The sequence below is a fragment of the Sylvia atricapilla genome, chromosome 1, assembly GCF_009819655.1.
Source record: "Sylvia atricapilla isolate bSylAtr1 chromosome 1, bSylAtr1.pri, whole genome shotgun sequence".
Classification (NCBI taxonomy): domain Eukaryota; kingdom Metazoa; phylum Chordata; class Aves; order Passeriformes; family Sylviidae; genus Sylvia; species Sylvia atricapilla.
Window position 1 is genome coordinate 94,827,433 of NC_089140.1, and position 72,089 is coordinate 94,899,521.

Genomic DNA, 72,089 nt, shown 5'->3' on the forward strand with positions numbered 1-72,089 from the left:
ACCGAATTTTCAATTTCTAGAAAGAATCAGTTATTAGTTGGTAAATAGATTTGTTTTAAACATGACACCCACTCATGTTTATTCAGATTGGTTTCTGCTCTCGCAAACTGCCAGCTTGTTTTCTGCTGTTGAGAGAGCAGCAGGAACTCAATATTTAAGAACAGAAATAAATAATACTTAGAATTTAAGGGAGACTTCCTACATTCTGACTCCCTTTTTACATTTTGCAAAATGTTATTGTTGTAATGAATACCTTTGTACAAGTTTTCTGTGGCAGTCAGTAATTAGTGCTGCTGTGCAGCACAGGAGACATCAGCTCTTGCTGGAGAGGTAAAAGTCAGTGCTGAGTCAAGGCGAAGGATCTCATCCCTCAGTACACTGGCAGGACTCTTCAGATGTCTTTTATTTTTCTGCTCACTCACAGTAAAAGCCTTCCTTCGCTCATGGTGTGTCATCTTCAGCCACATAAAGCAAAGTTCTCCAAATAATCACTAATAATTTTGATTTTCAGTTCTGGCTTTGAAGACTTCTAGGGTCTGATTTCATATCGAAGCCATATAAGCTCAGTTTTACTGTTTTGCCTTTTTGAGCAGAAAAACTCAAGGACTTAACATTCAAGCACTTAAGTCCCATTGAGCATATTTATTGGCGTCTAGCCTGTCTTTCCAAGTTCCCAGGGAACTTTGAGGGCAGAGCCTCTATTTTGCATCATGGAGGGACTCTTCAACCAGGTTTATCAACCAAAGGATTTACCTAGAAAATAAACTCCTTTGAAGTAAGGCTGCAGCTTATTTTCTATTGCATTAACAACTGCAAAAGTCTGGCAGTTTTTCTGTTACAAATTCTGCCCAATGCTGGTATTTTGGATGGTCTTTGGTAGGGCTTGAGAAAGGTGCAGTGGTGACAATAACTAGAATGTTTGCAAGTGAGCTGAGCAAAGTCAGGGAACAGAGAACATCAGTTTGTTATGAGAGGAATTGAATTCAGAGTTGGTTTTAGAGTCCCAGTAGAGCACTTTTCTGCTGAGAAGTGCTTATTCAAGTTCAATTTGAAATATTTTGCAGGAAGCTGTTTCTAAAAAAAACCTCTTTTGATAGCTAACATAATTATATTAACATTGATATATAATAACAGTTTGTGTCTAAGATAATTGAAAGAGTGACTGTTAGAGTCAATATATGAAAAATGCCTTCCAGTAGGATTTGGGAAAGAACCAACTGTCAGCATTTTGCAGTGATTAACAGTGCATCTATACATTTGCCATCTCTTGAGGGCTGTTACAACTGAAAACAGCACTGACTGTCACCACGGGGAGTGAAAAATTTCTCTTTATAAGAAGTCTATTTTTTGCTTGATACTATTGAGTAATTTAATGTAATAATTACTCTCAATGGCTATGACAAGTGTAGCTGCTGTATGCCCATGGCCTCTTTGTGTCCCTCCACTCATGGCACTGTTCTGAACCTCCTTCAAGTTGTTTGGCCTTCCCTTTCCGATACTTATTATTGGACTGAAAAGCTCAAAAATTGTGGGGGCTGTGTTACAGCTAACTGCAGAGATAAAACTGGTTAGTGACAGTTTCTTGGAGAGACAAGTGCATAAAGGGAAGGGATGTTCCTAATTTATTAGCCCTCCTATAACCAAAATGCCACTTGGGGATTACTCTGTTGGATCAGGATCTGTCTCATTTCTTCCTAGGGCTGTTTAATGAGAGGATAGATACTGGTCATTTTTGGAGGAAAAATCTGTCTTAAGGAAATAGTGTATACCTTGAAGCAGCCAGAAATTGGCCAAACTCAGCAGAGGATGCAAGAGATGGCTGCCATTGGGTGGTGCTGCTCTGCAGGGCAGGGTCTCTCCTCCAGAAGTTTCCCTGGTACATCACAGACCTTCAGCAGAATACTGGAGCTTGGGCAGGGGAGGGGGATGCAGTGACCTGCCTGGAGGAGGAAGGTAGCAATCTGTGTGGAACGAGGAGTGATTGAGGATAGATTGATATTTCTATGTAGAGACCTGGCTAGAGCTGGTGTTTTAGGTGGAAAACTGGATTTTATAGCTACAAGACCCTTTTTTAATGAAGAAGGGTTATTGTGGAGAGGAGGATCTGCCTGATGAAATGGGGCACCGGCAACTTTGCCAACAGGCTGGCTAACCTGCTGAGGAGAGGGAAAGGGACAACTTGGAAAGTAAATACACCATACATGAGGATGCAAAATGGCAGTTACAAGAGACAGCTCAGAAAGAATCAAACAGGGCAAAAGACACCTGTATAAAATGTATGTATATGAATTCATGAGGCCTGGAAAACAAATGGGAGGAACAACCACTCTGCATCACTTGCAAAAAAGGGCGTTGATTAACTCCCTTGACTTATCCCTAGCCTTATATCCAGGCTACTGCATACAGCTTTGGACACATTCCCTTCTCAGTCCAAGAAAGACATTTAGCAGAGATCCCCATAGTGATCTGGGTGGGAACCCTTACCCTGTAGGAAGAAGCTGAGGGACCAGGGCTGGGAGCAGGGAGGTATTTGGGGGTTTTTAGCAGCAGCTCTGCATGTTTGTGGAGAGGTTATTGGGGAAAACGACCAGCCACACTTGGGCAGGGTGTAAAAGGCAACTTGCAGAAGCTGAAATTAAGGGTCCAAACTGCATGTGAGGAACAAAGATTTCCCCATGAGGACAGTCCAGCAGGGAAGCAGGCTGCACTTGCTTTGGTGCATTTTACTTAGTAGAAATTGGAGTAGCTGCAATTTATCACAGTTCTGCCTTGGTAATCTAAGGAGAGTCGGGGTGATTGACATGTACCTAGATGATCTTATCTTCATGCATGGATCAAACATGCCATGTGATCTCATGGGCTTTGAGAATTTGGGGAATAATGTCACCAACTCCTCTATGCTTGTTGTTACTTTTGTAGTCATATGCACAATCAGCAAGGAATGTAATGCTGGTCTTTCTGAGGCTGCGTCTCTTCTGCTCACAAACTCATTTGGTATGCTGGCCTCTTTTAATACCTTAGAAATGTTCCAGTTTTCTGTTTTAGAAGGAGGTTTATAGGAAGACTATGCATCTAGAAGTCTGGGGAAGCCAGTTCAGCATGCAGCTCTCTGCAGTTATAATTTGGTTACTAATCTGGTCTTTCTTCTTTTTTAACCATAAGATTTGAGCAAAATTAATTCCTGTGCTCTACAAATATCTGAATTTGCAGATGCAGGGATTTCACCATTCTAAATATAATATTTTGATTTTTCAGTAGGTGAAACCTATATTCCTTGTTCTGGCAACAGTGCCTTGATCACACACTTCACACACTTAGCCTGTCATAAATTATTTAGACAATTCCATTTTAATATTAGAGATGTGACGGTTCTATCCAAAATAAAACTTCAATACAGGCAGATTCTGCCAGTCTGGCTTTAGGCCTCTGCCTAAAGCTCTAATTTAAGAGCTTGTGATGTTTCAGCTCAATTTGTAGAAGCTATGTAGGGCATTCAAAGTAAGAGATTATAGGATGGGCATAGCTGACTGCTTCAGTCATATCCAGTCCTCCCACAGTACTTTTTGCTCTTCTCAAATATAAATTCAAATTCATTTCAGAGGAATAGATATTTCAGAAAGATCGTATACCTACCTTATACATTACAAATAAAGTTTGCTGCTGCTCTGCACATACTGATGAATTCACCTTGGATTTGCTGAGTTACACCAGCCAGTGAGTCAGGGCATGTAATAAAGGTTCACCTGTTTCCTCACAGAATGTTAGTGTAACAGAATGCTGATTCAGTTATCTCCACAAGATGGTACTTCATTTCAGTGGTGAATAATTTTCCATATATTCAAATCTATCTCTCCATAGTACAGCATCAGTTTTTGCAGACCTGTTTCTTGACATCCTCACTAGTTTGATTTGGCCTTTGGATGTGTTCTTTTTCTTAATCTCTTCTTGCAGAGATTTAGTTGTTAATTGCTTGTTTGATGATAGAGTTAGATATTTGATACTAGGGAAAAATCTGAAGCAGACTCTCTTTATGAATATTTAGGACTATGGCTCTCTTTACGTATAGCTTGCACCATATTTTTTTTCTATTTTGTCAAAAGAATTTTTCTGTATTTTTTCCACTCTTTGTGGCTGTCTCTAAATTGTGTCTTATATGAGGTAGCTGTTCCTGTACTCTGTCTAGAGTAATGTATAGAGGTGAATATTATTTCCAAAGGCATTCACAAGGCAGTTCATGCATAATTTCTTTTATAAATTTTTTTGGGTTTTAGACTGGGTTTGTATTTTTAATCTTGGTATGAAATCTGCACACCCCTGCATAGGGAATTACATATATCCTGTGCTAAGTTTGGGGAAAAGAACCCCAGAGACCAGACTATGATACTCTGGGTTTTACTATAGTGGAACATGAGGGTCACATGCAGTAAGGTCACTGATTTACCATTGATTTAGTCTCTTCATTAAACCACAACATATGGCTAAAGAATTCAAAACTGGAGCATATGTGAGACTGGAGAGCTGAAGCTCCAAACATGGTAAGCAAAATGCTGAAGGTCTGTTCTCTTTCTTCTGCTCAGTGTAGACTACCCTGAAGATGAAAGAATTTGGTCACATATTCAATAATTTTAGCTTTATTAATATTTCAGATTTGCATCTGGTAATTGTAACACAAAGGCTTTGAAGGACAAAAATAGCTGATGATATAATGAGACTTAAAATGTCAATGAAAAGTGAACCCAACCTTTGTGTAATCAAAGTACTTTACAGACTTAATCCCCCAGAAGGAGCTGGAACTCTATAAGCAAATTTTGACTTCATGGTTTAAATGTGAACACTGTTCAGATTTGAATATGCAAAGAGTCATGCATAATATATATGTTTCCCCTTAGCTAAAGCCTGACGAGACTGTAGTTTAAATGTTTAACTCAATATCTAAAATCAGTGTTTTGCAGGAGTTTGCTATCACACTCTGATTGCTCAGCTACCTTGATGTTTCAATTAGTTGGCTGAAGATATTTTTGGTATGAACATAAACATGAATATGCACCTTGCTGAATTTGGCAGGCGTGTGAGTTTTTACACTTTCTTAGGGCTGGTGGCAGGTTAAGTATGTCCTTGAATAACTTCTGTAATTATGGCAAAATGTGAAGCAACTTTTGGTCCTTGATCAACTATTTTTTTTTTTTAATCTGCACAGTTGGACAGAGCAAAGATAACCTTCATTTTCTAAGCTGATAGCAGTTTGCCCAATAAAGAAGATGAGGGAAATCTAAGTCTCTCATACTGGAGCTTATAAAGACCTCTAGATAACCAGCTTGGGATGGCAAAATGCAGTATTTCTTATGTGAGAGTAGCCTGATGGCTTTGGTGTAGGTTACCTAACATTCTCCTTTCCACATTTGCAGGTATTGCTCGGAGAGCTTGAGCACTTGTCTGACTTAACTGTTCTCAAAACACTGCCCTGACCAAGTAAATCTAGTGCCATATTTTGAATTATCTGGAATGTTTATGTATGAGTAAGAACAACTGGGTTAGTTGTATTGATTTATGACTAAGTCATTCAGCTATTGATTCAATATGTTATTGGCTAGTAACACACTGCATTGCAGAATTATATGCGAGCTAATCGGCTCTGTTGTTCACCACTGACTGATTTGATTTTTCTTTCCAATGGAAACAAAATCCTTAGCTGAAAAAAGCTGAAAAACTTATTTCTGTTGCTGCCTCTCAGTTTCTAACTCTGGCATAACATCTGTGATAGTATATAGGGTTAAAATTAAAATTATTTCTGCAGCTGCAAAGGTGGGGAGTAGAACTTCAGCTTCACTGCAACCAGGATGTTGCTTTTATGCTATTGTTTTAACCAAATCAAGTATAACTTTGCCTGGGTAATCAGGGGGGAGGGAGGATTAGGACAATTTGTACTTAGGCCCATGTATCTAAGAAATAAAGCTATTCTCTACTAGGTTAGGTAAAACTGTACCTTATCATCATATGATAAATGATATAATTGTAACAATTGTTGGTAGCTGAATGTGATTATTACCTTAAACCAGAATCATGAGAATCACAAGGGAAGATATGTACCAAAATTCATGCTTGGGTGTATGCAATAGAACAATGGGAGGGCTTAATGATTAACATAGAGTTGTACAATGAAAAAGACTATAATGCTGTACGTCTTCTGCGCCCTTGCTGGAGTTGGATTTGGGTTTGTACCCCAACTCCCAGAGCTCTCAATAAAGCACCACATGTAATCATTCCGTGATTGTGTTTTCCTCGCTAACACCTGCTGTTGACCTGGGGCAGTGCAATTGGCGTTGGAAGTTTTGCTGGACAGACAAAATTTAGAATACTTTAGAAACTTCACAATTTCCTTCTGAGAAACACGTCACTTTTCTGATCAGCTGTGTACTGCTGGGGCACTCGGTCCTTCTGGCCCCCATCTCATAAAGCGCGATGTTTTTGGCTAAGCAATGAGACAGCATGAGCCTTAGTGCCTGTAGGTTGTCTATGCCTGAGTGGGTGCCTCAAGGACACTCCCTTTGCAGCTGGGCTGTGCAGCAGCTTGGATTCTGATCTGTACCGTTGGACAATAAATTCATGTGAAAGGCAGAGTGGATGTGCTATATGAAACTAGCATTGTTCTCTATTTGGCTGGCTGCTCCCATGGGATTTCACTCGTACTTGGTTTTGAAGCAGGAAGCTGAAGGGGCAGCTCCCCACCTGAGTGCCTGCAATCAGCACTGAGGGTTCAGGGAACAGTGAGCTTGTAAAAGTTTTTCTTGTCACTTAAGAGGGATCAGAAACCAAAGATGACTGATTTTTTTTTTTTTTAAGTTGTCTCTTTCTTCGTCATTTCTTGCAGTAATTTTTAGATTCTGTAAAAATAGTTCCAAGTTACTCACTATTGAGTTCAAAGGCCCTCTTGGAGAAAGAGATACCACACTTCTGCTGGCTCTTGTACCAGTGCTTTTATGAAAGTTCTCTGAATGCTAAAAAAAGCTTTATTTGGAGAGAGGGACTTGCCCTCAATCAATGTGTTTGACTTTCCCAAAGGCTATTAAGCTGCTAGTACCTCACTGAGAGACTGGGGACAAATGGTGGTACATTACTGCAGGAATTTTGCTTTTCTTTGGAAATGGGAAGGCTGCTGCATCAAAGAAGTACTTAAGTCTTTCAAATCAGTTTATTAGAGGTGAGATACTAAGCCTATTCTTGTTTGAATCTCACTGTTTCCATACTGAGTTATAGCTGTAACAATTACCCTTGTATATTTCAAATTACCACAAAATGATCACATAATAAGGAATTTTAAATTAGTATTATTCCAGTACCTTTTCTTTTAAGGGAGCATGATATCTTAGGAAACGATAGTGTTTTGGACTAGAGATTTTTATTTTTCAAAGAAGGCTTTATAAAACACAGGTATGTGTTTTAAAGTACAAGGTTGGCTTTTAATTTCCTGTTTTAGAAACTTAAGATAGCTATTTGAGAACTGAACTTCTAGAAATGGAGCAAAGAGATTTTTTTTTTATTATAAACATCTTTAAAAGGGTAGGGTTGTCATGTTTTGAAAGCATATGTATGTATGAAATGGTTGCAAACCTTAAGTTTAGTTCAAGGTATATGTTCTAACTAAAGTGCAGTTGAATTAGTAATTGCTGTGGATGCACTAGAAATCTGAGGTTTTGATTGTTTTTGGTGTAAATATTTAATTCTGAATTTGTTCTACTCCAGCTGTAATGCAGATATGAGGAGCTGAGCAGCAATTACTGTGGTTGTCACAAAATTAGTCATCAATGTAGGACAGGCAAAGCGAAAATTACACTTTCAGCACTTTCTCTCTGGCCTGACAGATACCCTTGAATTTCTGCTGCTGTCGGTTAAATATGTTCCCCTTTGCAGCAATGGATTTTCCCTGGGCTTCAAAAAGCAGGCATGAGCTATGAGTTGCTACTTAGTGGTGAAGGATGCAGCGCTTGCAAAGAATTCAGCTTGGCTTTTAGAGCTGGACTCTGAAGTTCTTTCTCTTGCCTCTGGCAGAGAGGTAAAAAGAATGAGTACAGTTTTTTCCTCATGAAAATAAAACAGATTTAGTGATAATTTGTAATAACTATCTAGGACAGTTGGTTTTGACCTTACTGATTTATAGAAGGAGGAAGAATTAAATTCTTCAGTAGAGCATTTCAAATATATTGAAACCATTTGTTTTTTAAACTCATGGTTTTGCATGGTAACGTTTTTGGGTCACTATTTCTAACTATGGCCAAGTGCTGATTTTGGAATGAAAAAAAGTTACATTAGAGTTATTTGTTGGGAGAACTGACTGAAAACCTTTGCATGTTAAAATGACTGAAAGTCTTTGCATGAATCTGAAAATGTCAAAGGGTTGTTTTGGTTACAATTTTTCGGGGAAAAAGAAGCTGGGAAAGAGAAGTGTCCAGAGCAAAATTTCTTCTAATCCTCCTTTTTAGAAGTCCTTAACCTCTTTTAAAAAGGAAGAAATCTGGTGTCTTACTGTGCTGGCTGTTCTAGGGTCTGCCTGACAGGTGGCAGGAAGTCTTTTGATGATCAGTGAGTTGCTTTTGAAGTGGAAAATCTGGATGACTAATAGCTGGGACCATTTTCAGTGATGTCTAACAGGAATAAATATTTGATAACTGGGCTATGTGTCATATTTGTGTTTCTTGGTTTTGAGTGGAGATGGCATTCCATCCACCAAGTAATCATTTTAATTCATGTTCTTTAATAATTGCTTGTTGAGAAATCTTTGTGGTTTTGCTTTTAGTCTATTCTACCAGAAATGGCCTGGAAGAAGCAGCAATGCATGCAGTGACTGTGCTCCTTTCCTTTTTGCCTGATGCTGAAAGTGGGAAGAGAGATGGCTTAGATGTGCTGCTTTCTAAATGAAGAGTTTATGGAATTCATAAGAGTTGGAGAAAAGATACATATTGAAAAGCAGAACAGAAAATAAGGGACAATGATAACTGTGGAACTATAGCCTGCTACTCCTATTTAATGTACCTAAACTTAAAGCCATTAGCTGTTGTCTGTATAATACTTCATACTTTTATAATGATATTGCAGGAAGTCAGTGGTGATCCCTCACATTAGAAAAGGAATTGATGGAAAAACTGCAAGGCTTGACTCTTTCTGAAGAGCAGTCCTGGCTGTGCTCCCTCCCAGCTTCTTTTGCACCAGCTTGCTGGCAGAGCTTGGGAAACTGAAAAGTCACTGACTTAAAGTAAGCCCTAGTTAGCAACAAGCAAAACATCAGTGTGTTATCATGATTTTTATACTAAATCTAAAGCACAGCACTGTACCAGTGACTAATAAGTAAACTAACTCTATTCCAGCCAAAACCAGGGAAGCAATATTGGTTGACTAGACAGTTTCTTGCTTCACATTGGTGTTTGGGCAGAGATTTCTGAGACGTGTGAGACATAAGGAAAAATGGAGTCTTAAACCACTTTATGTATGTATGTTGAAGCAGAAAGGCCTTGCCTTTATTGATATATTTAGTCCCTCTTCACACACTTGATGTGTCACTTGAATACAAAAAAAATCCTTCAGGTCATTGCTCTGAATCTCAGCTGCTCAGCCTGCAGAAGCTGAGCTGCACCAGTGATCCTGGGGGAGGTAAATGTGTGTAGGTAAAAGAATTTGAAAAATTCCAACGAACTAATTTGATGTTGATTATAAACAGTTTACAGACTTGTGAATCTTCCCTTGACAGCACTTGCTGACATTGCACCTAGGTCGTGTTGTACCTGCTTCACATAGGAGAACTTCCTGCTTCCTGTGTCTCATCTGAGCTTTCCACTTTGCTTATATAAGATCTAAAAGCAGACTAACTTCATTGTTCCATTTAAATCTGACTCTTTGTAAACCATTTTTATAGTAATTGATTCTCTGTTCAAACAGTATACTTTTACTTTTTTGCTCCAGTAAGTCTCTAAGTTTTCATTCAATTTCTGAAGTATGTGATGGCGAGCCTTGGTAGCATTTGTACCACCAGTAAATCCTTGCATTACAAATGCTTTTGTAAGATCTGCAGATGCTCCTCTAGATTTCTTTCTTTCCCCTAACTTTTGAGAAGTGTGAGAATGAACTTTTTACCTGCCTGGAAGATGTTAACTGTAAGGTGGATGAGAAGTTTGGGCTGTCTTTTGATCAGTCATTCTTTATGATTGTTGACTCATCATTTATGAGATCAAGCTATTCCTCCTCTCAATTTGTAATATGAATGGGTGGAGGGAAGAGGAAGGTTTTAATTATTTTAAAGTCGTTAATTATTTTAAAGTCATTAATTATTTTAAAGAGTCCATAAGTATTTATAGCTAGCTTGCTTGAGGTTAGTGACTCAAGGTTTTTGGCATTCAGTCCATTCAGTTCTGCATTTTTCTACAGACAGAGGATAAACATAAAGTAATTTTACATCCCTTGAAATCATAGTGCTCTTAGAAAAATAAAAAGTGGGATTGTTTTTGTGCTTTCTTTTAAACTGAACTGTACATTTTTGAGTCACATCGTTGTTTTTCCTTTTGGGAGGAATAATTAATATATGAGCCTCTATGCTTTTTTCATTCTAAAGTGAGAAGTGCTAAACAATTAGATATGCAAAGATCTGCTTTTTTATTCAGCACAGCAGCATGCTGGTCTGCAAGTAGATCTGCTGATTTAAATGCTTTTGTTTCTGAATACTGTTAGAAGAGTTAGAACAAATTTAGAAGGTCGTGTTTGATTTTGATGAGGCTACAGCTGCAGAAAAGTGTTTGAAACATGTACGAGTTGCAGAACAGAGCCTTATTACAAATGGGCAATTATGCAGATGTGAGTGTGGTCTTCCATGTGTGCAGATGTCTTCCTTCCGCAGAGAAATTACATGTTTTAGTGGTATACCACTGTAGATCAAGGTGGTATGAAGAACATTTCACCTATTTTCTGTTTCAGAAATTGACTATTCTTGCATTTATTTCAAAATTCAATTTGATGAGTTTGTACATGAAATTGCAGAAAAAAGATTCTTTTTCTTGATTATCTGTTATAGGCCTTTGTCCTGGTTTAGGGCAAATTTTTGAGAGGAAATCAAAAGAGGTCCCTCTAGAAAGCAGGTTCAAGTGGCCCCTCCTCCTACCGCTTTGGGAAAATATTTCCTTGGGGAAAAGTGGAAAAAAAGCCGTTTATTTAACAAGTGAAGTATTCACAAGCATAGAAAATGAATAATATTAAAAAATAAAACCTCTTGCTGTTCTGAAGAGATGGCAAATTCAGAAAGTCCTTGTTGTGGGGTGTAGCTCGGCTCACTCAGTCTCTTATCAGTCCGTCCTGCACTGGAAAATGCCACATCCTGGGCCCTGGTGGATCACAGGTGTGAGCTTCTAGTGTTCTTCTGGGTTTTTAGTCCAGAGCATGGCTGAACAGTTCCAAGAAAAAGAAAAAACACAGTCCAGGGAACTTCTCTGCCTCAGCTGGCTAAAAAAAAAAACCTAAAAGAAAAGGAGAGCTCTCTCTCACTGTCTGTGCTGCAAACAACACAGTCCGTAAGAGAGAAAAATGCAGGGCAGCAAGTGTAGTTTCTGAAAACCAACTCTGTGCTTTTTCTCTCCCCCTTCACCCTAGGAACCAGTCTTAAAGGTGCAGAACTTAATATTCAACATAAACAGAGCAGACAACTAAGGATACAAGCATCATGAAGTCACCCCAGGACATTCCACCCCTTATCTCCAGATCATCACCCCAGGACAGCCTTTTGCAAGTAGCTCATGGAAATTAGGATTGGAAGTCATTAGGAATAACATCTTTGTTCTCTGTCATATTACTGGCTAATGAACTGTTTGTTGAACAGCAGTGGTAAGTGCCTGATGGCCACCAGCAGCTGATTCTCCCTAAAAATGATAATGCTTTCACAGATGTAAGTATTGATTTCATTTTGCCTCTGCCTGAGGGAATTACATGATGCTTATCATTTATTATCTCTTTGGCTGACAGAAGTTGGTAGTGGAAATGCTGATAGCGTTAATTCCTGTGTCTGTCAGGAACCTGGTGAAGTATTCTGTTGGAAGGGCCTTTACAAGTTCAAAGGCCTCCGGGGGGAGGAAAACAGTGCTCTGTTTAGTGCTCTGGCAGCTAATTTTTAAATTTTTTTTCCCCTTCCTTTCCTATCTCTGGAGAAATATAGCAAATTTAAATGATGAGCTCTTAACCCTGACTGGATAAGGAATGCCCCTCTTGCTACCATAAACTTTCTCTTGAGAAGTCTTTGCCATGTTGGTCTTTAATATTACTGGTTCTACAGCTATGTATGAAAAAGGGATCAGGCATCCAAGTTATGGGTTTTTTTGATGCTTAAGTAGGTATAAGACAATCCTTGCCTTCACTTCCTCTCCAGTACTGAACCAAAAATATTCTAGGCCTATTGCTATTCTCTGCATTTTAACTTTCTCAGATTCAAATTAGGTTTTTTTTGTTGTTGTTGTTGTTGGTTTTTTTTTTTTTTTTTTTTTTTTTTTTTTTTTTTTTTTTTTAATAGGAAGTTTATTTTATAACTCTTTGTTATAAACTGAAGACCTTACTTGCCTCTGGTTCTTCTGGGAGATCAGCTATATCCTATGCAAAATACCTTATTCTTCCGAAAGCTCAGTCTCGTTATACCTGATGTGTCTGGACAGATTTGGGTTTTTGTGTCAAAAATGGTTGGAAAAATAGTTTGTAATACTATTCTTTGTTTGCCTCACACAGGAGAAGGTGTACTTCTTGTCAGCCAAAGAGGGAGTTAAACATCAGTCTTCATCATTTACTCATTTAAGGAAATGAATTAATTTGTAGAGGCGAGAGAATTGTTTTTCTTTATTTGAACCTTCTGCATGTTGCTCTGAATATAGGCATGGGGCAAGATAAATGTCACCTGATTTTTGGTTAGTCCTTCAAAATGCAGCAAGTGCCAGGAACTGGAGGTGCAACATCATTTTAAGGACATGGTCTGGAGCTCTGGCTTCCCTTATCCTTGAGGCTAAACAACTGGTCTCCTGCTTGTTCATTACTTTCTTGATAATGATATTTCTTTCTACAGAGGGGCCACTAAGTCTCTTTTCCCCCAGTGGAGTGCTGTAAGAACATTTTCTTAATCAGTGGAAGGACTGGAAGAAATCTGTGAAACATTCATTAGAGTTTTCATAAAAGAGGGCTTGCTCTGACTGCTAGGTGTGCATTACTTTCTAATGTGACAAGAAATATATTGAAGTGCCTAGACTTTCACAAGAAGTAAGTCGGTCTAGTGGGCAGGATGAGAGAGAGATACATTTTTATGAACAAATTTTTATCAGTAAACATGATTTTCTTCATTGAAATGAAGAGCAAGTGTGAGCCAATACTATGTTAAATAGGATAAATATTAGCTGGATGCAAATGCAAACTCAAGGGTTTTTTTTAATACTTCACTGAAACACTGGATTAATGTTTAATTCTGATGATTAAATCCATTAATAGATATGTTTCTTACTAAGTTAGATAAATGAGTTTTTCAGGCAATTTTGTTATTCCCTCAGGGCATGGGTTCCACTTGCCTGAATATTGCTCTAATTAGATGATGATACAGTATCCCAGTAGCTCTTTTTAAGATATGGGACCTCTGCCACTAGACAATAAGTTTAGTTCAGCTTCTTCGTTTTTAATTAATGAAAAGGAGGTCTTTTGTTTGAAGAAATCAGAGGATACTCTGGGGGTATGAAGTATTTATATCATCTCAGGTAGGTAGAACAGATAGACTGAATTTAGAAAATATGGAAGATCTTTGCTGCAAAAGGCGCTACTTGTAAGTTCTTCAATGTTCCCCATTTTTGTGGCTCTTGAAATAATTAAGTTCTTATTTCATCAAATTAAGAATGATGCTGCTCTCTAACTGGCTTTTGAACAAAAGTTATTGTTCCGAACAAAAATCAAGGGGAACTGAGGAAGTTGAAATTTTTAAAAACAGTTTGGTAGCTGCAGTTAACCGAAACCTATGGAAAGGTTGAGTAGATGGTACAGGCTGTTCTTCATGTTCTGTGTGATAACTCATGACTGGAATGTGAGCTACTAGTGTGTGGCTGACATGGAAAGAAACAATCTGGCTTTAGATAATGGATCTGCAGGGAAAGGAGAAAAGTCCTTTTAAAATCAGCTACAAAGCTGAGGCTACAATGACAGGATGCATTTTCCAACAACTGTTTCCATAATGAGTTTTTGCATGACATGAGGCATTGCTCTGTTTCTTCCACCTGTTTGTGTGACAGCTGTCACTACTCTCATTGCTCTGGTTCATGAGTGCACCAGAATGTGTGTCCCTGAGTGGGAATTACCTTGGTTTTCTTCCTACTTGCTGGCTGTAGAGTCATTCTCAGCACATGTCAACACAAAAGAATAACTTGTCTATATTTATCTAGAGAATAATATTGGGTAACCATATTTAAAAGAAAAGACTGTAAATCTTGAATTATGGAATGATAAGGAGCCAATGAAGGTTGTCTAGCCCTTGCCTGAATTAGGGGCTGAACTAGCTTCAGGGTACTTATGGCCTTGTCCTGCTGAATTTTAAATAGCTCTAAGAATGTAGATCCCCAGACCTCTCAGGGCAATCTGTTCCAGTGCTTATCCATGCTCACTTGACCCTATATTCCCTTTAATATATAGCAGTAATTTGCAGCGTCTCAACTGGTGACTATTGCTCTCCTTTCACTGTGCTCATCTGAGAAAATGGTGGCATCTTCTTTATAACCACCCATGAGGTAGAAGACACTATATTTATTCCTGAGATCTTGAAGTTAAACTTGATCTGAGTAGAATAACAGGTAATATTGAGAAGGCATGAAGAATATAGATTTCAAGCAATAGAGATGGAAACAGAAGTCTGGTGACTGGCTGTTGGGATTTGGGATACGTAGGCTCAAGCTCTTGCTCAGCTTCAGTCAAAATGTAGATCTTTCTGCCTTTGGTGAAGAGACAGTGTTAGAACTTTAGTTTGTCAGGGGCTATGACAGGATTTCAGCAGGATGTGAGTTTCCAGAATCTTCAGTGCCAATAAAGGGCATAACCTAATGTTAAGGACTTTGATGACAAAGGGTTTCTTATCTGTTTTCAGGGGCATTGGTAGTATGATATTAAGTAACTATCAGCTTTCATAAAATATGTGACTTGACAGAAATTTTGATATGTGTTTTGACTTAGTCTTAGGGGAAAGCTGTATGCCACAAGGTTTAAAAGCAGTTAAGTAGTCTTGAAATTTTGAGAATAGGCTCTGCTTTTTTCCTCTTGAGTCAACTGCATGTATTTCTGTTTTAATTCCATTTTCCCTAAATGAAACAAGCCCTTTTACAGTCTCATTTTGAAAGCATACAAACAGTGAGTTCAGCAAATGAGGTGTATAAATGTGTGAATAGGAGACAAAATGTCAATGCAGATTTGGCCTTTTTTGCATTTGCAGTTGTCACTGCCAAGGGAGTAAGTGACATTCAGCATTGGCTTCAGTATTATAACATGGCATTCCCCTATGGCAGTATCCCAGTGAGGCAGGCAGGGTTTCAGACTGAGAAGAGCAGAAGCACAAATATCTCTCTCTCTTTTTTTTTTTTTTTTTTTCTTCCCTCTGTTTCTTCTTAATGAGCTGTTTTGTGATGTTTTCCTTTGTGTGAAAAAATATTCTTTGAAATAGCAAAATCTAAGGCAAGTAAATGAACTCGTAGTGAAAGACTGTTCTAGGGCAAGAGTTTTCAGCAGAGGGGAACACAGAGGTTGCCTCAGTGGCTACAGTGCTGGTCTTGGAGAATGGAGCACATTCAGCTTCTCTCTTGGAGAGATATTTGTTATTAAATGGCTCTTTCCTCACTACCTGTGAGAAGGTGCTGTTTGAAGGGTGCTGAAAACAGAAAGCTGGAAGACGGAGAAGGGCACAGATTGTTAGCTGTTGAGAGCTATGTTGAGACTTGTGTGGTAGAAATTCTGATTTCTACTCCCAGCGTTCTGGTGGAGTGGTGCAGCAGAATTGTTCAGGTTCAATTGGCAAAGATCATTCACTAGCCTTTATGCAAGGGAATGGTACCACCTATCACTCTCTGGATACAAAATTAACTTGAAATCAGGCTAAGAAAGGAGAGATCATACCATTTTGGCAATTTCAAGGTGCACAGCTTGAGCGGTGGTCTGGATCATGACATCTTAGCAGCCTTTTGGAATCACCAGTAGGTGCTAAAGTGAAATGCACCTCTGAGCAGTGCTAAATTCCACTAAACCTGTAAATGCTGAACTGTGTTCAGTCTTGTACAAGACAAATTTAGACCACACTGCCTTACCTTGAACTTTTCTTCAAAACATTAAAACAAAAATTGGGGTTGTTTTCTGAAAGTCAATCTTGTGATTAAAAAGAAAAGAGATATAAGGGTTGGGAGGGCTGGATTTTATGAGTGTGTGTGTGGAAATTTGTTTTTATTGTGTCTCAGTTGCAAGAACTGCAGGAAACTGCTTTTTTTTAATCAGACCTGGCATGCCACCAGCTTTATTGTTTGGAATAACTGTGATTCTATCTGATACCTATTGAGAGTACGTGTGCTCTTTACTTTCCAGCAAGCAAGGGAATGTAAAGCCATGCTTGTACATAAGCTATGTTGATGAATTTTCTGGAGAATATTGGAAGAATATGAAATTTATTGTAAAGAACAGTTAGATAGTGCACTGTCTTTGACCTTGGGCATTCTGAAATGTTGGTTGCATCTGTCATGTTGATGACAGAGTAAGCCAGAGGGTTATTTTCCGATCCTTGACCTGTTGCACAAAGTGGGGCATATTGTCATATGCTGGATCACCCAGCCCCTACTCATGAGATCATACATAATTTGACTAACTTGCTTAGTATTAACCTCTTCTTTCCCCATCCCCCGTAACACGTAATAAAGATATTCAACTGTTTAGGAAAGAGTGTTGTACTTGTATCTCGACAGTATGTTTGATTACTTTTTTAAAAGCTCTTGTAGCTGGTCTCAATGAATTACAGAGGTTTGCTTATTTGAATGTAAAAGTATCTGATTTTGTGCCTAAGTTTATGCTTATCTACTTCTATATATTTTCAGTCCTCATAGGTGTAAAAGTTGAGACTTTTGTGCACCTGGCGCTTGGATTTCAATGTTTTATGTATTGATTTACAGCAATGAAGGTCCTTCATTTTTGTCAGCTAGTCCTTTCATAAGATTATTCTTGAAAAACTTAGATATTTTCTTCAGTGATATACTGTCATAAAAGAAAAAGAGCACTATAACTGGAATTAAGTGAGTTCAGGAGAACTTCTTGGTTGCTATATTTGGTTTATTCTGATTGCTCAGAGAGCAAAGGTCTGACAACAGATCTTTGATTAGGTTCTACACTTGATAAATGTTTTCAATACATCTATTTCTGTTTCAAACCCAGAAAATTTGCAAATCTTTTTTTTCGCCCTAGTATGCAGTTGCGCTTCTTGATGTCTTGATGTGGACTTGCTTCAGGGGAGAGATTAGTTATTTATTTGTAGGTGATTTAATCAATTAATTCTGACTTGTAGGAATCTGGTTTTGAAAGTATTTCTTTTCAGCATCATGTTCACTCATTTCCAGTTCAGACTCTTGCAAGTCCAGTTTTCAAATGTCATTTTTTATTTTCTTGCCTAAGTATCTAAATATACTCACAGGCTTTTAAATAGCGAATTAAAAAAAATAATCAAGTGCTCTGACACGTGATCTCAGATTTATTCAAAGCCCTGTGGGAGACATTTAAAATGTTAAAATGCTGCATATGTGATGCAGCACATATGGATATGGGCATGCAGTTTCTATAGGGAAAGAAAGTAACTGTATCTAATTTAGTTCAAAGTACTGAGAAGGCATGAATGTAGACATGTTCTATATGGGTACGATTAAAGTAGAACTTTCCAGCTGAAATAATACAGTAAATACACTCCTTATTTTACTGACTTGCAGAGCCACCTGTGTCTATTAAGATACCAAGGCCCTCCTGAAGTCAGAGAGAATGCTGCTGCATGGAACTGTGTCTCCTTGGTTTGCTCTGTCTCTCTCTGCAGCTGCAACAAAATGAAATGAATATGATAAATACCAATTAGTTATGGCTTTTTGATGCAAATGAGACTTGGAAGACACCTGGCCCATCTCTTGCTGAAATGTTTGGGAATGAGCCTGGTGCTGTATTTGGAGCAGAACTGTAAGACAGATTTACTTTCTGACTTACTCTAAGCCATTTAAGCAGCAAGGTTCTCATCCTGCTGAGAGAATGAGAATCTGGCTGCTGCTGAGGAAAGTCTATGGATTTACTATGCAAGAAAAGAGTGCCATTAATGCTTAATGCCATTAAGCAGTTGCCATATTGGTGACTGTTTCAATTTAATGGAGGAGGGGTATGCACGTATGCACAGATGATTTGTGTGTATAATTTGATACAGAGGTGTGGATTAGAGTTTGCCTGCAGCTGACTGAAGATCCTTTGGATGAAAGATGATCTGCTAATGTGCTGCTAAGTTTATTAATATCCAGCAGAGCAGCTATTATCTGTTTTATCAACAGATTACAGTGCTTGGTTTATGGCTCCTTTTTTGCCTTCTCATGGCTTGTCAAATTGCTTCCAACTGAGTATCAATGTTTCAAATCTACAATACCTGCAGAAGGCACTGCAAGTATATAAAATTAATCTTTCATGGTGCAGCTAATTTTCTTTGTCTGCATAACACCAGTGCTTTCATAGTGGGAGGCATTAATGTCTATCTGCATTTGTTTTTTAAGCAACTCATAGACTTGTACTGAAAATTTGATTGAGCATCACTCTGACTTAGAGAACTTGCTGTAAGTTCTCCAAGTGCTGTACTTGCCATCCAGCAATCTAAACGCAATAGAGCATGCAGATGAAAATCAAGGATGGAGTTTTCCTGCTGGCGAATTTTTTTCTTGATGCAGCTCCTAAATTCTGAGTAATTGAATAGAAATTATTGAGCATAGATAATTTTCCCATATATTAATGATTTTTCAAAGCTTGTTTCAAAGCTTATTGAAAGCTTATCTGTGGAAGAGTCTTTTGCTTTCTTAATAGCTTCTGAAATATTCAGATGCCTACTAATTAATTCAATGATCTGCATTATTCTAAGATCATTAGTATTTCAAATATACTATTTGAAATATGACAACTTTTAGCAGAAAGGAGCCTTGTATGTTGCTTATACTCTGTTTCTGTTCCTTGGGCACAGGCATCTGAATTAATTATTTAATGAGTGAAGAGGAAAGGATATTGCTCAGCATGGTAAATTACTACCATATGTCCCATGCTTGCTTTGCTACCATTAATCTTCCTAAATCTTGGGAAATTTTTATTGCTTGATGTGTCTCAGGATTAGCTGGGAGAGGACAGCCACTTGTTGAGTAGTGGCCAAACTGCACCTACTGTGAGATCCTTTCCCAAGCAGGCTTGCTGTTGTCAGGAAAGTTGCTCCCCATCTGCCCTTCCTTACTGCAGAAGAGTTTGTGCATCCATTGGCATATCATATCCTTCTTTCTTTCTCTGGCATGATATGGAAAGGTATCTGTATGGAAATAATATTGCTCCAAAACATAATGCACAATCAAAACTTTCTGTATTGGGCCCTGGCATGAAATGTCCTGGGGACACCCAAGAGCAGACTGAGCACTGCACTGGCTGCTAATGGCAGCACTTTGTACTGTCATCTGTGATGGATGCTGGTTACTAGGTCATCTCCCTTCCAGAGCTGTATCTGGTTTTGGCACTACTTTACTGCAAATAGAGCTGTAGACTGGTTTTATGAAGGCTTAACACTTGGCTAGTGGTGCACTAGCAATAGAAATGTCACAGAATTTATTTTATTTTATTTTTTAGTTTCTATGAACTGACAGATTCAGGGTATTTTAAGCTGCTGAGGTACCCAGACAGGACAGTTACTGCCTGCAGACAGAGTACTTCAACCTCAAAGGAAAAGCACTGTGCTAAAGAAGCTTCTAAGCCTTTAATATGAATTTTTGAGAGTCCTAAAACGACTATTAACTGCTGTTCCAGTCTGGTTTTGTAGGCTGGGTATGGATCACTTGTATTACAACGTTTGTGGATTGTAACTCAAGTGAGTTACTACTTTATTCTTCTGGATTTAAAACAGGCTAAGATGGCAAAGAGCTAACAGGCTTAAGGATTGGAAGAGGAGGAGGAGGATATAAAACTACGTTAGAAGTGGCAAAGCTTCCACTTCATGAGAATATTCCTGTTTCTGCTGTAAAATCACTTAAGAGGGCACAGGAAATTTTTCTTTGGAGATTTCTGAGCTCAAGGCTTTTCACTGGTTATCACTGAAAACATGTATCAGCTATCGTTATTTGAAATTTCTGTACAGACTGAGAATTGAAGAAACTTACTATAACATTCCCAGTGGAAACTGCTTTTCTACTAGTGTGTTTACAGAGCTGAAGTAAATGGTAGACATACATGGACAGCCATGAATGTGATAGGAACAATATTAAATTAGATTGCTGACTTTGAAAACTTCTTATAGAAATAGTGTTTTTTATAATTACAGTATCTACTTGTCTAGAAACTCTAGCTGGTTTCTAGGATCTCTGTGAGTGCCAGGTACTAGAAAACATGGAATCTTCTCTAGAGTGCTCACAAAAATTGGACTGTTTTGCCTCTATGGGAAAATACATAAATATATACATATGTATTCAAAAAAATTAGAGATCTAGTAGAATTCCACAGCCCCGCCTCCTACCCCCCAACTAGTTTAGCCTTAAGTTAATGTCTGTTGATTTACTTTAGTAGGGAGAGGGAAAAGAGCCGAGGAGGGAGGTTTCAAACTTATGTACTCCCTTGAAAAACCATAAAGTTAAGAGTTTTATTTTGTGAACAGGCTTCTTTATTGTCAAGTACACCCTACAGTACAGGGAATATCTAAAGTAAAGCTACCCTGCTGCCTTTAGTGCTTTCATATGCTCTACAATATATCTGTGCAACCTTTTCCAATTGGAGCCTTGCCTTGGTTCGATGGACTGGCAAGTGAAAGAGGCAGCTGTTAATGTTTATTTTCATCCTTCACAGAACCATAGAATGGTTTGGGTTGGAAAGGACCTTAAAGGCAATCTAGTTCCAATCTCCCTGCCATAGGTAGGGGTATCTTCCAAAAGACAAGAATGCTTGCTGGGAATAGGAACACATCCAGGATGGATGTTGCTTTCTAATGAAATCATAATGGCAGAGACACTGGTAAAAGGATTGTTATAATCTGGACATCTATGTAAAACAGTAAATGACTGCTAAAGTTTTCGTGTAACTTCAGTCTGGCTAGATCTACTATTTTTTTTTCTTCTCTATAAGTTTTCTTGTTTCTTGATTATTTTCTGTGAGGAAGAAGACTGTGTATCATCTTCCTGAGACCAGCAAAGGTTAGGTGAGAGTATGTCTCTTGTACTCAGAGATGAACTTTACAAAATTATGTTTTCTTCTTTCAAGACTTTAGGGAAAAATGCATGCCTTCTGTTCCTAATTTCCAGATGTGTGCAGAGCTGTGTTTTGAACTAATTAAAAGAGTTTGAAGGTGTTATCTTGTGTAGCAATATTGAGTTAAGGTGCATGGAGATAAAATTTCTTTCTGCCTGCTCAAGTCCAGCAAGCGAAGCCTGTGAATTTCTAGAGAAACCTTTCCTACTCTGTGGCATAATTGCTTTGTGAAAATGCTATTTTTTTTTTTTAACTCTACAATGAAATACTTCTGCATCATCGGACTTGTCATAAATATTTTTCTTTCTTTTCTACTCTTCCCCCTTTCATTCTGTTATAAATGATAAGAAGCCAATTCAAAATAACAGAATTTATTTAACAAATTTAAAAAAACCAAATACAAAGCCACAATAAAATTGGACAACATCGATCAAATGCTGGGTGGGCAGAGTGACAGTAACAATGGTACCATCAAACCTCAACGACACACCACTGGGTACAGTTTTTGTACAGTTTATTTGCCCTGCAGCTAAGTCCATTGACAGTCCAAATATTCATGTATCTCTTTACTTCCAAGTGAGGCCTTGAAAGGGGTTCCCGTAAGTATGAGAAGACATTGATAGTCTTCCTGGATCTCATCTTTGGGGTGCTGATTTGGTCATTCTCCGGATCCCCCATCAAGATTGACATCAGATGTCGAGCAGCTGTGAAGTGGAGGCCCATCCTTGATGGATGGGCCATTTCTAGTCTGGCTATGTCATTTCTGTTGCAAATGTTGTGGTTTCACATCTTGCACCACAGGTCTTGGAATCTTGGAGATGCCCTGGAGTAGCTTTTTAATAGACCAAATCTCTGATACACGAATTTATCCCTTATGTTTACCACAATTCCATTTCTCTTTTATTCTTGAATAATCTTTGATAATTTACTTCCTGCAAAGTTTTTGCTGGGTGGTATTTAACAGTCTTACTGCAATGTCAATAATTAAATTCTTTACAGTATTCAAGATGCTATATCAATAGAAAGAGGTATAAAAGCTTTTTAAAATTTACATTTTTGTTTTTAAAAACTCATACAATTCATTGAAAAGCAAGCAGATGAACTATTTTTAATGCTGTTTTGCATTATTGTATTCTCCTGCCTTCCAAACTGGATTGTTTGAAAATGCCAGAGAGAAAATTTCCACTTTCTATAATCCTCAACTTTTGATTGACCCTTTGATTTTTTCACTTTCCAGTTAGCTGTGATATACTCTAGGCAGGCCTACTTTGAAGGGAAAAAGAGTTCTGGCAGTGTAAAAGGCTGGAGAGGCAGGGAGGTAGTGGAAGACCACAGGCAAAAAGAAATACCTGGATAACATGATGGTGAAGAAGCAGACATGAAAACAGAAGAGACTCACGCCTCAGCCTTTAAGATAATTGTTCCCAAATCTGTAACATTGAAGACCTGTGTGTCACTCTGCTCTGAGGTTTTGCTGCTCCTTACAGCAAAGGGAACCTTTTCTTGTAAGTAGGAGCTGCAGTGCTGCGACCATGGCAGAGAAGCCTCTTTGATTGTAGTAGGGATACTTCTGGGAAGTTTGGAATAGGTGGCTGTGGGTGAAGCTGCGAAGCCAAACAGTGAACTGCTCTCTAGAGTCAACTAGTGGATGTGTAGTTTGTCATGTATTAATTTGAGAATCCTTAAGACAGCATTACTTTTTGTAGGAGATCAAATTACTGGGCTGCACAGATAGGAGGGGCGAGGACATGTATTCAGTCATTGAGTATTTCAAGCCATAGAAGCATCAGAAATAATCTCTGACAGTCAAAATGGAGACGTAGGTAGTGCCTCCTTTCCTGCTCCCCTGGAGCCTTTTACATTCATAAATTCCTTTCCTGCCCCCCCTGGAGCCTTTGTAGCACTGATTCCTGTCTCTTTACAGATCAGCAGGGTGTTCTTCAGGTATGATGGTAGGGTACAGGCTTTACGTATGGTTATCTGTCTGCAATTATCTGCCTTTTAAAACTGTTCAGAACAAGACACCATCGCTTTACCTTCACCTAACAAATGGACAGGGAATGTTTGCAAGCTGCTAAATTTGAATAAAAGCCTTTTGGAGTGAGTAGTTAGCATGGCTGGCACCAGAAGGCCACTGCAGGGTTTGGGCTTTTTGTATTCCCTGGTGTATTGCTGCAAACGACAAGAAAAACAGAGATAAAAGGGAGGAGATCATTCCCCTAGAACATAATAGAACAGCAAAATGTTCTAATATGGCTGGCAGGTTTGCTTATCTAGTGCTATTTTAAGCTAATGAAAGCAGTATTTCATCCTTGGATCAAGGTTTTTACATATTCTTACAGTTGTGAGGGTTGTCAAAGTAATTGATGTACTGCCAAAACTGCAGTGAGGATACAAATAGATTTTTGTGTGGGTTGGAGTAGATCTCATGGTAATTTAGTGGCAATTGGTGTGTGTAGGAAGACTATTTAGTCCCTTGTTCTGAGGTAAAAACAGTCCATTTGTAATGTAGATCTTGGGGAACATGGATCTTGCCTTCCTGAAGAAGGCCAGTAATTTATCTAACTTTGTATTTTGCTTGGATCAGTGGCCAAAGCAACAGAGAAGATGCAACCTTTTAAAATTTGAGCTCTTATAGATGGCCTGGACTAGCTTCTCTTTGCATCTGCATCTAAGTCTTATGTTTTCTCCCTTTAACATGAGCAAAGTCTCTGTGGTCAGCTGCTGATATGGATGGTTGGTGGGAGAGAGAGGAAAGTATTCACAAAGCTTTCTCTAGGTACCTAGCAGGGAAGCAATGCAGCACACAGACCATCAGAATCCAGCATTTCCTGTGTGCCAGCAAAAAGCTGTATGATCTTTCTGGGCCGTGTGACTGTTCTCCTCTCTGGACATCCTTGTGCCACAGTGCAACTGTTCAATGTCTTGTGTTGTGTTCTGATACAGACTATTCCAGAGCATATGCTGCCTCTTCTCTGTGCTTCTCATCATAAGAAAAATGAGGTATAAAGGTAAAGAAGAACTGAACTCTCCAGCTCAGTCTGTTCTGTTACAGACCTGTACGGTTACGGTGTGGATTGTTACTGAAAGTTCAAAAGCATTTCTAGGTCCCTCATTTTAGATACAGGAAAGTCTCTGTGCACTTGACAGAGCCATTTGGTGTTAATTTATTCTGCCTGAGGTGCTTCTAGTTAGGAGTTAGAGAAAACTACCGAAGTTGTTGAATGTGACTATGTTTTCCACTGAATCAACAGATCCTTATTTTTCTTCCTAGTATCAAAAAATTTAATGGTTCTGTTGATGCTATCCAGTTGAACCATGTCTTTTGCTCTCTTGAACTTACAAACCAAGCTCTTAGATACATGCAAGATGTATGATTGCTTTCTAATAATGTGTCTTAAATTCTATATTAATTTCTCTATTTTGAGAAACTACTTTATGTTTTGAAGCTGCCCCTTTTGAACTAATGTTCCTTCCAAGCAGAAGAGATGAGATGAGATGATGCATCAGAGAGAAGCAGGCAGAGAACTGTTCTAGTCTTGGTTTCTTTCTTTCCAATGAAGAATGACAGGGACACTGCAGACAAGAGTGTGGGAGGACTTTGAGCCCAGCAAAATATAGGTGAGGAGAGATATCGGTGTAAATGACCTGATAAAGATGAAAGAAGAAATTTACTGTGTTCAGTGACTTTTCTTGAAGATGAACTGCGTATTTTTTGCTGTTCTTGTTGCTATACCCTTTAAAACAGATCGAGTTGAAACTTTTTTCCTTAAATCAGCAAGGTAGAGGGAAATATAGTATTTTGTTTGAAGAAAGCCTACCAGTGATTAGTTTCTTCTGTGAAGCTCCAGTTATCAGTCACTGGTGTTACTGATACCATGTATGTACAGGTTGATGTTTATCAGCCTGATGGTACAGTGAGGACCCATTTGCTTGCTTCTATTTTGTCTGATTTGGTATGGATAAGAGTTATAAGTTTTAAATGCGTGAAGAAGCAAAATAACAATGATAATATTTTCCAGTAATAATGCACTATTCTTTTCATTATTTTCCTTTTTTTTTTCTTTTCTTTTCTTTGTTTGTTTTTTCTTGTGGGGAGGGCGGGGGCTAGGGTTAGGAAGCACTACTATTTTAATGGTTGAACTAAGTGATTTGTATTTCCTTTCATTTAGGTACCCTTTTGCAGTAGAGGTGAGAGCACACTAACAGCTGATTTAAGCCTGAAAATAGATTTCCTTTTCTTATTGCTTTTTATGATCTTCACAGAAGCTGTCTGTGATCTTTCAAAGGCTGTTTTAGGACTGAGAACCACTGAAGTGACAAGATCTGTGTGTCGGGGGAAATCGCGTGATGACAGCTGTGGGATGCGGCCAGTAGATGGCGCAGCTAGAAAAACTATCCTGCGGAGACATCGGCTTGAAAAAATGGATTTTGGGGATTTTTGACTCCCAGCAAAGTTCTTGGCTCCCGACACAAATCACCAGCTTGGGTTGATTTAATATTTTCTTCTGTGGAAGTGGATGTTGAAGCCTGGTAATCTCAGCCGTAGGATTTAGAGCAAACTATAACTGCTACAATGCTCAAAACGATGAGTTTGGGAGTAAATATGCAGCTATTCTGCTCAACGGTTGAATATACTGTTAGATTAAATCTTGTCTACCCTATAGAGTCCAGAATAATACTATGACAAATCTAGTCTTTTATACTTGATCAAAATATTTTGGAGCTTTTTAAGGTCGCCTGCAACTGGACCTTTTGAGATGTCAGTGTGCTCCAACTTGGTTGTCTTTTAAACAAAGAGGTCATCATACTTTAAGGACTAAGAGTCTCTGGTTAATTTGAATATTGTCTGAGAAATGGCATTTTCCATGGGGTACTGTGAATAATTGCTCTGAAATCATTCTTCAGCATGGCTAAATTGATAAGCTGCAGATTTTTAATGCAGCTTTTAGATGCTGTGCTTGAAAACATTTGGTGTGAAGGAACAGCTACAGCAATATATTTCAAAAATATTAGGGGGCAAGTTGTTAGAAGGATTTGGTTTGAAGCTGACATTCATCAAGGCAGAATGTATACCTCTGAGCTGGTATAAAACTGCAAGTATAGTTCTCTGCTATGAATTGACTGCTTATTCAAATGGTTATGCACTCAAATGGTTTTGTGATTACACTATGAAAAATTCCACAGTATTTAAGAAATTCAAAGAAATATATTATGATGACCTGCATCAGTCCTTTAGCCTGTGAAGCGTGCTATTGGCCATGGAACAATCAAAGGAAAACCATTTCTCGGTTCTTGAGCACAATCTAAAAATTATAAAGATGGGATCAATAGCTGTCCAAGTACTGTGATTCTGTTTGTTTGAATAACTTTGTGGGTAATGTTGACTACATGCTTTGAAAGGGCTATTGACAAGGCAAGAGAAGACTGGCAGTGGAAGGGAATGGTAGAGTGTAAAGTGAGAAATTTTTGTAAGTTTGGCTAAAAGAATGTGTTCAACTGTCCTGATGGTTGCTTATTTTTCTCAACACTAAGGCAAATATTTTCAAAAGCAATTATTACAGTGGCATACATCAATTTTATGCATCAGGGCACCTGTATTACATTCTTTGCTCTCTATAAATGTTCAATTACTGCTTTGCCTATAATAAAAAGGATCTATTCTTTCAAGATAATGCTAATTGAACATCTGAAAATTAAGCCACTCAGTATCATTAGTAGAATCTGGTGAATTAGGCCAAGCTTGAGGAATAAGCTGATATGGATCATTTTGACACAAAGTGGATAGGAATAAAGTGCTTATAAAACTGCTGGGGTTTTTTTTTTGTTGTTGTTGTTTGTTTGTCTTGTTTTTTAGAAAATTTGACTGTTTTAGAAGACTTAATCCACTTTTTGACCCAGTCACGCTGCCAGGGAAGTGTTCAAACCAGAAAGATTTTCATGCTTCCTCTGCATGGAGTTATTTCATACAGATCTCCAGTTAATGTATGCTATGTTGCGGGAAATAGTAAAGGTAAGAAGACTTTTAGAAGCTGTGAAAGCAGGCCTCAGAAACAGAAAGAGCAGAGAACTTAGAGCTAGTTGCAGCTGCAAAGCCTGAAAGAAGAAAAGTTACAATAGTACAGCAAGCAAGGGCATGAAACAATAATTTGAGGTTTTAAGCTTGGCTAAGATAGACTTTAAGACTGCAGATAAATGTACTCAGCAAGACAGTAGAAAGTTTTAAGCTTTATGTGGAGCATTTGATAATAGAAACCATACAAGCAAGCATTGTTTGAAGCATGTGTATCTGTGCTTTTAGTGATTGGCTGGAATTGTCTGTAAGCTCTAGAAATATATTATTGGCTGGAAAACTTTTTAAATGCCCAGTAACAAATAGATCTTTGGCTGCTGCTGGCAAGATGCGAGCTGCTGCCATCTTTCAATTGTCTCAACCTGTAATGATGCTGGTGTTGCAATAAAGCTCAAGGAATGTCTCCCAGTTAAAAAGAGTAGAGAACTTGTAGTTGTAAAGCTTGTAAGAAGAAAAGATATAATAGTATAGTAAGTAAAGACATGAAACAATAGTTTGAATTTTTAGGTTTGGCTAAGATAGACTTGAAGATTGTGGAAAAGTATGTTTTGTAAGATAGTAGAGGGTTTTAAGCTTAATAATGGAGTATTGTATATTACTAATACAAAGTATGTGAGTAAGTATTGTTTGAAGTAGGTATATGTGGTTTTTTAGTGATTGGCTAGAATCATTGTTAGAGAGCTTTAGTAATATGTTATTGGTTGGAAAAATTTTAAAATGTCTTGTAGCAAAGAGATTTGTTGTTGTTGTTGTTAAGACATGAACTGTTTTTTTTTTTTGTCTTAACTTGTGATGGTGTTGGTGTTGTAATAAAGCTTAAGGAATGTATTTTAGTAGTTTTGTCCTGCTTGTGAAAAATGCCAACACACTGTGTTTAAAGCCCAAGCAGTGCACCGAGTTCTGCTGCTGTTTTACATCTGTGAAATAATCTTGCCTCCAGAATTCCTGGTCCCCTGGTGCCAATAGAGATCACTATATACTCCCTAGGACTTTCCCAACTGCTGTTTGCAAGTTGCTAACTAGAAACTTGCACTTGTGTGCTGACACTGTGTGTGAATCGTGGGATGCCGATACGCAAAATGACTGGGGAATTGCCTATTTCCCCATGAAATGTTGCTTCTTCTCTTCCTCTTACACTTTGTGTTTCACTCTAAACACCATTTGCTTGGTGTTGTGAGGCTGGGCGTCAATCACAGGTGCTCTGCTTGTTAGCGGGTTATGGATTTGATGTTCTTGGAGAATTTAGGGACCTTTTAAACAAAGAGTGTGTTATTTATTTTGCAAATATTGCTTTGTCATTGTCCCAAAGATGGCGAGAGGCTGCTTGTTTTTAATCTTCAGCCTTCTCAGCTCTTTACAAGAAGTAGATGTGCTGTTAATATCACACAGCTCCTTTAATTAGGTAATTAGCACTGGAATGACAATGCTAAGAAATCAGGAATGGGAAAAATAATAGACTGTTAAGGCCTGGAAAGCCTATCTGTTACTACAGTAATCTTTTAGCCTCATTCGCTTACGAACTAATATCCTCAGTGGTACTGTCATGTCTATAACTTTATTCCCATCAATGAAGCTGCACAGCCTAATAGATCTGTCCCAGGTAAGCAGTTTTCACTCTGCAGAGCATAGATGCTTTGCCTACTCAATGGTCCGTATCAGCTATTAAGTACTGACAATGGTCTTCCCTGAACAGCCTTTTAGCAAACAGCTTATTCCAGTGAGCTTGCCTGGTGCAACAGGAATGTTGAACAGTGGGATTTCTTTTTTTTTTTTTTTGGTTGCTGGTTGGAGTTCTTGAAAATTTAGTGTTCAGTATCAATTCAAGCACTAGTTGTTTCTTTACGTAAGTGTATAAAAATATGTCCTTACTTAACGTGGCTTTTTAAGAAATTGATGTAAAAAATGTGAGCTGCCTTTAGCAGTTCATCCTTCTGGTCACAGAACATGTTTATTAATAATTCAGTATATTTTGCTATTTTGATAGCTAAGAAAACCTTTGAAGATGCATTGTTTCAGAGTTCATTGGTTTGGCTTGGGTTTTGGTGTTTTAGCTTTTTTTCTTTGTTTTCCAAAGGGAGAAATGGAAAAATATAGGATTTTCCTTTATGCGATGTGTTCTTTGACTTTCTCCAGTCTGCTGTTACTACGATGATTAATTGCTCAGGAAGATAGGACTCTTTTCAGAGAGAGTCTATCCCTGTTATCTGATAGAGGCTAAATTCATTGAGGGTGGGGAGAGAAAATATATTAGTTTAGGCTTACAAAATAGTTTATGTGTTTTAGAAGTAAAGTTTGAAGGAACTCCAGCATTTCTGAGAGAGGCATGAGAGAAAATGCAAGGCAGCTCCATGAAGTAAATAGTGTTTGCTGTTTAGGAGCTATTGGGCTACTTGCCAGTGGGAAGAGTTAATGCTATTTGTATACAGGAGATTTAATTATGCATTTATGGTAGTGCATTCATCTGAAAACTAAGCCTCTGGACTGCTTGCAAGACAACTTGTGCAAAATCTTTCACTGTAGCATGAGGTTGTGTCTTCAGAACCATCATCTCCAGTGAAAACCATCTTGGTTTGTCTCACTGGAGAAGTGTATTCAATGTCACCTTTCTGGGTGGAATGTTGGACTGTCGTCCTGTGGACCCAGCTGGCTCCTCAGAGTCTCCTGGGAATGGGATCACTCTGTGTGGATGTTTGCTGCACACCTCAGAAGAGATGCTGGGTGGTGGCAGAGCCTAAAGGAGGAGCTGGGGGAGAGGCTGCTCAGGAACCCAGAGCTATGTGTGGATTTTCTCAAACAGTAAACTTGGATGGAGGACCCTGCTGATCCTAATGAGAAGTACAGATAGCCTTGGGAAGGTGACAGCAGAAAAACCTGTTTTCACTTGCCCTGCTCTCTCCTGAGCTCAGATGCCACTTTGTATAACAAGAGCTGTTTGCTGAGGATTTCCTTTAGTCTGGGGCTGCATGAATGGCAAAATCTTTGTGAGAACATAATGACCTGCATGGCAACAGTCATAAGTGAAGGATCCAGAGTGATTTCTGACCTGATTTGTGGCGTAGAGACAAGAGTCTCTGTGGTAACCTCAGCAAAGGAGGGCCTGTGTGGATCCCCCTGCTTTCCCTCCCTGTATTTCACTGTGTGTGCCCTTCTGCAGCAAGTATTGAGCAGATGGGCTGGACTGGCATAGGCTGACTTTCCACAGCTGCTTCTTCTGTGACACAAAATGAAGAGAGATCCATTTTCTTTTAGCAGCTGTGAGAGTGCCCCTTTGGTGGTGCTGACAAAAGTTCATCTGCAGCTGCATTTATGTAGGAAAGTTTCCACTGGTTTGGTTCTTCTCCAAAGTCAGTCCCACTTTCTGTTTTTGCTACATGATATCTTTATGCCACACTGCAGTGCCTTAATGTGCCTTTCTAAGCTCTTGTGACAGTCCAAGCTCCTTGCTTTGTTGCATGTAGCAGTGTTAGAGCTGATGTAAATCCAAGTGCCTTGGCTGGCTGTAGAGTTTTTTGACTGGGATGGGGAAAATGAGTGAAAACCTTGTAAGAAAGAAAAATCCACTTCCTTTTGTCTCTTTCTGTCCCTTTCTGTCCCTTTCCCTACCAGCTTTATGAAATAAAAGTTGTAGCTTTGAGATCTGTGTATTTTCAAATAATTCTGCTTTCCATGATTGTTGCTTGTAAATGAAACATAAACCAAAGAATTTCAAGTCCTTCTAGACTAAGTAGCTTTTCTGATTTTCCTTAAAAAAATTTTTGTCCGTGGACTTTGGTATTTTAGCAGAACATTTAGTTTTCTATACCTAATTTGCTACTCCTGCTTCCTTATCACCATCCCAAGCTGCTCCTCCCACTCGAGATAAAACTTAAGAGGAGGCTGTAGTGCCAGAAGTATCAGACTTGATCTCTTAGTCACCTCGGAAAGTTCTGTTTTTCCAACGAGTAAGTTAGAGAAAAAAGGAGCAGCACTGGAGGAGAAAAAAAATTTGGGCTGTTTTGGAATGGAAAATACCTGCCACCTCTGTCAGCTCTTCTCTTCAGCCTCCAGAAATGCAAGTATTACTCCTGTCCCTGAATATCACCTGATGATCTAACTCTGAAGCCCCCATTTCTTTTAGGGCTTTGCTGCCTTCTTCTCAGTGTCATTCATACTTATAAATATGTTCTGAATTATGTGAAATGGTTACTTCCTGTAAGTGGGTTGAACTAGCCATTTGGTACATACTGCTCTGGATATAAAAAATCCATCTTTAAGACAGGCTAGATGGTCTCTGGAAAAATTTTCAGCATTTTGTTTCTGTTGTGGGCATGAGAAAACACTGTCAGGTTTTTGTTTACACAGTGTGGTTCATAGGTTTTTCTTTTGGGGAAAAAAAAAAAAAAAGCTTGTTTTTGATATCAGTTTCTTCTGCCCAAAACGAAGCCTACTGCTATCTTACCTTGTTCATGTAAGATGAAAGACTTTTGCTGCCTACTATAACTGACTGATGGATGATGTGCCAAAGGAAAGTAAAAATCCAGTGTAAAAGTTGGAGGTAAAAGTTATGTGAGGGTAATGTATATCTTCATCTAAACAGGTCTCAAATTTATAGTTTTTCCAGGGGAGTTTGGGATGGGATATTGGTCAGGCTGTGGAAGTAGTGGAATCACCATCCCTGGGAGCATTTCAGTAATATCTAGGTGTGGTACTTGGGGACATAGTTTAGTGGTGGACTTGATAGTGCTGAGTTAACAGTTAGACTTGATGAACCTGAAGGTCTTTTCCAGCTGTCATAATTCTATGATTTTATGAATGTTTTACGCACTGTACTGGTGTGTTTACAGCAACTGCTGAATAAGAGGCCATGTTTTGCCCCCTACAGTAAGGTAGGAGTTTTTGTAACTGGGCCATTTGTCATAGCTACAGAGCAGATTTATCAGAGTAACAGTTAAACCTGAGGATGAACAAGAAGCAAGAATAACACAAAAACCATACTGTTGTTGAAGCATATTTAAATGCTTCAATAATAACCTGGAGAACAGAAAAGTGAAGTACTCCATCAGCTTTTTTTACTTAGGTTGAGAAATTAGATCAGAGAAGTCAATGGCAACTTGTGTACAAGAGAAAATCTAGGACCATCACTGTCTAAAGAGCCCAGCTGGAAAGTGACATGATGGCACATTTCTTTCTGCCGGTGATGTCTCCTTGCCATCAGAATTGTCATCATTACTGCTCTGCTTTCAGGCTGCTGTAACTTGGCTATTTATCAGATTTTGTCCTGCTTACTTACAAAATATATCCACCATGGTTTTAGGTGGTGGCTTGAAGAGTTGCTGCTCTTTTGTGTTTGGAGCAGTAATGTGGTGACTTAAACAGCAATGGCTCTTTCTAGGGTGATAGAGGAACTGCAATTAGCCCATAAGAGTTTTTTTCAGCTCCATTTTCAATATTTATGTAAATACCTTTTTCTTTAACATGTGCAAAACTGAATTGGGTGTTTCATGCAAATTACCTAACTCAAAATTTCTTCTTGTATTTATTATTTCCAGTCAGACCAGAAAAATAAAGCCTGTGTTATACTTCTACAATTTCAAAATTTTGGAAGGAATATAAAATGCTGTCTTCCTTTTTATTTTTCTTTTCCCCCTGTGTATTTGGTTTTTTTTTTTTGTGGCCGTATTTGGTTTTTTGTTGCATCTGCAGGACTGGGAAAAGTATTTGAGTAGTGCTTTGCTCTGTCTACGGCTTTTACCATTACAAAAGGTTGTCAGTTTTGCTGGTTGTTAGGTGTTTGTTTGTTTTTTTTGTGTTTTTTTTTTTTTTTTTTTTTTTTTTTTTTGTCTATTTGATTAGTTTTTTTTTAGTCCTGAAGTACTAAGGTTTTCCCTCTTTCCATCTCAGTGGATAATTTTAATTATTAAAAAATTAATATTTTTAATCTCGAGTGCACTCTAGATATTGCTAAGGATCTTTCTGATTTTGGTCAGAATCAACTGGGAAAAAGCTATTTCATTAGAGTGAAGATACAAATTTTGGGATCCTTTGCTTCTTGTCTAGAACTGTTTGTGGAAAAACACCCTTATTTGCTAGATTGGAAGGATTCTGAATTTGTAGTGTGGCAACGCTTGGATTCATTGGCACTGTTGTAAAAATGAGTTAGGTGGTGCCTAGAGTGTATTTAGGAGTTTAACTGCATAATATTTTAACCTACAGTGAAGGCAGGAAAATAGGAAAAGTTGGACTGTTAGGTTTATACTGAGTACAGAACATGTTAAGTTTTAATGAGTTAACTGGAGCATAAAAGGGAACACACACAGAATCAAAGAACTTGGGTTTTATCATTGTTGCAGAAAATAAGAGCAATATTATGTTATTTTATCTTAAAGAAGGATGGCAGGATGTTGTTTTAATACTATTGGAAGGTGAAACAATGGAATCCATGTTGGAAGATGTATTACTGTTTGAGTTTTTGTAGTAAATGCTGATCTCAAAAAATACTTCTGTTGGCCAAGATGAGTGTGCATGAGCAAATGTGATGAAAGATATATGTGATCTGATATTTGCAAAATAAAATCATGATGAAGCCCTGACCTTGGCCACTTTATGCTTACAGCATGTCATTAAGCATATCTTTATGACTTTTTAATTAAGTTTTTTTTTAATCTTTGTTGTTGTGCAAGGTGTGTAGCAATTTATAATTAGCTACTATTCGTTATTATTTGGAAAAGGTGGGGGAGAAGAGAAACTGTGGACTCATGATTGATAAAACTTTTCTAACCAGCAATGCAGTTGCAATGACTATTTTGAGAAGACCTCAGTTTTACAGCAATGCTTCCTTGATAAGTTACTCTTCTCTGCCTTATATCAACAGGTCAAGAGAAAGGGCATAGTCAAGATACAACTTCAAGAATAAGAGAGTAGAGACATCTTGTCGATTTTTCCATGATATCTCTTTAAGTTTGGCATTTGCTTCCCATTTAAGCAAAATAAACCAAACTGCAAATCTGCAAAATGTGCAGCAGAGTTTCTCTTGACAGGAAACTTGAGTGAGGTAAGGGAGGTAAACTGGCAGATAAAAAAAATGCTAGTTTTGGCTGAAATATTCTTGGTAATTACTTCAACAAGAACATCCTGACTTTTGTTTCCTCCCTAATTCCTGTCTCCTACCTGCTAATATGTATGTGACATCTGTCAGAATTCTGCCAATCAGCTGACATGGTTAGACATCACTCTCTCTCTGCTTGAGAAATGTCTTTTTCCCTCTTTTTCAGGCCCATGAAAGCCTGAAAAGGAAATGTCTGATGACAAAATGACAGAATTTGGAAACTCATTAAAAGGCCATATACAGAGAAAGAGACTCTTTTTTAAAGCATTTAAAGTTGTGATTTGATTCAGAAATACAAGTTCCTGCTTAAGATATTTTTTATGATTTGGGTTTTTCTGTTCGTTTGTTGTTGTTTTTTTTTTTCCCCCCTTGGTATTCATTTGTTTTGTTTGCTTTTTAAAATAAATGCAGTACAGAAAGCCCCCAGGAATAATTATGAGTACTTAGTATTGTAATTTCGACAGCTTTTAAGGGAATGAACTACAGGTTTTAGACCTTATCCGTAACCATGGTGGCTTTTCTCCTAGATGGGCACATCTGATAAGAGGTCTGACGTCAGCATCATAATGAATTCTTGATTTATCGTGTCTCTCAGACCTGTTCTAAAGTCTTGCTGGTCCATCTTTTTGAAGGAGTTTGCTCTGAAGCCAGGACTGAAATCTTAGAAAACCTGTATGTTTTGTTTTGTGTTTTTTTTATAAATTTTCTTTCTCTCACTGCTAACAGACTGGTGAACCTTGATCTTTCCAGGTTTAGTTCTCTAGAGTTTTGAGAAGCTTCTTTACCTCAAGATCATTGCAAACATTACACATCCAGTGAACACAAAAAGCACTACTTGACCAATTACAAGTAAGCAATATAGTCCACTTGGTCACGGGTAAATATTTCACAGAAAGATCTGTGTGAATAAAGATAAGACCACTGTTTAAATAGTTTCCAATGAGATGAAGAGACATCAAGGCTATCACTGAACAGACTGAACTGGCTCTGTTCAATCATTGGTTAAAGTCTGGTTTTGTTTGTGTCTTGATATTTGTTTTAGTAATGCTCTGTCTCTGTGAATGTGAATGCATCCTGCAGAAAGCAGTTTAAATTGTGTGCAGAGAGGTGCAGTCCAAGGCTTCTGATGGAGCACTTAAGGATTGAAGAGATTTGCATTCTGAATAAGAAGATCCTCATTTCTGTGTATAAACTAATATCGTGGTACACTTGGCTACTGGACAGATTACCAGTGTTGGTTGGTGTGGGTTATTTCTTATTTTTTTGCTTTGCTTTGATGGGTCCAGTGGTAGAATAAAATATTTCGGTAGCTGAATTGAACTATATTTAAACTAGCAAATACTTAGTAATGGAGCATTTTAAAAGACAAAGCACTAGTATTGCAGCATTTTTCCTTGACAATAATGGTAAAAATGCCACAATTCAGAAATAAAACTCTTCCATTGACTAGAATAAATTGTAGTTAAGTCTTGTCGTGGTTTAGGAATTGTATTCCCCAGTTAAGTGCTCCCATCACAATCATGCTGCTGCGTGTTCCCTCCACTTTTCTCTCCCCTTCCCCACTGTGGGATGGAGGGCAGAATTGGAGACCCAAAGGCAAAAATTATTGGTTGAGATAAGAATTTACTGGAAACAGCAATGGGACAAGAAAATAAACAGTAATAGCAACAATACTAATGACAGAGGGTGCAAGAAAAGAAACAATTTACATGGAAAACACAACCAGTAACAGAAAATACTTGGACAGCTCCCCGTGCCAGGGAAGGAACCACTTCTCTCTGAAAGAAAGTCTTTTTCCTATGCACTGGCAGTGATGTGAGTGGTACAGAATAACCTGGCCATGGCCTTCCTGCATACTGGAAAAAAATAAACCTCTCCTGGCTGGAACCAGGACATCTGCCCATAGAAAACGCATTATAATTAAATTGTTGCAGAAAACTGTGCAAGTCTTATGCCAGATTTAAGAGCAGCTACTTTCTGTCTTTCTTTTTCTGTGGTGTTTTTGATGCAGAGACTGCAGAAGCTGCTTTGGACCTTTTCCAGAGAATTATTGAAATCAGTCTTCAGTAACTGTATTGGTTTTTGCCGTGCACCAAGGTCATTGAGCTGCATGAGCAGACAGCTGTGTTAAAAATAGGATTTGAGAGTTTTAGAAGGTGTCTTTTTACAGTTTGAATAAATAAGGCATATAAAAACATGCTATACATATAGTATTTACTACTTTTGTCCTGATTTTCTGCTACTTCTTCCCTCCAGCTGTGGTCCTGCTGGTCAGTTTTGATATCAGTAGCAGCTCTCCAACATTTATCATGTCAAAGCTCTGAAAAGAAGAGAGGTATTGGCTGCTCCTCAGCTGCTGGCACTGATAATTAGAAATACAAGTTTATATCCTTTGAGCAGGATGGTGTTGTGTACTTCTGTACAAAGAAGGTGGTAGTTTTTGATAAAGTTACTTGGTATTTTCCTGGTGAATTATTGTTCTCAGCAAAACCACAATCATTATGTCAAAAATTGACTTCTTTCTGTCTAAATCTTCAAGATAGTCATATTTGAACACAACTTTTTCAGCTTTTGAGTAAAGTAGAATTTTTGGACATGCAGGTGCCAAGGTTGCTTTTACTATGCCCACCAGCACAGCATTCTTTCCACCATAGTGTGAGACCTGGATTCAAGCTTATCCCCCCCACCTACATTAGACCAGTCACCAGAACCAGGTGAGTGTTAAGACAACAAGCCGTGATTTACTTTGGGGTGGATCTCTTGTTTCTTCTCTTGAAGCATTTTGCTTCATGCTTACAGTGATATAGAAATTCAGTAATTCAGCTGAGGTGGGAAGGGAGAGTTAGAATTAATTTTGTCACTTTGTCATGGCTGTCTTTGCTTTCTGTTTAGGAGTTGATCTTGGATGTCTAGAGCAATAGTGACAGGATAGTTTTATGAATCTCAGGTACCTGAAGGCAATTCTTGCAGAGTTCTTTACACTGATTGAGAAATGCCTTAACTTTACTTCATTAGAATATATAATGGAGAAGGGCAATGTTTTAGAGAAAAGAGCTTGTAACTAGGGTGAGCTACTTTAGAAAATGTAATGTCATAGTAAACACCTGGAGGAGGACTTGAGAACTCGCAGCCTATAGAGAACATATGACCTACACTTAATTTTTATGACAGAAGGTTATATATTTGTTTTTTCACTCTTTTTTTTTTTTTTTTTTTTTTTTTTTTTTTTTTTTTTTTTTTTTTTTTAATACTACTATTGAGTATTCTTAAAGCCAGAATAGCTGGCCAAGGAAGCTTCCAAGCTGTAGTTCCTTCAGCAAGGGTAAAGACATAAAACCTTTATTGTAGGATTTTTGTGAACTCCATATGATTTTGTGTGGTCTGTTTTATTCCCAGAAATTCTCAGAGACGACCCCTACCTTCCTCACAGTGTCTTTTCATAAGGGAAACTTTTCTGAATGTGCCTAACTGGCTGAGTGCCTTCAGCACTAACAGGCTTATTAACCACTAATCCAGCACAACAATTGTGAGTGCAGCTGCTGCAGAAATGAACAGTGAGGAAGCACAAAAACTGTGCCTGAAGACAGAAGAATAAATAACAGTGCCGTGATAATTGCCTCCTGTAGGTACTGCAGTGTGGTAGTCATCAGAAACCTATTTACTCTGCCTTTCCCTCTCCCCGTGATGAGTTTCCTTCATCCCCCCACGCTAGCCTCCCTGCGACCTTTTAGAGAAGTTCTCTAGATTATGCTGAAATGCTAGGAGTAATTAGATAAAACATTGCTGTCAATCTCTGTGAAGAGAAATAAATATATTACCTTAGCTGAATTCAGGCCAGACTTGGCTTCTTCCATATAGAAGTAGTTGGATGAACAGATAAACAGTGGAGTAAAGTAATTTTGCTTTATCAACCTTCAGACAGGATAAAAGGTAACAAACTGAAATGACTAAGGAATCGGAAATCTGTCACTCCAACACTGGCTCGTTTAATCGTGGTGAAATACCTCACCCTCTGCATAAACTGCTGAGCACTCGTTTCTTGTGTCTTACCTTGTCAGGCTGAGGAGCCCTCCCAGAGAAAGGTCACACTTTTAGCTGATGGTAGGTTGTTGCTGGCATGAGTCAGGGCAGGATGAAATCCTAATGCATGTATCTTCCGATGTCAGCTGGAATTCTTTGTAGGTGTGCAAGGAGTGGGAGATCAGCACTTCCAAATTAATCCAATGTGCCTGTGGCGTATTGGCCGCTTGGATTTGATGACACACCTTTTGTCTGAAGCTCGGGATCTGGCTGAGGGTTAGTGATGGCTTGCAACAATTCTGCTTTAAGAGTTGTATTAGTGTTATACAATTGAATACATCTTGCCAACAAAAACAAGAAATCAGAAATCAAAGTTTTGAAATTGAATGAATCATAGGAATTAGGGTAAGCTCAAGTGACTAAGCAAAGCTATTGAATTTGATGCTCCATCAAGATGTAAGAGTGTATTTGGTGTGATTGTGACTCAGCACTTGCTGGTGAGTCATTCCTCATCACTGGGACATCAGTACTGTTGGTTTTCTGGCTGAAAAAGAAAAGACGAGTGGGAAGAGATTTAAACCTACAGAGAAAGTTTAAACTCCATGAATACAAAGGAGAGAGGGAAGTTGTACCCCCAAATAGATTATTTTTCTTGAAATAGTTTATTTTTAACTTTTGAATATGTTATTTTTTGGTGGAATGAGATTAATTTTCCCAGCATTACTTATAGTGGATGCTATTCATATTTTATTTAACAGAAAATTATTTTGTGACTACATAAAACTATCAAACCTTTAAGGCAGTGTGGTTTGCTTTTCCACGGCTCTTTCACACAGATGAGTTTAAAATACTTCACGCCAATAACTCAGTTGTGAGAAGGCAATAACAGTAGAGAGGAGTTGAAATCAATAAGTACAAACATGAGAATAAAGGTCTGAGACTATACAAGTATTTAATGAACTATTTATGTGTAGTAGAAACTGCATAAGAGTCTTGTCAGCAGTTACAATGTTCTGAAAAGGTGAGGACTTGAGGGGAAATGAGAAGTGAAAAGCAGTGAAATCTTGACCTGAACTCTGATAGTCTGTGTTCATCATATCACAAGTCAGTAATGGAATGAAAGTGTAAGAATTCTATCACTTGTATCCAGCCAGAGTGGGGGAGTCTGCCTTCAGCTGTAGTGATGGTCAGGATGATAGTGTTAACCTTTTTGTGAAGCTTCAGACTTAGCAGTTAACAGAGATGGGTTCATTTGTGGGGATGGTTGGGTGTATTGATGTGTTAACCTGTTGCACAGACATTGAGATAAGGAGAGAAAATCCTTTCTCTTTTTCTGTTCTGTTTGCCAAGTCTGGCAGAGGCCATGGGGGAGCTGTAGTTTGTGTTGTAATGTACAGCATGGGCAGCTACTTGGGGGCACCTGGGAATCCCAATTAACATGCTCTTTGCACTCCTGCAGGACTAAGACACTGGCAGTGCTATGGATTTTTTTTCTTCTTCTTCCTGTGTCAAATTGAAGTTGTGTGTTTGGTCTTTTTATTGCAAGTCTTGGTATATTATGATCCATGCCTACCCATGTCTATGGTACTAGCAGTATGTAAAGATTATAAAGAATTTCTATATGCGGCATTAATTCAAAAAAGTTGCAAAATCTGGAGGGTTTTTCTAAATGAAGCTTTTAAAACCATTTTTTCAGGTGATGTGCTACAGAATGTCTGCAGTGTCAGATCTCACTATTTTTATTTAATCGAAGGACGTGATAAAATAACCAGTTGTGGCAAAGACACTGTCATATGTGCTCGTTACTTGATCTCCAGACTGTGGGTTTGGTTTTGAAATGTAAGTACCTCCATGGGATTTGTGAATTTCTGATGAGCATGTGGTTTGTACACTAGGAACAAAAGCATGCCAGTTTCCTCACTGGGAACTTTGACTATCTGGCAATGTTACATTAAGGAACAGAAAAGATGATGATTAGGGACAGACAAAGGTCTATGATCTACATCAGGAAGATTTAATAAATGAGGACAGTAATTTTTTAAGGGATGTGTCATTCTTTCCTTACACATATTCTTTCAGCACTATGGGGAATTATCACTGGTATTTGATTTATGTTTAGAAGCAATAATATTTCTTATGCTCGTGCTTTTATTGCATATAGTTGGTAGTTTTCCAGATTGTTAGGCAATTATGTTTAAGTGGTGACTGAGCTAATGTGAAGCCTGGCTTAAAGTTTGAAGAAATGGATATATGGCAAAGCCCATAAGACCTGATTCAAAAGATCTTTTACTTCAAAAAGCCCATAATTAGTTTTATGTAAATTATAGAGGAAGACATCTTGGTAAAGCAGGAAGAAACAAAGGAAGGTCCCAAGTTAATACTTCCTTTCATCCTTATTTTGATGCAGCACATAAGTCTGGTGATGTCTGTGGCATGAGAACATCTGTGTGCTGGTGTGAGCCCATCTCTGCTATAGCCTCACAACAAGCTGCTGCCGTGCTTTCAGATGAGATCAAGCAATGTAGTCCTGGAGGTTCTACTTCAAAATGTTATCTAAGGATTTATAATTTAAGAGCTGTTGAAAGTACCTTTCAATTTCTGTGCTTGCAGTGAAGAACAAGAGTCTAAGTAATGATTTAATGGGTTCCTTCATTTTCCCCCCCTCAAAATAATAATAACAAAGCATTTTAATTTCATACACTATTAGGTATTGAGTATCTGGAGTATTTTGCAAAAAATGAACAGAGGGAACAGTTCTGATTTTCAGCAGTTTTTTGGGATTGCAGGTTTTGTAATTTTTTTCCACATTAGAACAAGACTAGAGTGTTTTGGCGATACTGTACAACAAAATTGCACAAAAGTTGCCCATTTTCAATTTTGAAAAGCCCAGATTTTAATTTCAGCTGCTTTAGCTAGAAACTAATCCCACTGTATCTTGGATATGTTCCAGGTGAAAACTTTGACCTGTTTCACTGGAAATGTTCTTATTAATGGTTGTTCCAGCTTCAAAGTCTTTTAAAACCAAAACAAAGCAGCAAACTGCTAGCAAATCTGAGCCAGCAAAGATAAAGTATGTAAAGGATTAGACCCAAGGACCCTGAGAAGCAGGGTTGTAGTCTGGGTTTAGGCCAGATCTAGCTCAGCCTAGAAATCCTGTTGGTTTGAACAAGATATTTCTCTGTTCTTGTCAGTTGCTGGTCTCTGAACACCCCCAAATCAAACCATTTTGGGATTATTTATTGGAAAATGCTCAATGTATTATTATTCTGTGTGACTTCTTCACTTTTGATGTGCTTCTGTTTAGCTGAAGCCAATGTGAAAACACTTCAGCTGCTCTAGGAAACACATATGAAGCTGGTTTGTTTAATATGGTTTATTCAGATTTTAAAGGGATGGAAGCTTTTTCACTATTAGGTACAGAATATTAAGAAATGTGAATGAGGCGCTGAGTGTTCTGGTTTTTTTTTTTCTTCTGAAAGGGACCAGCTTCCAAAGTAACCTTTACACTATCTGTTTGTGCTTGCAAAATGATGCTTGTTCCTCAGTAAGGACCCCTTTGGGGACTGTTTGGAGGGCAGACATAAAGAAAAAAGGTGAAGCCATATTTTCCCCCTCCACCTCATACTTTCAAGCAAATGCTTATAATTTTATTAGGATGGGCTAATACTAATTAGACAAGGGAAGAATAGGGGTTGTATTTGATAAATGTGCAATTTGGGATTTTTTTGTCTACACTCTCCTGGTTTGTTGACTTCAAATCGCTGCAGGCTGTAAGATTAGGATGGAAGATGTGGTATGTTATTTAGACTGCAGAAATTTCAGTTTGAAGCACTTCTCTGTCTAGGCAGGAGTAGATATGCTGGAACAGAATGGATTATTTTTAGGATTTTTTTAAAGGATGAAGAATCTTTTTCACTGGAAAAAGGCCATATAGGTGTTACTTCCCCCTTTCCACCATCCAACATTCTGGTGAATCATCGTCCAGGTATGCACTTCTGCATATGCCTGAACTAGTGGCATTTGAGGGCTCTAGGAATAACTGTGATGTAAATAATATAATATGAAGGAGTTTTCCCATGGTATTATGCATATTTTCCTGGAGGAGATCTTTCAATTTTATGGTTTCTGTGGTGTTGTCTATTACATTACTGCAGCAATAAATGGATGCAGCAGACAAGTGTCTGTTACTTGTCTCTATTCCATATTTAAGGTATTAGGTCACTACTTCTCACCTTTGGGATGTGTTGACAATATGGTAAAGGTGTAAGCTATTGCCATCAAGTGTAATACAGTTCAGTTATGTAAGGATCTTTTTAATTTTATTTTCCTGTGTTCTTTGTTAGTAAAAAACATTGAAAACCTTTTCTTTGCTCTTGAAATGTTAGTGTTTGTAGTTGCTCCTTTATAATCTATATGTTGCCAGACACTATCACTTTTGTTGTTATTAGTCACTAAAAGAAAAATTCAAAAGATTTAATTGAAGCCTTTTGTCCACCTGATTTTGAAGAGTACATGTTTATATCAGTTAAATCTCTGCATATAGTAAAAAAAACATGCTTTGCATTGATTCTCACTCCCCTCCATCCTATACAGTGTGCAGTCAGCATAATGAATTGGGTTTTTTTGCATGGAAATGGAATCCACTCTGTTGTTTTCATGCATTGGATTTAACATGCTACATACTGATTGAGAACAATAATGGGCAACGGTATTTCTGTAGCTCTGATGGGAACCCATCAAATAGATTTTGTTATACTTTGTTTAGGCTTTGAAACCTCAAGTATAGAGGAAGAAAACTGAGCCACAATGGCCAAGACTGATCAAGCCATTTGTTTTGCACAACTCCGTTTTCCAGTACCTCACTTCAATTTCAAAGAAACATTTCCTGTGCTGTCAGTTTTCCTCAATAATTGTTGCCTGTTTGGTGGTTAAATTGTTTCTGACCCACTTATTTGCTTTGCACAAGGACTTTATAATAACACCGCTTCTTTCTCTAAGTATTTGTAACTCTGACTACTGAAATTGATTTTTCACCCGTGTTGTTTTTGTTGTGGAACTGGGAGAAAATGGCTTACTTGCAGCTAATAAGGGAGAAGGCTTGGGGTTCAAAGCATTTGAAGATTTGCCTTCAGCTGATGATAGCTCAATATTTGGCCCATTCTGCTTAGTTATGAGCATTCTGCTCTTCAGCCTGTTTGCTTGTGTTCTGATGGAAATTGGTTGCTCCCTCCTTACAGTCTCCCTATCCAAATTGTAAGATTGGGCACTGGGATTCAAGATCTTCGCTAGTTACATGGATGCCTTGTCAATAAAGAAAGCTGTTGTTCCTGTGCCAGAGGGATGTCGGGCAGCAGCAGACTATTATCATGTGACAAGCTTTGTTTCCAAATGTATTGTGCTCTGATGGAGCAGGGTCCTCACTTATGTAAATGTTTAAACAGAATTATCACTGCATGGGTATTTCTGGAATATTAAACAGTTGTGCTGTGAAAGCCTTGTGTATGCAAAAGAACATTCTTCAGTAGTTGTTCAAATTGTTTAGTACTACTGAAATTTATTCAGTAGTTCTTCATACTCTTCTAGTAAATATTGATCAATTGGTGATCAGCAGGAGAATTTGATCAGATTGCACCAAAGCTGCAGGGTGACGTTGGTACCCTCAACAGAAACACATTATTTTTCTCATGTAATATTTGTTTAGAAATATAAACGCTCAAAGCTCAATATTTGTAAAACATTTTGCCTATATTTACATAGAGTGGTCTACAGCTCCCTCAAGGGGGAAACAGAGGGGCAGAACTGATCCTTGCTCTGTAGAGACCAGAGACGGGACCTGAGGGAATGGCCTGAAACTGTGTCAGGGGAGGTTTAGGTTGGATATTGGGAATTTTTTTTTACCCTGAGGATGATTGGTCACTGGAACAGGCTTCTCAGGGAAGTGGTCACATCACTAAGCCTGACAGAGCTTGAGAAGGGTTTGGACAATACTCTCAATCATATGGTGTGATTTTTTGGGACTGTCTGGTGGAAGGCCAGGAGCTGGACTTTGATGATCCTTGTGTCACCCTTCCAACACAGAATATTCTATGACTCTATATCAAATTAAATGTATCCCTTGTTCCAGATTATTTGCTTCGTTTTGAGATCTTGATGACTTTGCTTGGTTACCAAGGTCAGCTTGAAAGAAGAGGTGTCCTATTTTCTCTGAGGAAGGTATGCAGGGTACTGCTCTTGCTGGATCACTTAAGTGGTGATTTGAATGCAGAGAGTGAAATGCACAGGAGGCAGGATGGATAATAGCTACGGAAAGGATTCAGAAGCAGTGATGTGGTGGGCTTACCCCCACCCACAGCAAAACTGCTGCCCTAAGCATCTCTTTCTCTTATCAAATATGTGTAATGATTTCTTGGGAAGACAAATACCATCATGAACATCCCCACATCCTCCCCATTTCCCTGAGATTTTATTGCTAAGCATGGCATTGTAGGAAATGGAATGTCTGCCTAGTCAGTGGAGGCAGCTGTCCCTGTGTTCCCTTCTAGCCTTTTGCCCACCCCTAATCTGCTGGCTTCTGAGTGTATGTGAGGTTAGAGAGAAAGCCTTGGTTCTTGCCTTAGCAAGAACTGTTCAGCAATAGCCAAAATGTTGATGTGGTACAAACACTGTTTGACCTTCAAATACAGGGAACATATTACACAAGCTGCTATGAAGAAAGTTACCTTTGTCCCAAGAAAACTCTGACAATAAACAGGTTTTAGGAGACTTAAATTGCATGAATCTGTATTTGCATCTTAGCAGCATAAAAGATAACTATCAGAGATAAATGAAGAGGAAGGCAAAAAACTACTAGGCAACCTGCGGATTCCATGCTGACTTTAATTAGTATACTGCTGTCTGTAAATGAATGAAATTATACACTAATGACTGAAATATTTCTTAGAATGCATAGATTTTTTTACATGACAGAAAGTGTTTGAACTTTAATTACAAGGTTAAAAGATAGCTTGATAGGTTTCTCAGGACAATATGTCCCTTGAGTTATTAATTTCTAATTATTAATAACTGTAGTTCTGACAAAAAATATTACCCAAATTGTGGTAGGATGCCATCTGGGATCTCAGTTCTGTGTAAGAAGTGCTCAGTGAGGCTTCTGCCAAAGTGGGAAAGTGAAGAAAGGCTTGAAGTACAGGCAGAAAAAATCCATTCCTGACTCTGAGAAAGCTCTTCATTCTTCTTCTAGGAGCAGCTGGTTCTGTTTTGAAACAGTTGTAGTATTAAACTTGGATGAAGAATACTGTACTTAGTTATATATTTCTTTATTTGGTACATTGTGGCTGATCACAGTTTGACATGTTACTTGAAATAGTATATGTTCTGCCAGTGCTCAAGTGCCCAAATTCTTAGTCTCCAAGAGAAGCAGTGAAATGTGGTAAAAACAAGAGATTCTGCACGTTCTCCTTGCATTTGTCCTCTTTGCACTTATTCGTTGCTGAAAACATAAAGCTTTGCTCAGAGATGAAAAGTGTTAATCAGTACATGGGCGAGGAACTTGCCATTCTGCACTTGCTGAAATGAGTGATCCTTTGCAGACTCTGCAGCACTCACAGTTGCTGCAATACCTCTTTATTTAATCCTGATCTCTTGCCCTTGTGAAAACAGTCCACAAATGTTTTCATTTAAATCCACATTGATTGTGGGCACACACAATTGTCACTCTGACTGAGGTTGGATGTTTATTTAGGTATTTTTAAACAGTTACAAACAACTCAAATATAAGATGCAGTCTTTCTCTGACACTTGGGCAAAAAGAAGGCTTTCTGTTTATTTTGATATTTCCAAAAATGTCTGGCAATCTTCCTTTTGACTGGTCCTTATGCAGTGATTTTCCTGAAGTTCTGTGTGACTCTGATAAAGACCTCTCCTTATCTGTCTTTTTGTTAAGACTTTTTTACAAATGGAAGCACTCTGCTTACAGACAGATATCTCTGTAGCACAGTGAGGATTTCTTATTCTGCAGTGATGCCCAATTATCCAAACGACACAAGAAAGATGCAAATAGCTCTGAGTGTTTGGGAAATTAAGGATATTTGCCTTTTGTTCCTGGTTAGCAGCTGATGAACGACCCTTTCTCCAGTTTGGGCTGTTGAAGCAGAGACTGCTAGTGTGTTCACCTTAAAAATTGGACCAAATATTTATATGCACATTTTGATAAACCCTCGACATCTTTTTGCATTGTCAATTCTCTACAGAGACACATCATGCAGTATTAATGAAGATGGTGCAATTAGTAATGTGCCACTTTGCTTGGATACGTCCTCGCTGTTTATGTATCAATCAATGTCAATGAAGGGAGAATTGACAGGGGGATGAAGTGGTTGAAAGGATTTTGGCTCAGCCATCTCTGCATGAGGTCCACACTAGTTCTTTTTAGGCTCCAGAGTTTCATAGATATGGCTTAATAAATATAAAGGAGCGAAAAATATTTTTCTGTAGTTTCTCAATAAGTAAGTTGTGCACTGAGCTGACATTTACTGCATACATATGTTCAGTGTGTATATACACACATATGTACAAAACATGGATTGCATGTATATGATCTCTAAATGTTTGTGTTGAATAACAGCTCTTTCAGATTCAGGTAGTAGGATAGGGTATTTAAAGTGTCCAAGTATTTCTGTGTAGTATCCTAGGTAGGAAACTAAAACACATGAAGTGAGTTTAATTTTGAATCTGTAGAGTCTAATCTATAACTGGAGACTAGAAAGTCTAATTTAATCTAAATGCCCCTATATTGATGTTTTGTGTAGATGTTCAGGATTTTGGAAAATAAGTATTTGCAAAATATGTTAAAAACATATGAGAAGCAGTCACCCAGAAGTTAGAAGGAGCTGAAATACAGTCATAGATTTGGCGAAGTTTTATGAGTTAGCAAAAGCAATGTCCATTTGTGTTGCATCTCATGAATTAATTCATGCTTTATCTCAGAGAGAAAATCTTTCTGGCAATGACAGCACCTTCATCAAGTACTTCAGTGCTCCATAGGCATAATGTATCAGTAAGAGGTTAATGGATTTATCAGTGTTACTGTAATTATTGTTTTGTTTCTTTATTTTTATAGAATTTGCTATGGTAACTCTCCTGCTGTCAGCCACTCTGTGATCAGCTCATTGTAGACAACTGCCAAGGGATGTGACCCAGCATGGTTCCTCTCTGAGTTCTTATTGTGATTTTGTTTTACTTTCCCCAATCTAAAAAGGGTCTCTGTGGCTACATAGGTATTTCTTGCCTTTCATATGGGGAAATCTGATGCTTGACGTGGAATAAACAACATGCTGTTCAGTGCTGAAAATGCAGATGGGTTCAGCAATGCTTCGCAGTCCTTTCCTGTGCCAGAAATAGCAGAAGGCATTTAAATTTCCCTCAAATGGCTTTTTCTTGGCAGAGAATTAGATAGCACTAGAAGCACAGAGCAATACAGAGTGGGGTTCCCAGGCCAGCTGTAGCTCAGCTCCGTAGCCCAGCTGAGCCTGAGTTGATCAGCAGAGGCAGAGCCACAGCACCTTTCTCATGCAGACCCTGGTAAATGTTAAGCCGACTTGCAGAAGGCTGTGGATCAAAATGTCTTGGATCACAAAAGGATTGGATGAAACGCTGTAAGAACGCAGGGTGAAATGTGATAATAACCCACTGATTTTTTTTTTTCACAGCTCCTAATTTTCTGTAATGAATGCCATGCTTGAAATGAGATGCCAGTGTCTGGTGCTTGACAGACAAAGCAAATCCTCCACTCTACAAAGTGAGGCTGTTCGGTAGCATTAATCTGTGTGTGGACAGTTTGGGTAAGACTTAATTGTTACAAAATGTATGCTGTGTGTATTGAACCTCAGAAAAGGGGTGTACTCTACGAATACAAAAAGAAGAAAATGGAACAAGCATTTAAGTAGAATTTTTTTATTGTGGAACAACTTTTTTTTTTCTGCATAGAAAAAGATCCTGTATTTCATCACTGTAGAATTATTATTTTCTTTTTCACTCAAGCTGACTAAAACTTACAGCATGAATGATTTCAATAAAAGTGAATGTTGGTTTTAAATGTAGTTCTGTAAAACATATCCTGGGGTAAACCCAAATCCTTCTGTGTGCTATATCTGAATTACAAACAGCAGGACCTAAGTTGAACTATAAAACAGCAGGATCGAAGTGAGAACCTTTTAAAGAAAAGCTAACATAGGTGATGTACAGTGGGGCAATCAACACTGATTCCCACTGAGACAGCACTAGACCGTGCCCCTGGAGTGGTGCAAATTGATAAGTGATTGTAAGGCTGCACGGAGAGAGAAAGAATATAAAAATGCTTGTAATAGCATATTAATAAAGCACATCTACTCTGGGAATTGTCACCATAGGATTTTCAAACACTCAAAAGTAAGCATTCAAAACATCGGCTGGTGAAATGATCTTCTTCAACCTGGGCTCCTTGTTCCAAAGGAGCATGCGGCTTGCTGCAGTGTTGGTGCCCAGCTGCTGATGCTGCCTGCCTACCATTTATTGTGGTAGCATCGTTATGCTGGGGTAGGCTTTTATCTAAGTACTTCTTCTGGAATGCCTCAGAGTAAAGAAGCTCAAAGAATGAGATGAGTTATAGATCTACAAGATTAAACTCTGGATTGCTTCCAGGTAGAGTGTTTTTTTTTTTTTTTATTGTTTAAAAGGAGAGTGTTAATCAGTGTTTTGAATAGAAGCACTTTGTTTGGAAAGGAAAGAAGAGAGGTGTTGTGTGAAAATCTCAGCTTTACTTTTCTAGGTGGAAGGAAGCTGGGATGCATGTAACTTCACTAAAGCTGGAACCCACTGCATAAAGTGTCAGGCATATTGGCAATACTCCACATTCTAAACTTTTTCATAGCTTTCAGTTTTTTTCCCCGTAGTGCAGTTAGAAAAGTTTTCAAAAGTCCTGTGAGTTGTCAGAAAGTTTAGGTTTTAAGGTGGATTTCTTTCACATTAGTACAGAGCCAGTGCACAGCAATTCTCTCCCCATAAACTGAAATTGGTGCAGCCATGAATAAATCCCAGCTCTGACAAGGATGCATTTCCTAGCATAAAGAGTGGACTTTATCAGCTACTTTTTCAAATTCCTAACAAGCCAAATTGTACTTAATTACAGTGAAGATAAATCTGAATCCCTCTGTTTTGCTGAAAATGACACCGAATCCTACACAACCTGTTATCCTCTCCGTTCCTAGGATTGCATCAGGAGTAATAAGAGGTTGTCCTCCTTGCCCTGGCAAAATGTGAAGGGATATATGACTTCACCAACTCTGGTCATCTCTGTTTTTTCTTTTCCAGACAGTGGAGCTTTTTTTGCATCAAAAATCAGGCTGAGACTGTGCCACCCACTGTGCAATCTCATTACAGCATCTGTATCACAGTCCTGCCTTGCCCTGATGACATGGAGCTTCTGAGTCTCCCCATGAATGCTGAGGAGGTCAGGCTGTTTTTTTATCCATCTTTCCCTCTTTCATGTCTGACTAAAACATTTTGAGTTCAATGATCATAGGAGAAGGCTGCCTGTGGCAAGCTAGCCCCGATCTCCCTTTGTGCTCAGAGGAGGGCAGTGGTTATATTGATGAACAGGTCCCTGGGGTGGTGCTCAAAGGTGGGAGGTTACAGTGCAAGCTCAGACAAAACTTGTTTCAGGAGGTGTCTTATGTAACTTATTTCTTACATTTAATCAAAACCTTGCTTTCATTTATGAAGCTGAATTGAGAGAAATGTGTAAAGATTTATATAAAGGCTTAATATTTTTATAAAATTCTGTCATTTTTAGTTGAACCAGTGGAAAAATCACAAGGAAATAGCAGCTCAACTTGTTATAAGGCCTACATTTTCATCTGAGTTTCTTTTAAGAGTGTTGCTATATAATTTGCCTTTAGCAAGGTCTATACATCACAATGTTGTGCCTGTAAACAGGATGTGAAAGTGGTTGTGCTTCATTAGATGAAGACAGTAATTCACTGGGCACTCTGACCTGCACTGATCTCTCTTTTGGGATGCAGCCTGGGTGCTGCTGATGTTCCAGTCAGGGGAAACAGAAGGCATTTGGTACCCAAACAAGTGTATGCTGCCGTGTGCTACATGTGTGCAATTCTCTTAAAAAAAAAAAACAACAACAAAAAAAAAACCCCAAAAAACAAAAAAACTGAGCTATAATACATACTAATTCTTTTAAGTGGGTGTGGCTTTTCTCCACATACTGCGTTCTAGGGTATTTTTATTTTCATCATGGTCTTTGTAAGCTACTTGTGCTCAGCAGATGCTCTGTGCTCCTGAAAAAGAGAAACTTCTGTTGTTAATTTGCTGTTAAAAGTTTATTTATGAGAATTTCTGTAAAATGCTGAGGTCTTGCAAAATATATATACACTTAAAAAAAAAAAAAAAGAGATTCATTTCTTATTCAAAACTATTTGAATTTCTCAAGCTTTGTATCTTAGCGTAATTTTGCTTCAGGCTAGACGTGGCTAATGGGGGGATACATCTTTGGCTGGCAGGGGTCTGAATGCTCAGTTTTTATTGAAGTAGCCTTTCTAATCTGAGGCACCTTTAAGAAACTATGTTCTGATTATTTAATCCTGTTTCCAGTAGTCTTATTTCAACCTGCAATCTCTATCCTTTGTGTCTCTCAGGAGAAGGAGAGGGGGGTGACTTGTTTTTTCTTTAGTGGGAGAACTGAATTGAGAGATACCATTCCATGACAGGTGAGTGTAAAAAACCCACATAATGTTCCCTTATGTACACACAATGTACAATTATAACTTTAAAATCTTGTTTAATACACAGAAAAACTATGCACTAATACTACATAAAGGTAGAATGGAGTCTTATGTTTTGACATAGAAGGATTTATTCTCAAAATGAGAATGCTGTAATACTCAGATTAATTTTAAAACTTTATATGGCAGTGAAATAGTTATTTTTGAAAATAAAAGAAAGACTTTTGGAGTTACTAGGACATTCTAATTAGCATGTTTCTATGCTTAAAAGGGTTATGATGCTATTGTAACAGGGTTTTTTCCCCCTGAATAAAAACCTACCATGTATTTCTTCTGGCTGGACTGACTTCTTTTAGGAAGAACTTGAAATAATGACATAATGAACAACACTCCTGTGGTGTTGTTGTGGTGTGTGTTGTTTTTTTTTTTTTTTGTTTTTTGTTTTTTTTTTTTTTTTTTTGCATGTGTATACTCTGCTTCTTGTCAAATTTTTCATAATCCAAAACTTAATAATATTAATAAAATAGCTAAATAATTTTCATAATCCAAAACTTAATCTCATTCCACATCCATTTTTTTTAATTTTTTTTGCAAAATGTTTAACTTCTTTGTTGCTTGTTTTAGGGTGAATAGCACTGTGTGTTTTTAATGTTACTCTTGTGCAGTGTTCCTCCATTAACTGAGCTCCTAGGTTGAGTTTACATGCCAGGCAATGCCACATGATCTTTTCTGTTTTAAGTCAAGAGAGAAAAAAATAGTGGTATCAATCATCTTCTTTATTGAAGGTATAGGGATTTCCTATTTTGCATGAAAAAAAAAGTCCACAGTTTATTACTTTTTTGATTACATCAGTATGAAAAACTTGAAAATAACTTTAAGTGGAGGGAGAGATTGCCATCTTGCCTAGAGTGTACCCTGTTACTGTCTTGACCTTTATGTAACAGACCTCAGCAGTGATTGTTTGGTGAGACTGTAAGCAAAGGTCACTGTGTGGGTCAGTAGCCATCATTTCATTGGGTCCTGCTCCCTGCTGTTCAACTGCACATCACTACATGGCATCTTCTGCTTCATGTGAATTTATGAATTTTTCTAAAAGAGAATGTGTAAATGTGCACACAACCTATAGTTTCACCCTGTATGATTATCAACCCTAGATTAAAGATCTTCTCTTCATTTCTGTCAGATGAAGAGGATTAATGATAGCCATTCAAAAAATGTTACTGATCAGAAATCTGCTGTTTTGTGTTGAACACTTGAATACCTTGCATCTTCCAATTTCAAGAATATTGCTAACTTTATTTGAATACCATTCACCAATAGTGTATACAGGTTTTAACCTTTACCTGAAAAAAGGCCTTTCTCTTGAAAAGTCTCCAAGCACGTTTTGAACGGTACACAAGTGTGACTAGACTCCCTTGAAGTCAAAAGCAATACTTTTAATTGACATAAATGGGACCAGATTGACAAATGTATGTACGAGGATTGTTTCTCCCACCAGTGAACTGAAACCCCTTCAGGGGGTGAGGGCCAGTCTCTGTTTCACCAATTTTCTGCCTGTATAACTTCATTGATTTCCACTGCACAACCATGACATGTGAAATGGAGTGGACAATCAGGCCCTAGGGATGGTGGCTGCACAGTTAGCTCTGACTTGTGCTTTGGGGCAGGAGGCAGAAAAGGAACTCGGTGCTCTCCTCACAAACACCTCTGCAAGCTGGGCACCATGCCTGTGTCTCCTCTCCTCTTGTGTGCTACATACAGGCGGCTGCTATTTGCCGTAAAGGGTACAGCAGAGATCTGGGCACCTGGTACAGGAATCCAACAAAAGTGTCTGGGGGGCTGAATCTAAGCAGTAGTATACAACATTCCTGTGCTCAAGAAACCCAACTTGCTTCTGTAGTTGGAAAAATCCAACATTTTTAATAAAACTTCACTTGACTAGGAATGTATCATCTCACAGAGGGTGTTGTGTGCCTCTTACCTTATGTTCATAGATGCATCCCATAAATTATGATGAAAAAATGTCTTTATTAACATAGCTTTGGAGGTATCAATCAAGTAAATTTCCAAATTTTTTGTCTTTGTAACTAAGTTAAATCAGCATAGAATAATGCCTTTTGAAAACATTTTGTTCCAGAAAAGAGCTATCTGTATTTTCATTGCCCATTTCATTTTCTACGTCATGTATTTAATCAATATGCTCTATAATATAGACAGAATTTTTTTGCCCAGAAAGATTTTGTTTTACTGATGGCAGCAACAAGGAATCAAGGAATCATCCTCAATATATCTTGAAATACATGGTAGCATGTAGCAGGAAATCCTATTTGAAAAATTCAAATTTGCATTAATAGAGCCGTGGTATCACATGGGTTGCAGTCTATGTTGTGTTTTCTATAAAAAGATACTGAAATGCAGGAAAGATTTCTTGGTTGAAAGGAGAAGTCCCTTCTGCAGGTGTGTGCCAGAATGCATGCTAACTACAGTCTTCCTGCTTCTTCTCTTTGGCAAGAGGTGAAAGGGGGCTTATTGGCTATGGAGTTAGAATACTCTTGTAAGTCTAATTCAGGCATAGCTTGCCTAGGAATGACAAGCAAACAGCAGATCTGTGCCGTGGTTGTCTGTGGCTGGCTGCAGCCATGGGAAGTTACCACTGTAAATAACTCTGTGTCACAGGCTGGGGTGCCTTTTCTTCTGGTATTAAAAAACCCTTAGGGCTGGTGGAACAAGCAGAGATCAGCTGTGTGTTACAATGCTCTCTCCTCTAGGAGGGAGGGCTGTCCCTGCTCCCATTGGGATGCGCTGGTGCCACGCAAGGCTTCCTTATGTGCTACAAACCACCAGCCAGAGCAGCTGTCAGCCTGGTGGCAGTGCCAAAACGCCTGTGAAGGAACTGAGCTGGGGTAAGCATTTGTTCTGCAGCCTGTGCTGACAGATTTGAGTCACTGCTGTTAAGCTGCAACTGTTGTGGAACATTTTATAATGGTGTAAATGACTTGTAATGTTTTGCAGCTGCAGGATCCACTTACCAAGGTCTTGGGGCACCCTACAAATAAGTTGGATGTTAGAAGGTGCAGTGTTGTTTCCCACTGTAAATACTCTTGGGGTTTGGAGGTGAGTGATTTTTTTATAGGTATTCATTTAGCTCAGAATGAGACCTTTCCTTGTCCCTCCTATAAAGTATAGCCTTCATATAACATATTAATCTTCTCTTTAGTGATAGTATATTCCCCCCCCCCAATGGACTGTTTATATGCATATGGAAAGTGAAGAAATGAGTTCATTTGCTCTCCATGTGGTGTTGTGATAGCAGCAGGTGTGCTAATACACCTTTAACTTTTCCACATGTTAGTGTTTCTCATCTCATGGCATTCCTGTGCTCCCGTGGGTACTGGCTGAATAACAGGGGAAATGACTAAAAGGAAATCTTGATTTATAGCAGCTGGATGCAGCATCTCAAGCCAGCTCTTAAACATCCAATTCTTCATGAGTGAGAGAGAAAAATCTGTTTCCTGAGCTGAGGATGCTAAGGTGTTTCTGCTTGTTTGCACATTTAGTTTTGTGAAAGAAGACAAATGTAGGAGACTGGAAATTAAAAGAAGTGCAAAGAGTCTGAGCTGATTCAGCATGTACTGGGTTCAGCTGAGGGTGGAAAATTTGGCTGATTTTCTTCATGGCGGTCCACACAGTGCTGTATTTTAGGCTGGTGACCAAAGCAATGCTGGTAACACACCAATGTTTTTGCTATAGATGAACAGTCCTTGCACAGCATCAAGGCTTTCTCTCTTTCTCACTCTGTCACCTCAGTGAGAACTCTGGGGGTGAGGGGATAGAGCTGGGGCACCTGACCCCAACTGACCAAATGGATGTCTCATGGCATATGATGTTATGCTTAGAAATAAAACGTGTGTGTTTGGGTGGGGGGTGTGGGAAGATGGGGAGAGGTTTTTCCATGATAGGTCTTGCTGGGGCATTTCCTTTCATTTGTCCCCTCTCCCGTCCCCTCTCCCGTCCCCTCTCCCGTCCCCTCTCCCGTCCCCTCTCCCGTCCCCTCTCCCGTCCCCTCTCCCGTCCCCTCTCCCGTCCCCTCTCCCGTCCCCTCTCCCGTCCCCTCTCCCGTCCCCTCTCCCGTCCCCTTTCCCGTCCCCTCTCCCGTCCCCTCTCCCGTCCCCTCTCCCGTCCCCTCTCCCGTCCCCTCTCCCGTCCCCTCTCCCGTCCCCTCTCCCGTCCCCTCATTTTTCCTGCAGAAAGGCTGGGTGAAGAGGTTGAGGTATTCTCCCAAGAGCACGTCTTTATCCCCAGGGGAGAGGGTCATAGTCATGGAATGAATCAGTCCTCTTTCTGGTCCAGTAAATCACAAATCATGGTTTGCTCAGTGGTGTGGCTTTAGCAGGAAGGTGAATAATATCGCAGCAGACACCCTGTGTATGCCAGGGATGTACTTTCTGGAGGGAAATATGTGTTTTTCAGCCTCCTCAGGCTGAAGAGATAATGTTGTTCACTGCTTTCCCCAAAGAGTGATTTAGTCACTGGGCTATTGGATAAAAGAAGTACTGGGCTATTGGATAAAAGAAGTACTCCAGCCACTGGGAAACAGAAATATTTGTGTACGTAATGTTTAAAAATGCTTAATTCTTGAAGTGTGCATGAAAAATCCATTGTGCATGCCTCTCAGATTAAGTACTTCTAAAAAGTTGTGAAGCGTATTTAGTCCTGCATGACCACTGGAATGATGTTGCTCCAAACTCCAGCCCACATTTGTTTCTCATCTGATCAAGATTAAGCCCAGGATGATACATATTAACTTACATGGCAACAAAATTTACAGGGTTCTTCAAACAGATTTCCGTAAAGTATTAGATTTACTCACCTAATGAGTTACTATTACTTGATTCACCTATTTGTTAGAAAGTTTTTACAGAAGTAAGGATCCAGCTCCCCAGTTCCACAGCACTGGCTTAGGAAATTGGACAGGACCTAACCAGTAAGGTCAAGGATGTTGATTTATATATGGGGGTGAAAAATGAAAGAATAAGCTGGTGGACAGAGCTTTGTGCAAAATGTTTATCTTAAATTGAACTAGAAAATGGGAAACATGTGTCAACCTTTTACAGATATGCACTTGTATTTTGCATGTAGCTCTCCAACTGGGGAAATGTGAGCCTTATTCTGTCTTGTGTTTTTGTAACAAAATGAATGTTTATGTCCGTATATTATTAAAAAAAAGTATTTTTAAATGTCAGGGTATTTTATTGAAAAATGTACATCTCAAATTGTGATTTTTAAGTTTCCATTTTTATGAGATTTGGCTGTAGTGGAACAATTTTGGAAAAAGGTTTTCTTCTCGGACTTTGTGCGATACTAAGGGTTTGAAATTCTGTCATTGTCTAGGGAGAAGAAATGACTGCTGTTAGTGATGTTGTTCTTTAAGTCAACACTCTTTCCCCTACCATCAGTAAATAATTTATTTATTAGGAAAAAATCTGTTTGCTGCTTCCTTCACATAGCTAAAAAAAAAACCAAACAAAAAAAGAAAGCCAATTTTGGCTATGTCTTTTTCAGCTTACCAGGTTGGTATCTTGTGTGACCCATAACTTCAATGAACAAGGTACAATTCTACTGTAGTCCTTGTTACCAAGACTGCCATAGTCGAATATTGTGTAACATGTTTAAATTTATTGTGGAAAAAGAAAACTCTCAACAAACTTCCACGTGCAAAGATAAATATGCATAGGCACAATTAGCCAGTGCTCCTGTTTGTGTTGAAACATGGAAACCTAGCCATATTTTACATTGTTAGTTTTTTAAATGGCTTTTGTATGTGATTCGGACAAGGCAATTTTGCATATTTGATAACTTTTAACTTTGCCTACTAAATAATTTGTTCTTGCTTCCGTAAGTATGCTCAAAGGTGCTTTTTGTATTGCTGTCACCAGGGATAAATGTTGCATGTATGGAAGAGAAGCAACGTTTTTTCTCAAGATTGCATTTGCTAGGAGTGAGCTGGATGTATTCAATTTTATCTTTTTGTGTTGATGGTGGGTAAAAGCGTGAGATCTTTCTTCACTGACAAATTTAAGAGAAACACAGGGAGATTCAAATATCCACAGAGATTTTTCCTTTGAGACTCTGATGGTAAATATCAAATAATGTTTACCAAACTGGCTAATCCATATCACTGCAGAGTCAACAACTGCAAAGGTTGGCTTGTTTTTGATGGCAGTTTGGATAGCAATGATCTTGCACTTTTTTCCCCTTCTCAAGCCCTCCTTTTTGGCTAAGTTTTTGGTTTTGGCTATTTTTTCTCCAGTGTTCACTCTATCCCATCGCCGTTTCAGGAACTTAAAACAAGCCAAAGTATTTGCTTTTATCTTTGAAGTGTGTAATTTATCTTTTTAATGGTAATTAATAAATAATTTTCTCAATTAGAAATCTTGCTAGCCTGTTTATGTGATAACTGGGAAATACTTATGAATGAAAAATCTAAAAGTTCATAGAAATAGTTGCTTTTTCCTAACACTGAACAGGAATTCTATTATGCAAAAGAACATGTTATACTACTCCTAAATGCTTTTACAGATTGTACAGTGCTGCTCCTTTACATTTCACAACTTTACTGCCTTTTGAAATAGGCTTTAAAGAATTGCATTTCTGTTTCCTCAATAAAACAGGAATTGTCATATTAATGATAGAAACAGATGTCAGTGTTTTTACCCGTTATCACACAAAGAAGTTATCTGAATCCTTCAAGACACTTTTTTATACCTATTTTATTGTGACAAATGTGAAAATGAGTGAAAGAAGACTTAATGGGTGAAAGAAGATAATTCCAAGTTCATCATCAGCCAGGTAGGGATTAGTCCATTCATACTTAATAAAAATAGCCCTTTTGTTTTAGAAAAAAATATTTAGGAATCTGGGTGTGAGTGCAAATGCATATGGATTGTTGAACCAGATGCTTTCTCTGCAGCGCATTGGTCTGCTTCATGTGGAAGCCCTGGGTGACACAAAGAATAAATATTTTAAGAGCAATGGCTGAAAGACTTGAAACGAAGCTGATGGAGTAAAAATTCATCTTCTGCCCTCCCAAGGAGACTGGAAGAAGAGTGGTGATGGAAGATACAGTTGATGTATCTGGGGGAGAGGAGGAAATGCAGTGAAAAGACCGACAAACAGACCTGAAACGTTACTGCAGTGCTCAAGATGTAGTGACATGTTTAAGATGCATTTCTAGCAAAAAGAAAAATGAAAAATTGTAGGCCACTCATCTAAATGTGGAAAGGAAACAGTCTAGAAAAGAAAGAAGAAATTCAGATAAGACTGTATGAGGTTTGGAGGAGCTTTGTATGCAAGGCGTAACTGGTGGAATCTGGCGATGGTGGCAGGACAATGGCTGGCAAACTGATGTGTGGCTGAGGTGAGTTGCATCAACAGATCAATTCCACTAATATCAGACCTTGCTATCTCTAGAGCGCTTTTGTGTCAGACTGTGAATGGGGTTACTGGGGTGAAGGGAAAGCAACCAGCTCGATGAACATTTGCTTCTCCAGAGGGAAAGACTGAAATTTTATGAGTGTAGTTATACTCTAGGAATTAATTCTTGATATTCTGTTCACTTGCCTTGTTTACTCTTTTTTTCATTAAAAATTGAAATGTTTGACAGTTTTACCGAAAGTTGAAGATGGACAGAAGTGGTTGCTGTGACTGCGATTGGCATAATTTCCCCAGCTCTCTGCATAGGTCTTCAAGCAAATGTTTAACTAGAAAGTCCCTTAAATTTGAATGCATCTGTGCTCTTGTCAGCTGAATCATGGCAGGAAGGGTTCACTGAAAAGTGATCTGGATGTTTGGTTGGCTGAAAGAGTGACATATTGATTCCCAGGGATAGCAAGTATAAATAATACATATAAATGCACCAAATCCAATGCTAATTTGAGGCTCTGTTTCTGCTTTTGATGTTGAAGGAAGGAGAGGCAATCTGGATTTCAAAGGCATGCATATTTCCATGCACATTTCTAAACACAAGATTAGCTGGGACTCTTATATGTTTATATTCTGTTTTAGGGAAAGGTAACAGTAGTTAAACATGGAATGAAAGACTATTTTCTTTTTTTCTTTTATTAGTCTTGGCAAATGTATTCATGAGTCTTTCTGCCTTGAGACAACAGACTGAGACACTCTTTCAAAAGCAGGTATCTAAAGAACCACGTGCTTCCAACATCTACAGCCTCACCCTCATATGCAAGCAAATAGTGCCTGTGGTAACAAAGCTGTCATGCTAGCTCAGAATTTAGGAGATGTTTTATGCATTGCTGCACTCAGAGAAGCCCCTTTCAGTAGAGTGGATTATAAAACCAGTTGCTGAGGAACATTGTTTGTGACACGTTTTAGGTGATTGCATTTTCACTCTTTTAGCATACATAACTTTGCCTTTAGCAATGAGTAACTGTTCCAGTTCTGCTGTCATCTCAGTTTTATTAAGCCTTAACCCAAAGAGCCATAGAGAGGGAGCTTTTTTATTTATGTTTTCCTGTTTATGTTTATTATTGCCCTCCGGCTATTGGCTAAGTGAATTTAAATCTGTCATGTTTAAGGTTTTACATTTAAATTTGTTTTTTACCTTTCTAATCCTGAAGTGTTACTCATGTTGCCCTTACTATTGTTTGGTCTTGAGGAACTTTACTAATTTTCTTTAGGAAGGCTTTAGAAATTCTTGAAATTTGGCTGAAAAAAGTGGTATTTCTGAGGAAGACTGCTGGAGTTGTCAGTTTGGTTCTCTTAGGGTTGTGAATCATTTAGCAGCAGTGTCTACAGATCTGTCAAATCTCATGCCTTATACATAGAATTCATTCATTTGGTCCCTGTCTATGGCTCATGTATTTTCAACAGTTTTACAGCTTTTCTGCTCTTTGAGCACTGACATTAGGCAATTGCTGACCATACAGAGGGTCAGAGGAAAATCTGGGTTCTGCAGAGGTAATGACAAAAATATTGCCTTCCTTCAAGCTGATGGTGCCATCTATAGTGGGGAAAAGTGATTGTCTTTCCCTTATTGTTTGACTGATCTTCCCTAGGGCTGGTGGAGTTATTACTTTTTTCACAACAGAGAGGATCATACATGATGTACAGACAGACAAACACATACATGTGGCCAAAGACTACTCTTGAGCATCACTGAACTGACTTTATGACGTGCTTTCTTTCCACCCTGTCCGTTTTACATGCTTTGTTGTGCCTTGCTACTTGGGACCTTAGCAATCAGTGCAACTTGTACTTGTTCTCCTCTCTGAAAGCTTTCTGGGTAGAAATTTACATGGTTGTCTTCACTCCCTCCAACTCTACTCAGCTGAAGAATTCTTGGCACAATTGTGCTCAGTTCTCTGCTAGTGTTATTTTGAGATAAAGTGTAATATGTTCTGTAAATATGGTGCTTTGTAGCAAGAAAAATATTGGCTGGTTCCTAATTCCCTAAGCTGGCATCTTGTTCTTTGGGATTTCTTGCCTGGAAATAAGTATGCATTCGTATTTTTACAGTGAACAGTGATACTGTCATGTCTCTGATACATGAGATGTGTTGAACACATGTAATATATGGAGTAGAAATATCTAAGTGGAAAGACAAAATGCACCCAAGAAATTCCAACTATGTGTCAAACTCATCTGAAGTGTGACAGAAAGTTTTAAGAATTCTGAATAAATCAGTAAGAAATAGGGGACAAAGGCAACTCAGTGCATAACTTGCATTCTTTATTGGGTAGGTAGAGGAGGAAGAAATAATTGTATCAGTTTCTGATGAACAGAACGGGAATTAACAGAGCATTAACTAACTTAACAGAATGCTAAATAACTTAACCCTGTCTGTTGATACTACAGAAAATTTAAGATGGGTGTTGGAGTGTTGTATTAAGGTTTGGGCTTGGTAGTTTGCTTTTTGGGGAAGAGAGGGTTTGCTTTTAGTGGTTTTAATTTTATTTTCCGAGATCAATAGCTGAAAAACTTGAGGACTTTAAGATTTGATGTAGTGAGTAAAGGCTAAAATACAGGTTATCCTGAGACATCTTAGAGCACTAGTATAATTTCTGTTGCTTTTTCATTGCTGGTGATATCTGTATTCTTCCTGCAGCACATTCTTTGAGCTACCCCCTTGCTGCCCTGAATAGCTCATTATCAGATGGCTTGCAAAAGTAAGAAGCTGTGTATAAAGGAGTCCGGATGACATTTTGAGTAATTTGGGTCATTGCTGGATGGAAAGGTAGTCTGATGTTTCACATCTGAGTCATGGGTATAGTAGAGTTTGTCAGGTGTTTCTTTTAATCTTACAGTAGCATTTTTAACTGTTTTTTGGATTAATATTACATGCCACAAAATTTGTCATGGTAGCAGAATTCCATCATCATGTTAACAAATCGACATAATGAGATTTTTTTGTTCTTGAAACTTCTAATTTGGTCGCAGTTGTGACCCAATTTCCCCAAACATAAAAACAGGATTCCACCGCACTCTTGGAGCAGTGGTTATAAATCCAGCCAATGGCCAAACTATGCAGTGATTAACTAGTTCCTGCAACTGCATAGATCTCTACAGATAGCTGTAGCCTGCAAGGTGAAGTGATTGCTCATAACTACTGAGCGTATATCCCCATACATCACTGCATGAAGACATCAATCCTTTTCAAGGTTAAAAGGATATTTCTCAAAAGCAGCTGTTGCTGCAATTCACAAAGGCAATAATACCAGCAAGTTTTCATTTTTGAGCACCTTTGTTGCTGTTAGAACTTCAAGATTATAGGCATTTTAAGCATGCAAGTCAGCACAAAAAATATGGGGCGTAACTGCAGAGTACATCACCTTCAGGGCTCATCTTCTCTTAGTTTCCCCAGTTTGAAGAAGCAGAAATGTATCTTTGGTAGAACGTGCAAATGCGGCTTCTACTTCCATCTTACTTCCATCTTTCCTTCTTTTGGGCTAAGCTTCTATTTCAAATAGTGGTGAAAGTTTTGGGGTTTCTTTACGTATATATTCCTTAGCTTTGGTGTGGGGTGTTTTTTTTTTTTTTTTTTTTTTTTTTTTTTTTTTTTTTTTTTTTTTTCCTGGTCAGATAATACTAAAAACTGCATAAATGCAGTTATCTTGTGAATGTTTTTCCATATCAAAGATGCAAGTTCTAATGAAGATTGTTTCCAGTTCTGGTGGTGATTTAAGTGCCTGGCTGGATATAGATTTGAGCTTTTTTGAGTTCATTCGTTTCTTATTACTGAGACTTCATGATGTAAAGTGTTGATTATTACATCACTGCTGCGACATCTATCCTTACTATGAAGAAAAACTGGCTTCATAAATGAGCTGTGCACATATGGATGTGGGTTTGGTTTCCAGTGTTGCCCAAAGTATTTTTGAGTGACTTTGGATAAAGAAAGTATTATTTATCCTCTGGCAAAGTGGCAGTTTCGATTTCTGTCTTGGACCAATTTGGGGAGAGCAAATCCATTATTATATGTAAGAAATTCAGAAATGGCACTGACAAGGATCTCAAAAATCTAGGCATATAGCACAAATTTTTCTGGATAAAAAAAGCTAAATTACACAGTTTTGTTCCTTTTATCCTATCTTGTGCTTTTGTTTGTATAATTCTTTATTATCTACATAAATTCTGTAGTTTCAAAGCAGAATCTGGCATTACCATAATATTGAGGAGAAAAGGATGTAAAACCAAAATAAATTATTTTGTTCATAATGCTGTAATAATGATCTCAAACTCCCTTTAAGCATGAATTATTTTTTTTCACATTCTAAGAATGTGCAGTTTTCTACTCAAGATCACATAATGTGCTCTTAGATTCACTAGTTTCCCTAGAATGTACAAGAAAAGTAATTTATTATTTTGACTTAAAATCAATTTAAATACAATCCCTTTTGGAACATTAGTGTTTGTCAGACCATTTTTGTGGTCCTAGTGGTCTTAATGGAGCAACAGAAACTCTTTAAACATGCTAGCATTTGTTCAGCTTCATTTGCAGGTTATTTTTTATTTAGGAAAAATCCTATCCATTTAAAATTATAACTTGCAAACTGACCTCAATAGAGGAAGAAAATACTTTTTCGTGGAAAATTTCAGTGGCAGGTAGCACCACATTGTAGAGGCACAGAAACAACACGTATTTTATGACTAACATATCTAAAATCCAGCAAATGTTTCTCTTATTTAGAGAGATGAAATTGATATGCTAAAAGTAATTTGATTATTTGTCAGTTAATAATTTAGTTATTTTCTATTTAGTGTGTCCAGTTAATATCAACTCTAATATAATTTTAATTTGGAGGTGTATTTAGATGCATAGTTGTGGTAGTGTGTGTGAGTCTGTTCTGTCAATTTTTAGTAAATCTGTTAAAGGTGTGTGAAAAATGTCATGTCCACCATGTGGTAGTTATGGAAGGCTCTACATTAAGCCCTTACAAACTCAAAGAAGAATGCTTCAGAGGGCTGTAGGTCAAGTGCTAACAGACCAAGTTAAATCAGAGGTATCGAGCTCTGTGTCTGCGTGGTTGTGTGGACACCGCCCCCCCCCGAGGAACAGCAGTGCCACTGTATGCACACTACCAGAGAATGCCAAGGAAGAACGGGATATTTAGCACAATCTACTGTGCCAGAAACACAATCAGTGTTTCCAGGCTCCCCTACCCCCAGCAGTAGGCTGTCTACAACTTTTCACGCGATTCCCCTATTACCTGTTCTTTGATGTCGCCTTTGGGCATTTTGATATATTCTGTAATGAGGACATTTTCATCCTTTATGAGCATTGAGCATTAGATGCAAATGTCATTCTGGCTCTGTGCACACAAAATATTTTGTGACATGCTAATATTGTAACTTTGTGGAAACAAAAATCCGCTTGAGAATGCAATCACAGTTTTTGACACTGCTGATTTATTTTTAGCATTTTGTTCACATTATATCTTTTCCTCTTAATCTGTCACCACACTTGATGGATAGAATAAGGCACCCTTCTTGCTGTTTGCAGGTGTTATGTGAATTGGAGACATAAATCTATAAATATTTATTTATTTTCTCTTGGACTTTGGGGTTAAAGGCCCAAGGATCAGTAACTACAGTCTTTCTTGACTTGCAACATTTAATTATAGGCTTTTATAGCCATAAATGAAAAAATTTGAATTGTTGTATAGCATGTTTCTGTAAGCCAAGACCAGATAATCTCTAAAATCTCTAAAAATTCTTTTCCCCTTAAGAACCAACTTAAAATATCAATGTCAATAACTTTAGCCTAACATAAGAGCTGTTAATGCTAAGATTAAAGAAATTTGCATTAATTTATTTGTTTTTGTCAAACAAAAATGACTGTGAGGATTGCATGAAAATTACAAATGGAAGATCTGGCTGCAGCACGAAAGGTAATTGATCTTAAGAGCAGAAAAATAGAATCTGTGTTTTTAGTCTGGAAGCAAGAAAAGATGCTCAATGTGAAAGTGTATTCTGCGTTATTTTTCAACTATAAACTCTATGTCAGTATGAGAAAACAGCAGAAAGGAAGAAATGTCCTGCAATGAAAGTTTCTCTTCAGGGTTAGGTCCCTGCTCTGTGCTCTCCTGAGAATTACTCTACACTCGTACCTCCTGAGGTGAACAGTGGCTCGCCCCTGGGTAAATGCTTTGAAGTATCTTCAAGTATCTCTTAGCCTTATCAAAACAGAGCCCTGTATGAGCAGGCTGATTCTGGGAGAAAGATGAGTATTGGATATAAAAAATCCAGGTGGCACTTTGCGTGCTTTTCATCTCTTTGCTGAAATTAGTATTAGTAGAATAATAGATTAGAATGGCAGCATACATAAAGAGGCGCCTTAAGGTCACGGGTGTTTCTTCATAATCTTGTTATTTTACAAATGATTAAAATATTAAACTGTTGCTTTGATTTAACAAAAGCTATTTTTTGTTCTCATTGGTTTAGATGATATTTATGCTGTGATGTCTCATTGGTTTAGATGATATTTATGCTATGGTGTCTTACATAGCTTTGTGCAAAGGGAAATAGTTATTTGGATTAAATTAATGAAAATGTTTGGAATTAAAAGCTCCAGGTCATTTTAAATTATCATTGGATAAATAATTTGATTTTATTTAAAGCAAGTCAATGCCTCTCTGATCTAGAATTTTTCCTGGCTTTCAATAATGCACTAACATTTCAGAGAGGCTGTGTAGCCACTGCTGTCACTCCATAAGCCTGGTTTAGAACTGCCTGAAGAGATACCATTTTGCTTGTGCTGGAGTTTCACTGAGTCTTGGAACACAAACTCCACAACTCTGTTCCCAGTGCTACTGTTAAACAACTGTTTTGTAACATCTAAAAATATTTTACCTGAGGATGTTCTTACTGTTCTCCTTTGTCTTTTCAACTTAATAGTTTAATTTTATCCTCTATTTGCATTTTTCAAATTGTATAAAAAATAGCCTTGAATTACCGTCAACACAAAAAATATTTTGCTGACTAATTTGTTACACCTCCAGTTGACCTTATCACGCTTCTGTTCATATTCCTCCTGTCCTCTAGAGTCAGCTGAGCTTTGCTTTGGCTGTTTTAGGAAATGTGGTGTTCAGATTCTGACTGCTTTAGGCAGAAACACACTGAGGATCCCATGTAGGATAGTAGATTAAGTAACACCCAGTGCATTATAAGGGTAGTTTATAATTTACATTACTAAATGGACATAGCTGGTTGGTTTACTTTGTCATTCACACTGTGCTAATTAGTTCTAGGGCTCAATCAGTGGAACAAGAGGTGATGGACTAATACAGTATGTATTTGTAAATGCCAAATTTTACTTAAGGATTTGGCACAATGATAAAATCTTTTCTTTGTAAACAAAGTAATACAGATTTTTATGAACATTTATGTTAGCAAAGTTAATATGAATATATTGATGAAAACAAAATACAAAAATTACAAGCAGTATAATTATAATATGAGGCTGGGTGAGGAAATATTTTTCTTCTCTGTGTGGAGTAACTAATTAGAATACTACTGCAGAGACTAAATCAAGTATACCCCAATGTCCTTGGCACAGGGTCACATTGCCATGTAAGAAGAAACTGAGAATTCTGACCAAAGTAAAAGTTTTCCATCACACTTTTTATTATGCCATGGGAAGCCTGCTTTGAAGAGAGGGAGATAGATGGAAAATTAGGAGTGAAAAATTCCTGTGCAGTATTCTGTGCCAACTTTTACCTAATATGATATGCAGGAACATCTATATCCTTAATTTTGCTTTTCTTCTTACTGATTATAGCCTGGCATGGGATTTTATGCTGCAGACATATGGCAGAATGGCTAAGATGAAGACACCTTTCAATATTTTGACAGGAGAAATTATTTTGGGGCTTTATAATTATGTTAAGGAAATCAATTCCAAGTGCAGAAAATGTAGCATTAAATTCAAAAAGGGCAAAAGTTTGTTCCAAAGTTCTGAGCTTTGGATGAATAAAACATTCACGTATGCTTAATTTTGCTTTATAAATAACAATATGGGTTCAATTAAGGCACTTTGATTAAAGCACTCTGAGGTAAGGTTAAGATGGATTTGAAAATGAACTGCCTTCCTCTTTTGTGATTTGAGGTGGATGGAGAAGTGTTTTTTCTTGCTTGCTGACTCGGTACATCCTCTGGTGAGGAAGAAACTGAGATTAAGAATTTTTTTCTGAGGAAAAAGCAGACAGCAATCAAACCTGGTTTGTATCTCTTCCACACCGGTTTTTTAAAAGTGTGATGTTGTATTGCTGCCTATGGCTGGATGTGGAATGTGGATTGGCCCTCTGATTTGTCCTGATGCTCCAGGGCATCTTTTCAAGCTGCTGTTTGGAGTTTTGGAGGCTCCAGCTCTGCACTCTGTAACTGCTCATCACTATTATTTTCACCAAAATGATTAAGCAGTTTTTCCCAAGAAAACCACCAAGATGCAAGTTTTGCTTATTTCTTTTATTAATTTACCTTGATAATAGCTTCTACAAATGATGCAAAATTATTCATCACGAATATAATAATTGTATTATTTGTCATTAGTATAATGGCTGTAGAGCCTTACATCAGGGAGGTAATACACTATGGGTGGGAAGCAGGCCAACTTAACTGCACGTCACCTGAATAATTTCTACAAAAATTATTGTTATTGTTGACTCAACCAAGTAACGCATCAAATACTGTTGTGGTTTTTCTTCTAATATTTTAAATGTTGGAGGTTTCAAGCTTATAATTTGGCATTTGCCCCTTCAGTTGCTTTTGCCTCAGCTTTGTTCCTGTTGTAAAGCTGCTAAGCGTCCTTGTTGCAATGCACAGTGAAAAACTCCTTTAACTTCTGGTCTACACATATGATTGTAGGCCTCTTGGGTACTCTCTTGGTTATTAGGTGTGTTGGGATGCTAATAGGTTAAACCATAATTCACTATTGACCTGATTTTACATTCTGAGGCTAAGGCGTGTTTTTGCATCAGGTGGCCTGTATAAGGATTATTTTAGAGATTGAGGCTTTCTTCTTTTTTAATCTGTTCTGTGCATTGGTAGCTAAAATCCAAAAGGTTGAACCAGGTTATGAAGAGATGTAGCAAAATATGTAATTTATTTTCAGTGAAACTTACAACAGAGTGTTGATTAAAAAAAATCCCCAAACCTCGTAGCATAGAAAGTTCATTATGAGGATTTTGTGGGAGGGGTATGGCAGAGGGCTTAAAACACTGGATTTTTTGTCATTATCTCTGTCTCCTTGTAAGCTCTCTAATACTTCCCAATCCCTGCCACTGGTGACCTTTGCTTAGGGAGTTGGATGGCAGCCCTTGACAGAGCCTTACAGCCAGAACACAGTAATGACAGCTGAAAAATCACCCATATATCACAAAAAATAAAAAGGCGGGAAGGATGAGGGAGAAGAAATATTTCCTTGTTTCTTCTCCCTCTTGTCTGCTTTCAGGTGTCAACTTGAAATACAGTTTTTAGCTCTGTTAAAATATAGAGGTAGAGAATATGTACCTAATTTTTAAAACCTAAATCTCCTCTTCACATGATTTCAGATAGGCTTTTCCCACTATTCCATAAATCTGTTCCAAATACATGTGGGCAGCATAGAGGTAGTGACATTTGGCTTCCTCATAAAATTAGAAAGAATCCTCATTTAGGCCTTTACTTGGTCAATTTTTTAATTTGAGAAAATACTTCAGAAGTAGACAGCAGTTGTTTTCTCTTCATGAAGGCTGTTCATGTTTTCAGAAAGCTGAGTGCCTGTGTAGGGCACCACACATTTGGCTTTTTCAATGGGTGAAAAGGAGGTTCCCAAATTCAGTGAAGTTCAGTGACAGGTAAACATGTAATTTACTTTAGTATTTTTTAAAATTCTTCTTTAAGACTTCAAGAATTTTAACTCTGTTCATCTTAACTTCCTGAAAGCTTTGGAAATAAATTTTCATACAATTTTTTGTTATTCGAGTAAAATTATTTCCAAACAATTGAAATGTCCCAGATTAGGGATCCAATATATCCAAACTAGATACTGCTGTGTAGAACTGGAAAAATAGGAGCAAAAGCAAGTATTTTCTGGATGCTGTTGATGGTATATCACACCTCGTGTAGATTTTGTGTAAATTTAATTTTCACAGCTGGAAAACTGAAACGCAAAGGAAAAGAACTTGACTCTGCTCTTACTTATCAGTGTCAGTTGTAACTACTCAGCCTATTGTCTCACTTCTGTGAAATTCACAAAGCCTTAGATAAGCTTTTGGAGGAATTGGATTAAAGAACACATGCAAAAGTTATTTATTGTATATAGACATAAGTATTCATCTGAATATTAAGAAGCTAGATGTATTTGTTAAATTAATATACAACTCCTGGATTTATACCTCTATATTGTTAAGTAGGGTGGATATAGATGGATGTTGAAATACACTGTAGTTATGGCTTTGATTTATAAGTGAAAATACTTTTTTTAAAGAAAAAAATGACTAATGATTTTTAACTCTTGCTTCTATTTAGTAACAGTAACTTGAGGAGCAGTATGAGACTATCATGACATTGAAAAGTAGTATGAAATGATTCAGATGAAAGTCAGATATTTGTAGTAAGATTTAACTCTTTCAGACAGAAGAGAAAACTAACCTACATTAAAACCCTAATGGAGCATCCTCAATACTGGGTTCCACTGAGATTGTGGTATGATATAGGAGAGTTTATTGTTAGTGGGAGAGGGTGGTATCTAATTTTTGCCCCAACACTAATTCAGGCAAGTATTGCCTTGCATGTCCTCCCTCCAGAGAGACCCAGAGAGTGTGTGATCGTTTGATGTTATCTACCTGAGAAGATCTAGTCATCTAAGTTTCCTCTTTAGCAAGGTCTGGCAGCTCTTGAATGAGTATCTCTTTATAAGAGATGGACTCATCATGTGGGATGGTAATCTTCCGCCCCTGGCTAGGAAAAGATACTAACTGTCTGTCTGATTTACACCTTTGTTTGGGTTGTTTAAAAGCAAGGGAAAACAATTTACCATTAAAATTGGTATGAATTGCATAAATTAAAATAGCCCCTGCAGGTACTCTATCTTAAAGTAGAATTCAGGACATTAAAAATTCAAAACACAACAGAGAAGTCAGAGTTGGTTGTTTCCCAATGCTGTCCCATAAAAACAAGGTTATTAGAGTTAGAAATCTCTTGTCTGCGAGTAACTGTTGCCCTGCTGGGAAACTTTACAATTCTAGATTCTTGTAATGAGGACTTTTGCCATTTTAGCCAAATAGACAACTAGTCAGCATTCACAGAAAATATCAATACCAATAAGACAATGATTAGAAGCCAGATTTGTGGCTATACCAGTAGGATAAAAATTCTGTACTTCCCCCTCCTGGAACCTGTCACAGGGACACTAATATGTATCCCTGAAATTAAAAATGGATGTAGTTGGAAAACTATGGAGTTGTTTGGTTTATGCCACCTGGAACTTGAATGTAACTTTGAAGTTTTTATTAAATGAGATGCTTTTTCCCCCTCTAACTGTTTCATTTAAAAGAAAACACCTTGTAGGTATTTGGAAGAAGATAGTAGAAACTAAAATGCAGACTTTGGAAAATATCTTGAAAATTGCTAATTGATATCAAAAGTCGGATGGTCATGAATGCAGCTGTGTTTGACACAAAGTAGGTAACTTGGTTTTCTTTTTCCCCCACTACAATATAATTATTGTTTTTAATGAAAGCTTTCTACCTGTATTCTTATGTCATATTTCATTCATATGAACAAGACTAGAGGGAGTGATTTGATTTTAGAGACGTCCTTGGTATTCATAGGATAATTTAAGTTGCAAAGCACAAAACAGGGTCAAATTTTATTAGGTCGTTTGATGCTCTATCCAGTTGAATGCTGAACATCTCCAAGGATAGAAATAACACTGCTGCTCTGGACTCTTCAATTTTTTAACCAGTCTTTTGGTTAAAAAGTTTTTACCTGAATCCTGATTGGAATTTTCCATGTCACAGTTTGTGTTTTGCCTCTCATTCTGTCACTATGCACTTCTGAGAGGAGGTTGACTCTGAATCTTCACAGATGCTTTCCACTGCTACAGAACACCAATGATTCCCTTGACTGACACTCCATGTGGGGGCACAGTGCTCCAAATGCAGTCTGAATGGGGAGGAATTCCATGGACTGGATATGTTCTTCTTAAGGTAGTTAAGTATGACTGTTTTTGCTGCAAAGACATGTAGAGACCCGGGCTCAACTTTTTGTGCACCAAGTCTCCGAGATCCTTTTCTACAATGCTGCTCTTTGGCCTGTTCTGTTACTTCTAGAGGTAGGACTCTGTATTTGTCAAACTTCATGAGGTTTCTGTAGGCTCATTTTTTTTAGCATCTGGGAATTTTCAGGGTCTCTGAAAAACATCTCTGCCTTTCTGTAAGCCAACTAGTGCCCTTCATTTATTATAGTTTACAAAGTTGATCTTGAAAGAGGTTATTTTCTTAAGAACTACAGTTAGATTTAGTACGCCTCTGAGGAAGTGAAAGTCTCTAGATAGCTCATGACGTACTTAATTTTTTCCTTCAAGGCTTTAGTCTGGAAAGAATGACATTGATTCTCTCTCAGTAGAGTTGTGTGATTGAAGCAGAAATTATATTAAACTAAGTTTCAGGTAAAAGGATGATACAAAGATGCAATAGAATTGTTACTGGTGGTATAAAGAAAGAACAAATGGAAATGTTTCAGTATGAAAGTATCAGTGAAAATGGGGAAAGAGGATCTAAGAGATGTGTTGGTGGCATCCAGATCTAGAGATTTACATATGTAATAATAAAAAATTACAATAACATTTGTACACAGGAACTTAAAAGTTGTAGTGGTAGGCCTTTTGGTTTCTTGGGTTTTTTAAAAACCCTTCAACTGTGACATAAAGTCCAAAGAGAATTATAAAATACACCACACACACTTACCAGTTTTGAAAATTTTCTGACAATATCAAAAAGTCAGAATCTATTGTTACAGTTAAATGCTACAGCATCTACAACTGCTTATTTTAATGCTGCTGTCATTGCTGTTAAAATTACTTCATATGTATATATGTATGTAAAAAAATCTTCATTGCAAGTGTATTGGCTGCATCATTTGT